The sequence below is a fragment of the Carassius auratus genome, unplaced genomic scaffold (assembly GCF_003368295.1).
Source record: "Carassius auratus strain Wakin unplaced genomic scaffold, ASM336829v1 scaf_tig00217515, whole genome shotgun sequence".
Classification (NCBI taxonomy): domain Eukaryota; kingdom Metazoa; phylum Chordata; class Actinopteri; order Cypriniformes; family Cyprinidae; genus Carassius; species Carassius auratus.
This window is the reverse complement of record NW_020529106.1, coordinates 1-59762: the sequence shown is the minus strand read 5'-3', so window position 1 is coordinate 59762 and position 59762 is coordinate 1. Positions and strand designations below refer to the sequence as shown.

The 59762-nt window shown below is 36.4% G+C and overlaps 1 protein-coding gene, 1 long non-coding RNA gene and 1 pseudogene across 3 annotated transcripts; 2 read left to right on the top strand and 1 right to left on the bottom strand.

Moving 5' to 3' along the window:
- Nucleotides 1-9460: 9460 nt before the first annotated feature.
- On the bottom strand, nt 9461-13276 carry LOC113101103 (uncharacterized). The gene is made up of 3 exons (XR_003289925.1): nt 12537-13276; nt 11673-11705; nt 9461-10148 (listed from the first exon to the last, which is right to left on the bottom strand). It is a non-coding gene; the product is annotated as an uncharacterized LOC113101103 (long non-coding RNA).
- A 31080-nt stretch (nt 13277-44356) lies between these two features.
- LOC113101101 (transmembrane protein 216) lies at nt 44357-47895 on the top strand. Of its 2 annotated transcripts, none has more exons than XM_026265576.1 (6): nt 44357-44434; nt 45214-45227; nt 45981-46074; nt 46171-46263; nt 47225-47426; nt 47621-47895. In XM_026265576.1, the coding sequence occupies exons 1-6, from the start codon at nt 44422-44424 to the stop codon at nt 47634-47636; spliced, it is 432 nt and encodes a 143-aa protein (XP_026121361.1). In that variant the 5' UTR covers nt 44357-44421; the 3' UTR covers nt 47637-47895. The 2 variants fall into 2 exon arrangements, with proteins under 2 accessions (XP_026121361.1, XP_026121360.1); XM_026265575.1 differs by having other exon boundaries at nt 44414-44643.
- Nucleotides 47896-48633: 738 nt separating this feature from the next.
- LOC113101100 (rod cGMP-specific 3',5'-cyclic phosphodiesterase subunit alpha-like) lies at nt 48634-59676 on the top strand (annotated as a pseudogene).
- Nucleotides 59677-59762: the final 86 nt, after the last annotated feature.

The window sequence follows — 59762 nt, the reverse complement described above, 5'->3', positions numbered from 1 at the left end:
TCGAAATGCAGGGAACAAACACAAACACTTGCACAACTCCGTTGATGCTCTGTAAAAATAAACTCCATCCACTGGTCCCTTAATGCTGTTTTTTCTTTGGTAATCTGTGCAGGGTTGTCTTGCCCTGGCAACCAAAAACACTCCTTTTGTGACATTTTGCGACGCTCTCGCTCTGATCAGTGAAGTCTGTTGTGCTCTCAGTGCTCTGCTATACGGGAACGCGTGCTCTTCCGGCAGAAGTGCCCTTAGGACCCATATAAGGAAATTCCGCTCCATCTAACGTCACACAGAGTCATACTCGAAATAAACTTTCCGAAACTTGTGACAAACCGGAAGGAGTATTTTTGGAACAGAAATACTCCTACAAACATAAAACTTAATTTTTGAAACTTTGTCCATGTTTAGCATGGGAATCCAACTCTTTTAACAGTGTAAAAAACTCAGTATGCATGAAATAGCATTTCACCCCCCCCTTTAAGCAATTTGTGAAGCTAGGTCTAACGTGACTTTAGTTACAGATTGGCGTGAAATCGTGATTCACAACAACCACGCTATCTAAAAGAGTTCAATATACTTGAATTTAGGATTGCGTGAATCGGCGCGTCGCGTATCAAAAACTAGGACGACACATTTGGCTACGCACCGACGCATATTGGCGGCCGAAGCGTAACGATGCATAGCCTCGGGGACGCGTATGCGTACAGATGCGTTGACTATGAAACGGCCCTAAGGTTGCTTTCAAGTAAGAAAAACGATGCTTTGAAAACATCTGTTTCGCTGGAAGGACAAGGAGTAGCAACAGAACAACAACACAGAGACTTGACAGGTCTGATGGAGGGGCTAACGGGAAATACTAAAACGGGAAGACAGCGGGAAAACAGCTCAAATACGTGAGAACCCCGTAAAAACGGGAGGGTGGACAGCTACTAACTACACTTTTGAAAAAATGTTTAAAAAACCAAGTGTAAATGGTTGTTAGCACTAACGGTTACTAAACTAGCAGCTAGGTAACGTTAGACCACAGCTTACCGGATTACTGTATACTGTTTTGCCGCTGTTCCGGTTCTATGATTTGCAGCTCCTGAACCCATCCATTTGTGAACTGTACATGAGACTTCAATGACTTGTAGCTTCGGAACTATTCTGAAGTGTAGGCGCTCACAAAACAAACAAGGTAGTCGAAGATATCTGTAATGCGAAAGTGCGGCAACAAGTCTCCGTCGGTACTCCACTATTTGTTGGGAATTTCATATGGATCCAAACCGTTAATAGTGCCGATTTTGTCCACATACCGGTCCCTGGCATCCCTATTTAGCATATCCCTATAAATCCCACAACCTTTTCGCGATTTTAACATTTTTTTCTTTCTCCCAACTCTGCTCTTCTCGTTCAAATTGCTGTATGTTTACATTCGCGAAGCTGGCAACATATGGCCGCCACGTCCCAGAATGCAACTTGGCGCCCAAGCCCTAGGGATAAAAATAAAATAAAATAACGTAATAGTGTGAAATCTTATGACAATTTAAAACAACTTTATTTTAATATTTTTTAACTAATGTATTCCTGTAATCAAAGCAGGATCACACTCCAGCAATTCATAGGCAGGTTTGCCTGCAAACACAGTCACCAAATAAAATTGCAATGTAGCCTAGATGTACAACATTTAAAACTGATTAACGTTACGCTTTAGTACATTGGTAACTTAAGCTAATTTTCTAGCCATTTCATGCTAGTTAACAGTTAAAATTTACAGAAAGTAATTGTAACTTACCTTTGTGAAAATGCTTTGAACACGCCATCATGTGTGGTGGAGTGCTATCGAAGATAATCTTGGCCTCCTTACCGCTACTATCCATGCCATTCGGCGCCTTTTTGTCATCTCTGAAACATGGCTTTACTATACATGCTGGAAAACGATAAAAGATATTCCGTTCTTAAGTTTCGTGCCACTTCTATCGTGAGAACGACTATTGCAGTTTATACAGCAGGTAGACGGCATCTTGAACACTGCGTTCTTACCTCCATGCAAAGAAGTCTGGCGCCTAATGTTTGTGCCGCGGATTCCCAAAATGCTTTGCGTTCACCACTGGGAATACGTCATGATGACGACACATTAGCGATCTTGATAGAGTTTTTAAACACTTGTGCTGTGTCCGAAATAGCTCCCTATCCACTATATAGTTCACTATACGGGGTGTCAGCCATTTTGTAGTACTGTCCAAATTCTGAGTGAACTACTTCATTCCCTACATTTGTCCACTACTTTTTACCCACAATTCAATGCGGAGTAGCGTCGAGCTGGAAGCGAGAGAGCTAGCGAGTTTGAATGAGAGATGAAGTTTACATCTTTATTATTTCTGTTTTAACGTTTTTCCTACATTATTTATATTAAAATATGTTATGTAGGCAATAACCCAGTTTAATAGTTGACTAATTTACTGAGGTGGCATCGTTGTTAACTTACAAAAATGATGATAATTTGGTGGATAATTTACATTTTTTCGTTAATAACAGTGTATTCTGATGTAAAATTAACGGTCGCCTGAGGACGCTCTACAACCATCTTCTGAGCTCAAAACGCTGCTTGAGCGAGTGTCAAGATACTAAAAATAATAAATACATAATTATGAACTTGTTTATGTGTGTTTATTTTTGTTCTCAGTACCTTATTTTTATTTTATTTATTTTAATAGCATTAAATGATTAATAACATAAAAGCATTACAAAAAAAATTATATAACCATCGATGAATATGATCGATGATGTATATAACTGCAATATAAAGTAATTTTGAGTATTATTGCTATTATTTTCTAAAATTAGGTACATAATAAAATAAAGGTAGTACATATGGCATGTTTTTGCAACAGCTCCAAGTCTCACGCGCGGTGTAGGCTATATGTCACTGTCCGAATCCGTTCACTTATTTTTTTGTTCACTCCTTCCTGATATAGTGAACTCAGCTGCCATACACTATAGGGATTAGAGTGAGCGATTTCAGACACAGCTACTGACAGGAACTTTCAGAGCTGAGTCCAAAATGACTGCGTTTATAAAACAACTCTATGAAAGACTCCGATTACGTATCTAAAAAATAAATCGCTATAGTAAAAGAGAAATAATAAGAGTAGTGAAGTTTCCTACCGTTCTACTGTATTTGGTCCTCACGCGCGTCTGACGCTCCGCGGCGCGTCTCCGCCCCTCAACACGCGCGTTTACAGCGCTGAATTAATCATCTTTGCTGCTAATTATTATGCATTTACTTCATTGTCAGCTTCAGGTACTTCATTTATTATTGTTCAATTAACTGTTTAAAAAAAGGTTGTATTTCAGTAATAATGTAAAATTATCAAAATAAAATATATAAAACAATGGTTTCTATTTTAATATCCTTTAAAATATAATTTATTTCTGTGAGGTGCAGCTGTATTTTAAGTCTTCAGTGTCACATGATCTTTAGAAATCATGAAAATATGATTATTTATTATTAGAACTATAGTTGTGCTACCAAATTTTATTTTGGAATCTGGATACTTTTTTCAGGATTCTTCGATGTATAATATTTTTTAAAGAACAGCATTTATTCCAAATATAAATCTATTCTAACATTATTCATCTTTAATAGCCTAACATTTCTTATCAATTTAACACATCCTGAATAAAATATTCTAAAATCTAATAAAGAATAGGCTACAAATTCTTATAAAAAAAAAAGAAAGGATAAAAATTTACCAAGTCGCGAACATGCTACGAAGTGCCGATCTGAATCAACCGAGTCGCGAACAGGCTCCGAAGTGCCGATCTGAATCAGCCGAGTCGCGAACATGCTCCGAAGTGCCGATCTGAATCAACCGAGTCGCGAACATACTCCGAAGTCCCGATCTGAATCAGCCGAGTCGCGAACATGCTCCGAAGTGCCGATCTGAATCATCCGAGTCGCGAACATGCTCCGAAGTGCCGATCTGAATCAACCGAGTCGCGAACATGCTCCGAAGTGCCGATCTGAATCAACTATGTAAAAAAACAGAAAACTGTTCTTACCAAATTCATTCAACACGTTATTAATCATAATTAGTTTTTAAACACTGACAGGAACGTTCACAGCTGATTTCAAAGTTACTGCATTTATAAAACAACTCTATGAAAGACTCAGATCACGTACTAAAAATAAATCGCTATAGTAAAAGAGAAATAATAGGAGGAGTGAAGGTTCCTACTGTTCTGCTGTTTGGTCCTCACGCGCGTCTGACGCTCCGCGGCGCGTCTCCGCGCGTTTACAGCGCTAAATTAATAATCTTTGCTAATTATTATACATTTACTTCATTGTCAGCTTCAGGTACTTCATTTATTATTGTTTAATGAACTGTTTGAAACAAAAACAGGTTGTATTCCAGTATTAATTCTAAATTATCAAAATAAAATATATAAAATAATGGTTTCTATTTTAATATCCGTTGAAATATAATTTATTTCTGTGATGTGCAGCTGTATTTTCAGCATCATTCCTCCGGTTTTCAGTGACACATGATCTTTAGAAATCATGAAAATATGATTATTTATTATTAGAACTATTAATAGTTGTGCTACCAAATATTATTTTGGAATCTGCGATACTTTTTTCAGGATTCTTCGATGTATATTTTTTTTTAAAGAACAGCATTTATTCCAAATATAAATATCTTCTAACAATATTAATATTTGATATCACTTCTTATCAATTTAACACATCCTGAAAAAAAGATTCTAAAATCTAATAAAGAATACAATTTCTTATAAAAAAGAAAGGATAAAAATTTACCGAGTCGCGAACATGCTCCGAAGTGCCGATCTGAATCAACTATGTAAAAAAACAGAATTCCGTTCTTACCAAATTCATTCAACACGTTAGTAATCATAATTAGGTTTTAAACACTGACAGGAACTTTCAGAGCTGATTTCAAAGTTACTGCGTTTATAAAACAACTCTATGAAAGACTCCGATCACTCATCCCAAACTCTGACCGGTAGTGTGTGTATGTGTGTGTGTGTGTGTGTGTGTGTGTATAAGCCCACTAACACACTAGGCAAGGCAAGGCAAGTTTATTTATAGCAAATTTCATACACAATGGTAATTCAAAGTGATTTACATAAAAATACAAATAATCACAAAGAAAAATTATAACTTTGCTGCTAATTATTATGCATTTACTTCATTGTCAGCTTCAGGTACTTCATTTATTATTGTTCAATTAACTGTTTAAAAAAAGGTTGTATTTCAGTAATAATGTAAAATTATCAAAATAAAATATATAAAACAATGGTTTCTATTTTAATATCCTTTAAAATATAATTTATTTCTGTGAGGTGCAGCTGTATTTTAAGTCTTCAGTGTCACATGATCTTTAGAAATCATGAAAATATGATTATTTATTATTAGAACTATAGTTGTGCTACCAAATTTTATTTTGGAATCTGGATACTTTTTTCAGGATTCTTCGATGTATAATATTTTTTAAAGAACAGCATTTATTCCAAATATAAATCTATTCTAACATTATTCATCTTTAATAGCCTAACATTTCTTATCAATTTAACACATCCTGAATAAAATATTCTAAAATCTAATAAAGAATAGGCTACAAATTCTTATAAAAAAAAAAGAAAGGATAAAAATTTACCAAGTCGCGAACATGCTACGAAGTGCCGATCTGAATCAACCGAGTCGCGAACAGGCTCCGAAGTGCCGATCTGAATAAACCGAGTCGCGAACATGCTCCGAAGTGCCGATCTGAATCAACCGAGTCGCGAACATACTCCGAAGTCCCGATCTGAATCAGCCGAGTCGCGAACATGCTCCGAAGTGCCGATCTGAATCATCCGAGTCGCGAACATGCTCCGAAGTGCCGATCTGAATCAACCGAGTCGCGAACATGCTCCGAAGTGCCGATCTGAATCAACTATGTAAAAAAACAGAAAACTGTTCTTACCAAATTCATTCAACACGTTATTAATCATAATTAGTTTTTAAACACTGACAGGAACGTTCACAGCTGATTTCAAAGTTACTGCATTTATAAAACAACTCTATGAAAGACTCAGATCACGTACTAAAAATAAATCGCTATAGTAAAAGAGAAATAATAGGAGGAGTGAAGGTTCCTACTGTTCTGCTGTTTGGTCCTCACGCGCGTCTGACGCTCCGCGGCGCGTCTCCGCGCGTTTACAGCGCTAAATTAATAATCTTTGCTAATTATTATACATTTACTTCATTGTCAGCTTCAGGTACTTCATTTATTATTGTTTAATGAACTGTTTGAAACAAAAACAGGTTGTATTCCAGTATTAATTCTAAATTATCAAAATAAAATATATAAAATAATGGTTTCTATTTTAATATCCGTTGAAATATAATTTATTTCTGTGATGTGCAGCTGTATTTTCAGCATCATTCCTCCGGTTTTCAGTGACACATGATCTTTAGAAATCATGAAAATATGATTATTTATTATTAGAACTATTAATAGTTGTGCTACCAAATATTATTTTGGAATCTGCGATACTTTTTTCAGGATTCTTCGATGTATATTTTTTTTTAAAGAACAGCATTTATTCCAAATATAAATATCTTCTAACAATATTAATATTTGATATCACTTCTTATCAATTTAACACATCCTGAAAAAAAGATTCTAAAATCTAATAAAGAATACAATTTCTTATAAAAAAAGAAAGGATAAAAATTTACCGAGTCGCGAACATGCTCCGAAGTGCCGATCTGAATCAACTATGTAAAAAAACAGAATTCCGTTCTTACCAAATTCATTCAACACGTTAGTAATCATAATTAGGTTTTAAACACTGACAGGAACTTTCAGAGCTGATTTCAAAGTTACTGCGTTTATAAAACAACTCTATGAAAGACTCCGATCACTCATCCCAAACTCTGACCGGTAGTGTGTGTATGTGTGTGTGTGTGTGTGTGTGTGTGTGTGTGTATAAGCCCACTAACACACTAGGCAAGGCAAGGCAAGTTTATTTATAGCAAATTTCATACACAATGGTAATTCAAAGTGATTTACATAAAAATACAAATAATCACAAAGAAAAATTATAACAAAAATAAAACAAGCAATTTTAAAACTTTTAAAATTATTAAAACATTTACTTAATTACAATGAATTTAAACTCATTGCATTTGCTGTCTGAGAGCATTTCACTGGGAATCTGACTTCAGTCTATGTCTGGTATCTTTGAACGCTCCTCTGGTTTCAGTTGTGTTTTTGTTTATTTTGGTGATGTATAAATAAAGTCTTCCCATCTGCCTGCACTTGAGTCTTCGCCTGAATCTGAATCAACCGAGTCGCGAACATGCTCCGAAGTGCCGATCTGAATCAACCGAGTCCCGAACATGCTCCGAAGTGCCGATCTGAATCAACCGAGTCGCGAACATGTTCTGAGGTGCCGATCTGAATCAACCGAGTCGCGAACAGCTAGGCTCCGAAGTGCCGATCTGAATCAACCGAGTCGCGAACAGGCTCCGAAGTGCCGATCTGAATCAACCGAGTCGCGAACAGGCTCCGAAGTCCCGATCTGAATCAACCGAGTCGCGAACAGGCTCCGAAGTGCCGATCTGAATCAACCGAGTCGCGAACATGCTCCGAAGTGCCGATCTGAATCAACCGAGTCGCGAACAGGCTCCGAAGTGCCGATCTGAATCAACCAAGTCGCGAACATGCTACAAAGTGCTGATCTGAATCAATTATGTAAAAAAACAGAATACCATTCTTACCAAATTCATTCAACACGTTATTAATCATAATTAGTTTTTAAACACTGACAGTAACGTTCAGAGCTGATTTCAAAGTTACTGCGTTTATAAATAACTCTGTTAAAGACTCTGATCACTTATCTAAAAATAAATCGCTATAGTAAAAGAGAAATAATAAGAGGAGTGAAGTTTTCTACGGTTCTGCTGTGTTTGGTCCTCACGCGCGTCTGACGCTCCACGGCGTGTCTCCGCCCCTCACACGCGCGTTTACAGTGCTGAATTAATCATCTTTGCTAATTATTATACATTTACTTCATTGTTAGCTTCAGGTACTCCATTTACTATTGTTCAATGAACTGTTTCAAACAAAAACAGGTTGTATTTCAGTAATATATATATATAAGCCCACTAACACACTAGGCAAGACAAGGCAAGTTTATTAATATAGCACATTTCATACACGATGGTAATTCAAAGTGCTTTACATAAAAGTAAAATAATCATAAAGAAATATTATAACAAAAATAAAACAAGCAATTTTAAAACTTTTACAATTATTTAAAAATTTACTTAATTACAATGAATTTAAAAACATAAAAATAAAAAAAAACTGTGAAAATATATTGCAATCAGTTCGGACATTGCACAGTGCTCATTCAATAAATGCACAGCTAAACAGATGAGTTTTAAGTCTAGATTTAAATGTGACTAGTGTTTTAGCACATCTCATCTCTTCTGGAAGCTGATTCCAACTGCGAGCGGCATAGAAACTAAAAGCAGATTCCCCTTGTTTTGTGTGAACCCTTGGTATTTCTAACAGACTCAATCCTAATGATCTGAGTGCTCTGTTAGGTTTATACTCAGTAAGCATATCTGCAACTGCAGTTTTTAAGGAGTTTGGAAATGTCCCAGAAAGTGAGGTGTTCACCACTTCTAAGAGATCTGCTTCTAAGCAGTTAAGCACACTGTTGAAAAAAGATGTTGGAAGTGTGTCAAGATAGCAGGTTGACGATTTTAGGTGCTGCACTATGTCTTCCAGAATGTTGCTATCAATTACTTCAAAAATAGACATTTTTGATATTGTGGCTGAATCTGTCTGACCTCTGCATTACTTGAGGATGTGCTAATCGTCTTCCTGATATTGATGATCTTCTCAGAAAAGAAGGATGCAAACTCATTGCATTTGCTGTCTGAGAGCATTTCACTGGGAATCTGACTTCAGTCTATGTCTAGTAACTTTGAACGCTCCTCTGGTTTAAGTTATATTTTTGTTTATTTTGGTGATGTATAAATAAAGTCTTCCCATCTGCCTGCACTTGAGTCTTCGCCTCTTGCGATCCGTGACACTACGTCCTTAATAACAATGGATGAAAAGTTTAGAGCCCTACTGATGATTAAGTCTAGAGTGTGTCCACCTTTGTGTGTGGGTCCATGTACATGCTGAATCGACAGGTAAAAAAAAGCCTCAAGTCCAAATATTCATTTATCACCAATTAACTGTTTGACAAACACTTCCTGCTTCGATGTCCAGATCTGAATTTAAACAAATGTCAAACATGCTCCGAAGTGCCGATCTGAATCAACCGAGTCGCGAACAGGCTCCGAAGTGCCGATCTGAATCAACTATGTAAAAAAAAAAAAACAGAATACCGTTCTTACCAAATTCATTCAACATGTTATTAATCATAATTAGGTTTTAAACACTGCCCAGCAAGCAATTTTGCGTCTAATAGACGTCTAATAGCCGTCTAAACACAGCCGAGACGTCTAGGCTAAATCGAGGCTAATTTTGGGCTGTCAGTGAAAATCTAATAGATGTCTAACCATAGCCCAAGAATAGACAATCAGACAGCTATTGAACGACTATATTTATACGTCCAATAGACGTCTAAACATAGCCCAAGAATAGACTAGTCATCAATTAGACCGCTAAACAACTACATACGTCTAATAGACAGGCAATATGGGTCTAGGCTAAAACAAGGCTGATTTTGGGCTGTCAGTGAAAATCTAATAGACGTCTAACCATAGCCCAAGAATAGACTAGTCATCCATTACACTACATATACATGTAATAGACAACAAAAAGAGGCATAAGGATTCTTTTCACTCAAATATAACAGGTTCTCATAAATTAAAATCCATCCAAACTAATTGAATATAAAGGGATTTATTTTGAACAATTATATAGACAACAACAACTTGGACAACATTCAAACATAAAAATGAACAAATAAAACATTGGAAAAATATGTAAAACAATTAATTTTTAAGAATTAACTGTTTACTTTAGAGCCATAACCCCCACCCCCTGCCCTCCCTGGTGCTTGTTTGAAATGATTAGAAATAGCATTTTTTATTTCACATTCCATAGCTGATGGAAAGCTGGTCATCACTGCGTCTGCCAAATGAGAAAAAGGAAAGAATTATTGCTCAAAAAAAAACATTGTTGACAATCCTTTTTAACTAATTAGTCAATCACTTTTGCTAGGATGATTTAATAGATAGAGTTAACAGAATATAGATTGAGACTATATAATTTATATCAATATAGACAATAATTTATATCAATATTATAATTAATATCAATAATTGAACATTTTTGCTCGCTTAGTGGTGATGCAATACGGCGTGTAACGATACGCGTATTGAACAATTCTGTACAAGGCATATATATATATATATATATATAGGCTATATAGACACACACATATACATATATATCTGACATTTTCTTCTCGAATGTTCATTTTTATCAAGCTCATATATGCAAGTTCTGTAATTTCACTTAAATGGCAATGAAAATGACCTATTAATTTTCAGCGAGAGCATTAACTCGATCTCTCAAGCGACGCCATTCTCTTAGATATTTGGGATCCATAACTTATAAATATGGAAATAAAATTAACATTATAATTGATTATGTAACACTGTTATCCCAAGACATGTCTGACTACTACCATAATGTGTTTTGAAACTGAAATACAGTATTTTTTTAAATTATCATTCTAATGAAGGTGAAAACAGATTTTATTTTCATTTCTACTTTAGTTCTTCCCTCAAGTTTAAAGGGATAGTTCACTTTGAAATTATATTTTGGTATGTTTTAGCTTACCTTAAGAACGTCCAAGATGTAGGTGTCTTTGTTTCCGCAGTAGTTTCAATTTTTAGGTCAAACTATTCTTGTCTGTCAGTCATATAATGCAGGTCTATGGTCACCACCTAAAAAGGCCATGCACAGAGAAGTCCAAATTAAACAATTCCCCATTGTAAGTACACATTGATGGACTAAGACACGAAACGAGCAGTCTGTGTGAGAAAATGAACAGTATTTATATCGTTTTTACCTCTTGTACACAGCCACGTCCAAGTGATATGAGGGCTCGCGTGCTTCCAGGTGTGTGATGCGTCCGCGTTCTGGCTTAATTTGCGCAAGCGCCGCACTTAGACTAAGCCAACCCAGAATGCGCACACCGAAGCACGCGCGCCCTCAGATCACTTCGACGTTGCTGTGTTATAAGAGGTAAAACGATATAAATACTGTTCGTTTTCTGACACAAACCGCTCGTTTCGTGTCTTAGGCTATCAGTGTGTATGGTGGGGAATTGTTTAATTTGGACTTCTCTGTGCATGCTCTTTCAGGTGGTGACCATATAGACCTGCATTATATGACTGACAGACAAGAACAGTTTGACCTAAAAATATAAAAATTGAAACTACTGCGGAAACAAAGACACCTACATCTTGGATGCCCATAAGGTAAGCTTAAACATATCAAAATTTAATTTCAAAGTGAACTATCATTATAAATCATTCTTTATCACTTACTCATATAACTCTAATAAACATAAAAAATACTTATAGGCGTAGTTCACTTAAAAAAAATAAAAAAAATAAAATAAAAAACATGTAATCATTTACTCACTTTCACTTGGTTCCAAACCTGTATGGCTTTCTTCTGTTGAACACACACAAAAAAAATATATTTTGATGAATGTTGGTAACAAGACATTTAATGGTAGTCACTGACAAGTATTCTGTATATTCAATTGCTGTACTTTGTTGACTGATTGCAGGATAATTTCCAATAAACAGTGTCTTTAAATCAAATAAAGTGGATTACATCACTCCAGTTCTGAGGTTTTTACACTGGCTATCTGTCTGTCAAAAAATTAATATCCAAAAACTACAGTTGGTTATTAAATTAACATTTTAAGGCCAAAGTAAATTTCTAATCTTCTGATGCACTATGAACCATCCAGAAAAAACCTCTCAGGACATCTGGGACAGTAGCCAGCTACTTTTATATCTCCAAAGTCAAAACAAAACATGGAGAAGCAGCATTCAAATTTATATCTGAAACAAATTCAGTGAAAACTGAATGTATGCTGCATATTTTAATTATTTACAAACTAGTTTAAAGACTTTATGTTTGCCACTACCTTTTATTAAATGGAGAGGATTTTTTTTTTTTCATGTTGCACTATGCTGCTGTTAAATTTTATGTAAAGTACTTACAGAATTTGCTTTAAATCAACTCTAATTTAAATACAAATAAATACTGGTATCTTTATAATAATAAAAAAATAGTAATGATAAGTTTCATAGTTTCATGCTTACCACATTCATTGAATTTAGATACATTTGCAATAACACGTGCAGGTAACGTTAACTTTTTGGAGAAAAGTAGTACTCTGCAATGTTAATGTTAAAATGTCACGGTTTCTACACATTATAACAGCTAACTAATTTAAACAATAAACATATCAAAAATAACACGCATACTTACAAGATCGAAGTAGAAATGTGAAGGTTTTCACTCAGACTGTTGCTCACCCGTTGCACTCCGACAGCTGCCTCGTGTAAAATAAAATGGCGGAAATGTTTATCGCGAGATTTGGCTTAAGTGATCTAGTCACGCAATGGCATTAGTTCTAGTAGACATGTCTCAGTAGTGTTTCAATTGTGCCATCTAGCGGTTGGGAAATGCAATTGCATTTGATTAGATATTTTTATCGTAGATTGTGTATGAATGTTTGACAGAAAATATATATTAAGCTGTGTAAGCGAAAACATTTCAAAGACTAATATTCTAGGTCGCTGGTCTATATCTGAGCCCAGATTGCAATAATTTCGCCAGGTGGGCTAAAGCAGACCGCATATAGCCCGTCCAATTCGGAGCTAAATCGTGATCTACCATGCCGTGAAATGACGTATTGAACCTTGATATCATACCAATGCGAACATGATTGAATATTAACCATTTCATGCACTGCCTGGCAAAAAAATACAATTAATTAGTTTTGACAAAAAGTGGGCTACAATAGCCGGGTCTGAATACGAGCTAAATCGTGGCTACGCACAGCCTACACATATAACATGTAAAATAAAGTAAACCAAACAACTTGTAATCACGTTAGACTCTGCGTACATGATGGAATATCATACATCTCACAAGTTATTTTGCAAAAAAAATACATTTATCCAGATTAAATGTTATTTGGGCTAAAAGTGGGTTACACGTAGCCGGACTATATCTGGTCTATATTTAACCCAGACGTTGAAATGACGGCTATTGCTTGCTGGGTGACAGGAACTTTCAGAGCTGATTTCAAAGTTACTGCGTTTATAAAACAACTCTATGAAAGACTCTGATCAAATCGCTATAGTAAAAGAGAAATAATGAGAGGAGTGAAGATTCCTACTGTTCTGCTGTGTTTGGTCCTCATGCGCGTCTGACGCTCCACGGCGCGTCTCCGTCCCTCACACGCGTTTACAACGCTAAATTAATCATCTTTGCTAATTATTATACATTTACTTCATTGTCAGCTTCAGGTACTTCATTTATTATTGTTCAATTAACTGTTTGAAACAAAAAAAGGTTGTATTTCAGTAATAATTCTAAATTAATATATCCTTTAAAATATAATTTATTTCTGTGAGGTGCAGCTGTATTTTCAGTCTTCAGTGTCACATGATCTTTAGAAATCATGAAAATATGATTATTTATTATTAGAACTATAGTTGTGCTACCAAATTTTATTTTGGAATCTGGATACTTTTTTCAGGATTCTTCGATGTATAATATTTTTTAAAGAACAGCATTTATTCCAAATATAAATCTCTTCTAACATTATTAATCTTTAATAGCCTATCACTTCTTATCAATTTAACACATCCTGAATGAAATATTCTAAAATCTAATAAAGAATAGGCTACAAATTCTTATAAAAAAAAAAGAAAGGATAAAAATTTACCAAGTCGCGAACATGCTAGAAGTGCCGATCTGAATCAACCGAGTCGCGAACAGGCTCCGAAGTGCCGATCTGAATCAACCGAGTCGCGAACAGGCTCCGAAGTGCCGATCTGAATCAACCGAGTCGCGAACAGGCTCCGAAGTGCCAATCAGAATCAACCCAGTCGCGAACATGCTCCGAAGTCCCGATCTGAATCAGCCGAGTCGTGAACATGCTCCGAAGTGCCGATCTGAATCAACCTAGTCGCGAACATGCTCCGAAGTGCCGATCTGAATCAACCGAGTCACGAACAGGCTCCGAAGTGCCGATCTGAATCAACTATGTAAAAAAAGAGAAAACCGTTCTTACCAAATTCATTCAACACGTTATTAATCATAATTAGTTTTTAAACACTGACAGGAACGTTCAGAGCTGATTTTCAAAGTTACTGCTTTTATAACACAACTCTATGAAAGACTCAGATCACGTACTAAAAATAAATCGCTATAGTAAAAGAGAAATAATAGGAGGAGTGAAGGTTCCTACCGTTCTGCTGTTTGGTCCTCACGCGCGTCTGACGCTCCGCGGCGCATCTCCGCGCGTTTACAGCGCTAAATTAATAATCTTTGCTAATTATTATACATTTACTTCATTGTCAGCTTCAGGTACTTCATTTATTATTGTTTAATGAACTGTTTGAAACAAAAACAGGTTGTATTCCAGTATTAATTCTAAATTATCAAAATAAAATATATAAAATAATGGTTTCTATTTTAATATCCGTTGAAATATAATTTATTTCTGTGATGTGCAGCTGTATTTTCAGCATCATTCTTCCGGTTTTCAGTGACACATGATCTTTAGAAATCATGAAAATATGATTATTTATTATTAGAACTATTAATAGTTGTGCTACCAAATATTATTTTGGAATCTGCGATACTTTTTTCAGGATTCTTCGATGTATAATTTTTTTTAAAGAACAGCATTTATTCCAAATATAAATATCTTCTAACAATATTAATATTTGATATCACTTCTTATCAATTTAACACATCCTGAATAAAAGATTCTAAAATCTAATAAAGAATACAATTTCTTATAAAAAAGAAAGGATAAAAATTTACAGAGTCGCGAACATGCTCCGAAGTGCCGATCTGAATCAACTATGTAAAAAAACAGAATACCGTTCTTACCAAATTCATTCAACACGTTATTAATCATAATTAGGTTTTAAACACTGACAGGAACTTTCAGAGCTGATTTCAAAGTTACTGCGTTTATAAAACAACTCTATGAAAGACTCCGATCACTCATCCCAAACTCTGACCGGTAGTGTGTGTATGTGTGTGTGGTGTGTGTATGTGTGTGTGTGTATAAGCCCACTAACACACTAGGCAAGGCAAGGCAAGTTTATTTATAGCAAATTTCATACACAATGGTAATTCAAGTGATTTACATAAAAATACAAATAATCACAAAGAAAAATTATAACAAAAATAAAAACAAGCAATTTTAAAACTTTTAAAATTATTAAAAATTTACTTAATTACAATGAATTTAAACTCATTGCATTTGCTGTCTGAGAGCATTTCACTGGGAATCTGACTTCAGTCTATGTCTGGTATCTTTGAACGCTCCTCTGGTTTCAGTTGTGTTTTTGTTTATTTTGGTGATGTATAAATAAAGTCTTCCCATCTGCCTGCACTTGAGTCTTCGCCTGAATCTGAATCAACCGAGTCGCGAACATGCTCCGAAGTGCCGATCTGAATCAACCGAGTCGCGAACATGTTCTGAGGTGCCGATCTGAATCAACCGAGTCGCGAACAGCTAGGCTCCGAAGTGCCGATCTGAATCAACCGAGTCGCGAACAGGCTCCGAAGTGCCGATCTGAATCAACCGAGTTGCGAAACAGGCTCCGAAGTCCCGATCTGAATCAACCGAGTCGCGAACAGGCTCCGAAGTGCCGATCTGAATCAACCGAGTCGCAAACAGGCTCCGAAGTGCCGATCTGAATCAACCGAGTCGCGAACATGCTCCGAAGTGCCGATCTGAATCAACTATGTAAAAAAACAGAATACCGTTCTTACCAAATTCATTCAACACGTTATTAATCATAATTAGGTTTTAAACACTGACAGGAACTTTCAGAGCTGATTTCAAAGTTACTGCGTTTATAAAACAACTCTATGAAAGACTCCGATCACTCATCCCAAACTCTGACCGGTAGTGTGTGTATGTGTGTGTGTGTGTGTGTGTATAAGCCCACTAACACACTAGGCAAGGCAAGGCAAGTTTATTTATAGCAAATTTCATACACAATGGTAATTCAAAGTGATTTACATAAAAATACAAATAATCACAAAGAAAAATTATAACAAAAATAAAACAAGCAATTTTAAAACTTTTAAAATTATTAAAAATTTACTTAATTACAATGAATTTAAACTCATTGCATTTGCTGTCTGAGAGCATTTCACTGGGAATCTGACTTCAGTCTATGTCTGGTATCTTTGAACGCTCCTCTGGTTTCAGTTGTGTTTTTGTTTATTTTGGTGATGTATAAATAAAGTCTTCCCATCTGCCTGCACTTGAGTCTTCGCCTCTTGCGATCCGTGACACTACGTCCTTAATAACAATGGATGAAAAGTTTAGAGCCCTACTGATGATTAAGTCTAGAGTGTGTCCACCTTTGTGTGTGGGTCCATGTACATGCTGAATCGACAGGTAAAAAAAGCCTCAAGTCCAAATATTCATTTATCACCAATTAACTGTTTGACAAACACTTCCTGCTTCGATGTCCAGATCTGAATTTAAACAAATGTCAAACATGCTCCGAAGTGCCGATCTGAATCAACCGAGTCGCGAACAGGCTCCGAAGTGCCGATCTGAATCAACTATGTAAAAAAAAAAAACAGAATACCGTTCTTACCAAATTCATTCAACATGTTATTAATCATAATTAGGTTTTAAACACTGACAGGAACTTTCAGAGCTGATTTCAAAGTTACTGCGTTTATAAACAACTCTATGAAAGACTCTGATCACGTATCTAAAAATAAATCGCTATAGTAAAAGAGAAATAATGAGAGGAGTGAAGTTTCCTACTGTTCTGCTGTGTTTGGTCCTCATGCGCGTCTGACGCTCCACGGCGCGTCTCCGCCCCTCACACGCGTTTACAACGCTAAATTAATCATCTTTGCTAATTATTATACATTTACTTCATTGTCAGCTTCAGGTACTTCATTTATTATTGTTCAATTAACTGTTTGAAACAAAAAAAGGTTGTATTTCAGTAATAATTCTAAATTAATATATCCTTTAAAATATAATTTATTTCTGTGAGGTGCAGCTGTATTTTCAGTCTTCAGTGTCACATGATCTTTAGAAATCATGAAAATATGATTATTTATTATTAGAACTATAGTTGTGCTACCAAATTTTATTTTGGAATCTGGATACTTTTTTCAGGATTCTTCGATGTATAATATTTTTTAAAGAACAGCATTTATTCCAAATATAAATCTCTTCTAACATTATTAATCTTTAATAGCCTATCACTTCTTATCAATTTAACACATCCTGAATAAAATATTCTAAATCTAATAAAGAATAGGCTACAAATTCTTATAAAAAAAAAAAAAGAAAGGATAAAAATTTACCAAGTCGGTAACATGCTACGAAGTGCCGATCTGAATCAACCGAGTCGCGAACAGGCTCCGAAGTGCCGATCTGAATCAACCGAGTCGCGAACAGGCTCCGAAGTGCCGATCTGAATCAACCGAGTCGCGAACAGGCTCCGAAGTGCCGATCTGAATCAACCGAGTCGCGAACATGCTCCGAAGTCCCGATCTGAATCAGCCGAGTCGCGAACATGCTCCGAAGTGCCGATCTGAATCAGCCGAGTCGCGAACATGCTACGAAGTGCCGATCTGAATCAACCGAGTCGCGAACATGCTCCGAAGTGCCGATCTGAATCAACCGAGTCACGAACAGGCTCCGAAGTGCCGATCTGAATCAACTATGTAAAAAAACAGAGCTGATTTCAAAGTTACTGCGTTTATAAAACAACTCTATGAAAGACTCAGATCACGTACTAAAAATAAATAGCTATAGTAAAAGAGAAATAATAGGAGGAGTGAAGGTTCCTACCGTTCTGCTGTCTGGTCCTCACGGCGCATCTGACGCTCCGCGGCGCGTCTCCGCGCGTTTACAGCGCTAAATTAATAATCTTTGCTAATTATTATACATTTACTTCATTGTCAGCTTCAGGTACTTCATTTATTATTGTTTAATGAACTGTTTGAAACAAAAACAGGTTGTATTCCAGTATTAATTCTAAATTATCAAAATAAATATATAAAATAATGGTTTCTATTTTAATATCCGTTGAAATATAATTTATTTCTGTGATGTGCAGCTGTATTTTCAGCATCATTCCTCCGGTTTTCAGTGACACATGATCTTTAGAAATCATGAAAATATGATTATTTATTATTAGAACTATTAATAGTTGTGCTACCAAATATTATTTTGGAATCTGCGATACTTTTTTCAGGATTCTTCGATGTATAATTTTTTTTAAAGAACAGCATTTATTCCAAATATAAATATCTTCTAACAATATTAATATTTGATATCACTTCTTATCAATTTAACACATCCTGAATAAAAGATTCTAAAATCTAATAAAGAATACAATTTCTTATAAAAAAAGAAAGGATAAAAATTTACCAAGTCGCGAACATGCTCCGAAGTGCCGATCTGAATCAACTATGTAAAAAAACAGAATACCGTTCTTACCAAATTCATTCAACACGTTATTAATCATAATTAGGTTTTAAACACTGACAGGAACTTTCAGAGCTGATTTCAAAGTTACTGCGTTTATAAAACAACTCTATGAAAGACTCCGATCACTCATCCCAAACTCTGACCGGTAGTGTGTGTATGTGTGTGTGTGTGTGTGTATAAGCCCACTAACACACTAGGCAAGGCAAGGCAAGTTTATTTATAGCAAATTTCATACACAATGGTAATTCAAAGTGATTTACATAAAAATACAAATAATCACAAAGAAAAATTATAACAAAAATAAAACAAGCAATTTTAAACTTTTAAAATTATTAAAAAATTTACTTAATTACAATGAATTTAAACTCATTGCATTTGCTGTCTGAGAGCATTTCACTGGGAATCTGACTTCAGTCTATGTCTGGTATCTTTGAACGCTCCTCTGGTTTCAGTTGTGTTTTTGTTTATTTTGGTGATGTATAAATAAAGTCTTCCCATCTGCCTGCACTTGAGTCTTCGCCTCTTGCGATCCGTGACACTACGTCCTTAATAACAATGGATGAAAAGTTTAGAGCCCTACTGATGATTAAGTCTAGAGTGTGTCCACCTTTGTGTGTGGGTCCATGTACATGCTGAATCGACAGGTAAAAAAAAGCCTCAAGTCCAAATATTCATTTATCACCAATTAACTGTTTGACAAACACTTCCTGCTTCGATGTCCAGATCTGAATTTAAACAAATGTCAAACATGCTCCGAAGTGCCGATCTGAATCAACCGAGTCGCGAACAGGCTCCGAAGTGCCGATCTGAATCAACTATGTAAAAAAAAAAAACAGAATACCGTTCTTACCAAATTCATTCAACATGTTATTAATCATAATTAGGTTTTAAACACTGACAGGAACTTTCAGAGCTGATTTCAAAGTTACTGCGTTTATAAAACAACTCTATGAAAGACTCTGATCACGTATCTAAAAATAAATCGCTATAGTAAAAGAGAAATAATGAGAGGAGTGAAGTTTCCTACTGTTCTGCTGTGTTTGGTCCTCATGCGCGTCTGACGCTCCACGGCGCGTCTCCGCCCCTCACACGCGTTTACAACGCTAAATTAATCATCTTTGCTAATTATTATACATTTACTTCATTGTCAGCTTCAGGTACTTCATTTATTATTGTTCAATTAACTGTTTGAAACAAAAAAAGGTTGTATTTCAGTAATAATTCTAAATTAATATATCCTTTAAAATATAATTTATTTCTGTGAGGTGCAGCTGTATTTTCAGTCTTCAGTGTCACATGATCTTTAGAAATCATGAAAATATGATTATTTATTATTAGAACTATAGTTGTGCTACCAAATTTTATTTTGGAATCTGGATACTTTTTTCAGGATTCTTCGATGTATAATATTTTTTAAAGAACAGCATTTATTCCAAATATAAATCTCTTCTAACATTATTAATCTTTAATAGCCTATCACTTCTTATCAATTTAACACATCCTGAATAAAATATTCTAAAATCTAATAAAGAATAGGCTACAAATTCTTATAAAAAAAAAAAAGAAAGGATAAAAATTTACCAAGTCGGGAACATGCTACGAAGTGCCGATCTGAATCAACCGAGTCGCGAACAGGCTCCGAAGTGCCGATCTGAATCAACCGAGTCGCGAACAGGCTCCGAAGTGCCGATCTGAATCAACCGAGTCGCGAACAGGCTCCGAAGTGCCGATCTGAATCAACCGAGTCGCGAACATGCTCCGAAGTCCCGATCTGAATCAGCCGAGTCGCGAACATGCTCCGAAGTGCCGATCTGAATCAGCCGAGTCGCGAACATGCTACGAAGTGCCGATCTGAATCAACCGAGTCGCGAACATGCTCCGAAGTGCCGATCTGAATCAACCGAGTCACGAACAGGCTCCGAAGTGCTGATCTGAATCAACTATGTAAAAAAACAGAGCTGATTTCAAAGTTACTGCGTTTATAAAACAACTCTATGAAAGACTCAGATCACGTACTAAAAATAAATAGCTATAGTAAAAGAGAAATAATAGGAGGAGTGAAGGTTCCTACCGTTCTGCTGTTTGGTCCTCACGCGCATCTGACGCTCCGCGGCGCGTCTCCGCGCGTTTACAGCGCTAAATTAATAATCTTTGCTAATTATTATACATTTACTTCATTGTCAGCTTCAGGTACTTCATTTATTATTGTTTAATGAACTGTTTGAAACAAAAACAGGTTGTATTCCAGTATTAATTCTAAATTATCAAAATAAAATATATAAAATAATGGTTTCTATTTTAATATCCGTTGAAATATAATTTATTTCTGTGATGTGCAGCTGTATTTTCAGCATCATTCCTCCGGTTTTCAGTGACACATGATCTTTAGAAATCATGAAAATATGATTATTTATTATTAGAACTATTAATAGTTGTGCTACCAAATATTATTTTGGAATCTGCGATACTTTTTTCAGGATTCTTCGATGTATAATTTTTTTTAAAGAACAGCATTTATTCCAAATATAAATATCTTCTAACAATATTAATATTTGATATCACTTCTTATCAATTTAACACATCCTGAATAAAAGATTCTAAAATCTAATAAAGAATACAATTTCTTATAAAAAAAGAAAGGATAAAAATTTACCAAGTCGCGAACATGCTCCGAAGTGCCGATCTGAATCAACTATGTAAAAAAACAGAATACCGTTCTTACCAAATTCATTCAACACGTTATTAATCATAATTAGGTTTTAAACACTGACAGGAACTTTCAGAGCTGATTTCAAAGTTACTGCGTTTATAAAACAACTCTATGAAAGACTCCGATCACTCATCCCAAACTCTGACCGGTAGTGTGTGTATGTGTGTGTGTGTGTGTATAACCCACTAACACACTAGGCAAGGCAAGGCAAGTTTGTTTATAGCAAATTTCATACACAATGGTAATTCAAAGTGATTTACATAAAAATACAAATAATCACAAAGAAAAATTATAACAAAAATAAAACAAGCAATTTTAAAACTTTTAAAATTATTAAAAAATTAACTTAATTACAATGAATTTAAACTCATTGCATTTGCTGTCTGAGAGCATTTCACTGGGAATCTGACTTCAGTCTATGTCTGGTATCTTTGAACGCTCCTCTGGTTTCAGTTGTGTTTTTGTTTATTTTGGTGATGTATAAATAAAGTCTTCCCATCTGCCTGCACTTGAGTCTTCGCCTCTTGCGATCCGTGACACTACGTCCTTAATAACAATGGATGAAAAGTTTAGAGCCCTACTGATGATTAAGTCTAGAGTGTGTCCACCTTTGTGTGTGGGTCCATGTACATGCTGAATCGACAGGTAAAAAAAAGCCTCAAGTCCAAATATTCATTTATCACCAATTAACTGTTTGACAAACACTTCCTGCTTCGATGTCCAGATCTGAATTTAAACAAATGTCAAACATGCTCCGAAGTGCCGATCTGAATCAACCGAGTCGCGAACAGGCTCCGAAGTGCCGATCTGAATCAACTATGTAAAAAAAAAAAAACAGAATACCGTTCTTACCAAATTCATTCAACATGTTATTAATCATAATTAGGTTTTAAACACTGACAGGAACTTTCAGAGCTGATTTCAAAGTTACTGCGTTTATAAAACAACTCTATGAAAGACTCTGATCACGTATCTAAAAATAAATCGCTATAGTAAAAGAGAAATAATGAGAGGAGTGAAGTTTCCTACTGTTCTGCTGTGTTTGGTCCTCATGCGCGTCTGACGCTCCACGGCGCGTCTCCGCCCCTCACACGCGTTTACAACGCTAAATTAATCATCTTTGCTAATTATTATACATTTACTTCATTGTCAGCTTCAGGTACTTCATTTATTATTGTTCAATTAACTGTTTGAAACAAAAAAAGGTTGTATTTCAGTAATAATTCTAAATTAATATATCCTTTAAAATATAATTTATTTCTGTGAGGTGCAGCTGTATTTTCAGTCTTCAGTGTCACATGATCTTTAGAAATCATGAAAATATGATTATTTATTATTAGAACTATAGTTGTGCTACCAAATTTTATTTTGGAATCTGGATACTTTTTTCAGGATTCTTCGATGTATAATATTTTTTAAAGAACAGCATTTATTCCAAATATAAATCTCTTCTAACATTATTAATCTTTAATAGCCTATCACTTCTTATCAATTTAACACATCCTGAATAAAATATTCTAAAATCTAATAAAGAATAGGCTACAAATTCTTATAAAAAAAAAAAAAGAAAGGATAAAAATTTACCAAGTCGGGAACATGCTACGAAGTGCCGATCTGAATCAACCGAGTCGCGAACAGGCTCCGAAGTGCCGATCTGAATCAACCGAGTCGCGAACAGGCTCCGAAGTGCCGATCTGAATCAACCGAGTCGCGAACAGGCTCCGAAGTGCCGATCTGAATCAACCGAGTCGCGAACATGCTCCGAAGTCCCGATCTGAATCAGCCGAGTCGCGAACATGCTCCGAAGTGCCGATCTGAATCAGCCGAGTCGCGAACATGCTACGAAGTGCCGATCTGAATCAACCGAGTCGCGAACATGCTCCGAAGTGCCGATCTGAATCAACCGAGTCACGAACAGGCTCCGAAGTGCTGATCTGAATCAACTATGTAAAAAAACAGAGCTGATTTCAAAGTTACTGCGTTTATAAAACAACTCTATGAAAGACTCAGATCACGTACTAAAAATAAATAGCTATAGTAAAAGAGAAATAATAGGAGGAGTGAAGGTTCCTACCGTTCTGCTGTTTGGTCCTCACGCGCATCTGACGCTCCGCGGCGCGTCTCCGGCGTTTACAGCGCTAAATTAATAATCTTTGCTAATTATTATACATTTACTTCATTGTCAGCTTCAGGTACTTCATTTATTATTGTTTAATGAACTGTTTGAAACAAAAACAGGTTGTATTCCAGTATTAATTCTAAATTATCAAAATAAAATATATAAAATAATGGTTTCTATTTTAATATCCGTTGAAATATAATTTATTTCTGTGATGTGCAGCTGTATTTTCAGCATCATTCCTCCGGTTTTCAGTGACACATGATCTTTAGAAATCATGAAAATATGATTATTTATTATTAGAACTATTAATAGTTGTGCTACCAAATATTATTTTGGAATCTGCGATACTTTTTTCAGGATTCTTCGATGTATAATTTTTTTTAAAGAACAGCATTTATTCCAAATATAAATATCTTCTAACAATATTAATATTTGATATCACTTCTTATCAATTTAACACATCCTGAATAAAAGATTCTAAAATCTAATAAAGAATACAATTTCTTATAAAAAAGAAAGGATAAAAATTTACCAAGTCGCGAACATGCTCCGAAGTGCCGATCTGAATCAACTATGTAAAAAAACAGAATACCGTTCTTACCAAATTCATTCAACACGTTATTAATCATAATTAGGTTTTAAACACTGACAGGAACTTTCAGAGCTGATTTCAAAGTTACTGCGTTTATAAAACAACTCTATGAAAGACTCCGATCACTCATCCCAAACTCTGACCGGTAGTGTGTGTATGTGTGTGTGTGTGTGTATAAACCCACTAACACACTAGGCAAGGCAAGGCAAGTTTGTTTATAGCAAATTTCATACACAATGGTAATTCAAAGTGATTTACATAAAAATACAAATAATCACAAAGAAAAATTATAACAAAAATAAAACAAGCAATTTTAAAACTTTTAAAATTATTAAAAAATTAACTTAATTACAATGAATTTAAACTCATTGCATTTGCTGTCTGAGAGCATTTCACTGGGAATCTGACTTCAGTCTATGTCTCGTATCTTTGAACGCTCCTCTGGTTTCAGTTGTGTTTTTGTTTATTTTGGTGATGTATAAATAAAGTCTTCCCATCTGCCTGCACTTGAGTCTTCGCCTGAATCTGAATCAACCGAGTTGCGAACATGCTCCGAAGTGCCAATCTGAATCAACCGAGTCGCGAACATGCTCCGAAGTGCCGATCTGAATCAACCGAGTCGGGAACATGTTCTGAGGTGCCGATCTGAATCAACCGAGTCGCGAACAGCTAGGCTCCGAAGTGCCGATCTGAATCAACTGAGTCACGAACAGGCTCCGAAGTGCCGATCTGAATCAACCGAGTCGCGAACAGGCTCCAAAGTCCCGATCTGAATCAACCGAGTCGCGAACAGGCTCCGAAGTGCCGATCTGAATCAACCGAGTCGCGAACAGGCTCCGAAGTGCCGATCTGAATCAACCGAGTCGCGAACATGCTCCGAAGTGCCGATCTGAATCAACCGAGTCGCGAACAGGCTCCGAAGTGCCGATCTGAATCAACCGAGTCGCGAACATGCTACAAAGTGCCAATCTGAATCAATTATGTAAAAAAAACAGAATACCATTCTTACCAAATTCATTCAACACGTTATTAATCATAATTAGTTTTTAAACACTGACAGTAACGTTCAGAGCTGATTTCAAAGTTACTGCGTTTATAAATAACTCTGTTAAAGACTCAGATCACTTATCTAAAAATAAATCGCTATAGTAAAAGAGAAATAATAAGAGGAGTGAAGTTTTCTACGGTTCTGCTGTGTTTGGTCCTCACGCGCGTCTGACGCTCCACGGCGTGTCTCCGCCCCTCACACGCGCGTTTACAGTGCTGAATTAATCATCTTTGCTAATTATTATACATTTACTTCATTGTTAGCTTCAGGTACTCCATTTACTATTGTTCAATGAACTGTTTCAAACAAAAACAGGTTGTATTTCAGTAATATATATATATATAAGCCCACTAACACACTAGGCAAGACAAGGCAAGTTTATTTATATAGCACATTTCATACACGATGGTAATTCAAAGTGCTTTACTTAAAAGTAAAATAATCATAAAGAAATATTATAACAAAAATAAAACAAGCAATTTTAAAACTTTTACAATTATTTAAAAATGTACTTAATTACAATGAATTTAAAAACATAAAAAAAAAAAAAAAACTGTGAAAATATATTGCAATCAGTTCGGACATTGCACAGTGCTCATTCAATAAATGCACAGCTAAACAGATGAGTTTTAAGTCTAGATTTAAATGTGACTAGTGTTTTAGCACATCTCATCTCTTCTGGAAGCTGATTCCAACTGCGAGCGGCATAGAAACTAAAAGCAGATTCCCCTTGTTTTGTGTGAACCCTTGGTATTTCTAACAGACTCAATCCTAATGATCTGAGTGCTCTGTTAGGTTTATACTCAGTAAGCATATCTGCAACTGCAGTTTTTAAGGAGTTTGGAAATGTCCCAGAAAGTGAGGTGTTCACCACTTCTAAGAGATCTGCTTCTAAGCAGTTAAGCACACTGTTGAAAAAAGAAAAGAAAAGAATCTGTCTGACCTCTGCATTACTTGAGGATGTGCTAATCGCCTTCCTGATATTGATGATCTTCTCAGAAAAGAAGGATGCAAACTCATTGCATTTGCTGTCTGAGAGCATTTCACTGGGAATCTGACTTCAGTCTATGTCTCGTAACTTTGAAAGCTCCTCTGGTTTAAGTTATATTTTTGTTTATTTTGGTGATGTATAAATAAAGTCTTCCCATCTGCCTGCACTTGAGTCTTCGCCTCTTGCGATCCGTGACACTACGTCCTTAATAACAATGGATGAAAAGTTTAGAGCCCTACTGATGATTAAGTCTAGAGTGTGTCCACCTTTGTGTGTGGGTCCATGTACATGCTGAATCGACAGGTAAAAAAAGCCTCAAGTCCAAATATTCATTTATCACCAATTAACTGTTTGACAAACACTTCCTGCTTCGATGTCCAGATCTGAATTTAAACAAATGTCAAACATGCTCCGAAGTGCCGATCTGAATCAACCGAGTCGCGAACAGGCTCCGAAGTGCCGATCTGAATCAACTATGTAAAAAAAAAAAAACAGAATACCGTTCTTACCAAATTCATTCAACATGTTATTAATCATAATTAAGTTTTAAACACTGACAGGAACTTTCAGAGCTGATTTCAAAGTTACTGCGTTTATAAAACAACTCTATGAAAGACTCTGATCACGTATCTAAAAATAAATCGCTATAGTAAAAGAGAAATAATGAGAGGAGTGAAGTTTCCTACTGTTCTGCTGTGTTTGGTCCTCATGCGCGTCTGACGCTCCACGGCGCGTCTCCGCCCCTCACACGCGTTTACAACGCTAAATTAATCATCTTTGCTAATTATTATACATTTACTTCATTGTCAGCTTCAGGTACTTCATTTATTATTGTTCAATTAACTGTTTGAAACAAAAAAAGGTTGTATTTCAGTAATAATTCTAAATTAATATATCCTTTAAAATATAATTTATTTCTGTGAGGTGCAGCTGTATTTTCAGTCTTCAGTGTCACATGATCTTTAGAAATCATGAAAATATGATTATTTATTATTAGAACTATAGTTGTGCTACCAAATTTATTTTGGAATCTGGATACTTTTTTCAGGATTCTTCGATGTATAATATTTTTTAAAGAACAGCATTTATTCCAAATATAAATCTCTTCTAACATTATTAATCTTTAATAGCCTATCACTTCTTATCAATTTAACACATCCTGAATAAAATATTCTAAAATCTAATCTAATAAATAGGCTACAAATTCTTATAAAAAAAAAAAGAAAGGATAAAAATTTACCAAGTCGCGAACATGCTACGAAGTGCCGATCTGAATCAACCGAGTCGCGAACAGGCTCCGAAGTGCCGATCTGAATCAACCGAGTCGCGAACAGGCTCCGAAGTGCCGATCTGAATCAACCGAGTCGCGAACAGGCTCCGAAGTCCCGATCTGAATCAGCCGAGTCGTGAACATGCTCCGAAGTGCCGATCTGAATCAACCGAGTCGCGAACATGCTCCGAAGTGCCGATCTGAATCAACCGAGTCACGAACAGGCTCCGAAGTGCCGATCTGAATCAACTATATAAAAAAAGAGAAAACCGTTCTTACCAAATTCATTCAACACGTTATTAATCATAATTAGTTTTTAAACACTGACAGGAACGTTCAGAGCTGATTTCAAAGTTACTGCGTTTATAACACAACTCTATGAAAGACTCAGATCACGTACTAAAAATAAATCGCTATAGTAAAAGAGAAATAATAGGAGGAGTGAAGGTTCCTACCGTTCTGCTGTTTGGTCCTCACGCGCGTCTGACGCTCCGCGGCGCGTCTCCGCGCGTTTACAGCGCTAAATTAATAATCTTTGCTAATTATTATACATTTACTTCATTGTCAGCTTCAGGTACTTCATTTATTATTGTTTAATGAACTGTTTGAAACAAAAACAGGCTTGTATTCCAGTATTAATTCTAAATTATCAAAATAAAATATATAAAATAATGGTTTCTATTTTAATATCCGTTGAAATATAATTTATTTCTGTGATGTGCAGCTGTATTTTCAGCATCATTCTTCCGGTTTTCAGTGACACATGATCTTTAGAAATCATGAAAATATGATTATTTATTATTAGAACTATTAATAGTTGTGCTACCAAATATTATTTTGGAATCTGCGATACTTTTTTCAGGATTCTTCGATGTATAATTTTTTTTAAAGAACAGCATTTATTCCAAATATAAATATCTTCTAACAATATTAATATTTGATATCACTTCTTATCAATTTAACACATCCTGAATAAAAGATTCTAAAATCTAATAAAGAATACAATTTCTTATAAAAAAGAAAGGATAAAAATTTACAGAGTCGCGAACATGCTCCGAAGTGCCGATCTGAATCAACTATGTAAAAAAACAGAATACCGTTCTTACCAAATTCATTCAACACGTTATTAATCATAATTAGGTTTTAAACACTGACAGGAACTTTCAGAGCTGATTTCAAAGTTACTGCGTTTATAAAACAACTCTATGAAAGACTCCGATCACTCATCCCAAACTCTGACCGGTAGTGTGTGTATGTGTGTGTGTGTGTATGTGTGTGTGTATAAGCCCACTAACACACTAGGCAAGGCAAGGCAAGTTTATTTATAGCAAATTTCATACACAATGGTAATTCAAAGTGATTTACATAAAAATACAAATAATCACAAAGAAAAATTATAACAAAAATAAAACAAGCAATTTTAAAACTTTTAAAATTATTAAAAAATCTACTTAATTACAATGAATTTAAACTCATTGCATTTGCTGTCTGAGAGCATTTCACTGGGAATCTGACTTCAGTCTATGTCTGGTATCTTTGAACTCTCCTCTGGTTTCAGTTGTGTTTTTGTTTATTTTGGTGATGTATAAATAAAGTCTTCCCATCTGCCTGCACTTGAGTCTTCGCCTGAATCTGAATCAACCGAGTCGCGAACATGCTCCGAAGTGCCGATCTGAATCAACCGAGTCGCGAACATGCTCCGAAGTGCCAATCTGAATCAACCGAGTCGCGAACATGTTCTGAGGTGCCGATCTGAATCAACCGAGTCGCGAACAGCTAGGCTCCGAAGTGCCGATCTGAATCAACCGAGTCGCGAACAGGCTCCGAAGTGCCGATCTGAATCAACCGAGTTGCGAACAGGCTCCGAAGTCCCGATCTGAATCAACCGAGTCGCGAACAGGCTCCGAAGTGCCGGTCTGAATCAACCGAGTCGCGAACAGGCTGCGAAGTGCCGATCTGAATCAACCGAGTCGCGAACATGCTCCGAAGTGCCGATCTGAATCAACCGAGTCGCGAACAGGCTCCAAAGTGCCGATCTGAATCAACCGAGTCGCGAACATGCTACAAAGTGCCGATCTGAATCAATTATGTAAAAAAACAGAATACCATTCTTACCAAATTCATTCAACACGTTATTAATCATAATTAGTTTTTAAACACTGACAGTAACGTTCAGAGCTGATTTCAAAGTTACTGCGTTTATAAATAACTCTGTTAAAGACTCAGATCATGTATCTAAAAATAAATCGCTATAGTAAAAGAGAAATAATAAGAGGAGTGAAGTTTTCTACGGTTCTGCTGTGTTTGGTCCTCACGCGCGTCTGACGCTCCACGGCGTGTCTCCGCCCCTCACGCGCGTTCACAGTGCTGAATTAATCATCTTTGCTAATTATTATACATTTACTTCATTGTTAGCTTCAGGTACTCCATTTATTATTGTTCAATGAACTGTTTCAAACAAAAACAGGTTGTATTTCAGTAATATATATATATATATATATATATATATATATATATATATATATATATATATATATAAGCCCACTAACACACTAGACAAGACAAGGCAAGTTTATTTATATAGCACATTTCATACAGGATGGTAATTCAAAGTGCTTTACATAAAAGTAAAATAATCATAAAGAAATATTATAACAAAAATAAAACAAGCAATTTTAAAACTTTTACAATTATTTAAAAATTTACTTAATTACAATGAATTTAAAAACATAAAAATAAAAAAAAACTGAAAATATATTGCAATCAGTTCGGACATTGCACAGTGCTCATTCAATAAATGCACAGCTAAACAGATGAGTTTTAAGTCTAGATTTAAATGTGACTAGTGTTTTAGCACATCTCATCTCTTCTGGAAGCTGATTCCAACTGCGAGCGGCATAGAAACTAAAAGCAGATTCCCCTTGTTTTGTGTGAACCCTTGGTATTTCTAACAGACTCAATCCTAATGATCTGAGTGCTCTGTTAGGTTTATACTCAGTAAGCATATCTGCAACTGCAGTTTTTAAGGAGTTTGGAAATGTCCCAGAAAGTGAGGTGTTCACCACTTCTAAGAGATCTGCTTCTAAGCAGTTAAGCACACTGTTGAAAAAAGATGTTGGAAGTGTGTCACGATAGCAGGTTGACGATTTTAGGTGCTGCACTATGTCTTCCAGAATGTTGCTATCAATTACTTCAAAAATAGACATTTTTGATATTGTGGCTGAATCTGTCTGACCTCTGCATTACTTGAGGATGTGCTAATCGCCTTCCTGATATTGATGATCTTCTCAGAAAAGAAGGATGCAAACTCATTGCATTTGCTGTCTGAGAGCATTTCACTGGGAATCTGACTTCAGTCTATGTCTCGTAACTTTGAACGCTCCTCTGGTTTAAGTTATATTTTTGTTTATTTTGGTGATGTATAAATAAAGTCTTCCCATCTGCCTGCACTTGAGTCTTCGCCTCTTGCGATCCGTGACACTACGTCCTTAATAACAATGGATGAAAAGTTTAGAGCCCTACTGATGATTAAGTCTAGAGTGTGTCCACCTTTGTGTGTGGGTCCATGTACATGCTGAATCGACAGGTAAAAAAAAGCCTCAAGTCCAAATATTCATTTATCACCAATTAACTGTTTGACAAACACGTCCTGCTTCGATGTCCAGATCTGAATTTAAACAAATGTCAAACATGCTCCGAAGTGCCGATCTGAATCAACCGAGTCGCGAACAGGCTCCGAAGTGCCGATCTGAATCAACTATGTAAAAAAAAAAAAACAGAATACCGTTCTTACCAAATTCATTCAACATGTTATTAATCATAATTAGGTTTTAAACACTGACAGGAACTTTCAGAGCTGATTTCAAAGTTACTGCGTTTATAAAACAACTCTATGAAAGACTCTGATCAAATCGCTATAGTAAAAGAGAAATAATGAGAGGAGTGAAGATTCCTACTGTTCTGCTGTGTTTGGTCCTCATGCGCGTCTGACGCTCCACGGCGCGTCTCCGTCCCTCACACGCGTTTACAACGCTAAATTAATCATCTTTGCTAATTATTATACATTTACTTCATTGTCAGCTTCAGGTACTTCATTTATTATTGTTCAATTAACTGTTTGAAACAAAAAAAGGTTGTATTTCAGTAATAATTCTAAATTAATATATCCTTTAAAATATAATTTATTTCTGTGAGGTTCAGTCTTCAGTGTCACATGATCTTTAGAAATCATGAAAATATGATTATTTATTATTAGAACTATAGTTGTGCTACCAAATTTTATTTTGGAATCTGGATACTTTTTTCAGGATTCTTCGATGTATAATATTTTTTAAAGAACAGCATTTATTCCAAATATAAATCTCTTCTAACATTATTAATCTTTAATAGCCTATCACTTCTTATCAATTTAACACATCCTGAATAAAATATTCTAAAATCTAATAAAGAATAGGCTACAAATTCTTATAAAAAAAAAAAAGAAAGGATAAAAATGTACCAAGTCGGGAACATGCTACGAAGTGCCGATCTGAATCAACCGAGTCGCGAACAGGCTCCGAAGTGCCGATCTGAATCAACCGAGTCGCGAACAGGCTCCGAAGTGCCGATCTGAATCAACCGAGTCGCGAACAGGCTCCGAAGTGCCGATCTGAATCAACCGAGTCGCGAACATGCTCCGAAGTCCCGATCTGAATCAGCTGAGTCGCGAACATGCTCCGAAGTCCCGATCTGAATCAGCCGAGTCGTGAACATGCTACGAAGTGCCGATCTGAATCAACCGAGTCGCGAACATGCTCCGAAGTGCCGATCTGAATCAACCGAGTCACGAACAGGCTCCGAAGTGCCGATCTGAATCAACTATGTAAAAAAACAGAGCTGATTTCAAAGTTACTGCGTTTATAAAACAACTCTATGAAAGACTCAGATCACGTACTAAAAATAAATCGCTATAGTAAAAGAGAAATAATAGGAGGAGTGGTTCCTACCGTTCTGCTGTTTGGTCCTCACGCGCGTCTGACGCTCCGCGGCGCGTCTCCGCGCGTTTACAGCGCTAAATTAATAATCTTTGCTAATTATTATACATTTACTTCATTGTCAGCTTCAGGTACTTCATTTATTATTGTTTAATGAACTGTTTGAAACAAAAACAGGTTGTATTCCAGTATTAATTCTAAATGATCAAAATAAAATATATAAAATAATGGTTTCTATTTTAATATCCGTTGAAATATAATTTATTTCTGTGATGTGCAGCTGTATTTTCAGCATCATTCCTCCGGTTTTCAGTGACACATGATCTTTAGAAATCATGAAAATATGATTATTTATTATTAGAACTATTAATAGTTGTGCTACCAAATATTATTTTGGAATCTGCGATACTTTTTTCAGGATTCTTCGATGTATAATTTTTTTTAAAGAACAGCATTTATTCCAAATATAAATATCTTCTAACAATATTTATATTTGATATCACTTCTTATCAATTTAACACATCCTGAATAAAAGATTCTAAAATCTAATAAAGAATACAATTTCTTATAAAAAAAGAAAGGATAAAAATTTACCGAGTCGCGAATATGCTCCGAAGTGCCGATCTGAATCAACTATGTAAAAAAACAGAATACCGTTCTTACCAAATTCATTCAACACGTTATTAATCATAATTAGGTTTTAAACACTGACAGGAACTTTCAGAGCTGATTTCAAAGTTACTGCGTTTATAAAACAACTCTATGAAAGACTCCGATCACTCATCCCAAACTCTGACCGGTAGTGTGTGTATGTGTGTGTGTGTGTGTGTATAAGCCCACTAACACACTAAGCAAGGCAAGGCAAGTTTATTTATAGCAAATTTCATACACAATGGTAATTCAAAGTGATTTACATAAAAATACAAATAATCACAAAGAAAAATTATAACAAAAATAAAACAAGCAATTTTAAAACTTTTAAAATTATTAAAAAATTTACTTAATTACAATGAATTTAAACTCATTGCATTTGCTGTCTGAGAGCATTTCACTGGGAATCTGACTTCAGTCTATGTCTGGTATCTTTGAACGCTCCTCTGGTTTCAGTTGTGTTTTTGTTTATTTTGGTGATGTATAAATAAAGTCTTCCCATCTGCCTGCACTTGAGTCTTCGCCTCTTGCGATCCGTGACACTACGTCCTTAATAACAATGGATGAAAAGTTTAGAGCCCTACTGATGATTAAGTCTAGAGTGTGTCCACCTTTGTGTGTGGGTCCATGTACATGCTGAATCGACAGGTAAAAAAAAGCCTCAAGTCCAAATATTCATTTATCACCAATTAACTGTTTGACAAACACTTCCTGCTTCGATGTCCAGATCTGAATTTAAACAAATGTCAAACATGCTCCGAAGTGCCGATCTGAATCAACCGAGTCGCGAACAGGCTCCGAAGTGCCGATCTGAATCAACTATGTAAAAAAAAAAAAACAGAATACCGTTCTTACCAAATTCATTCAACATGTTATTAATCATAATTAAGTTTTAAACACTGACAGGAACTTTCAGAGCTGATTTCAAAGTTACTGCGTTTATAAAACAACTCTATGAAAGACTCTGATCACGTATCTAAAAATAAATCGCTATAGTAAAAGAGAAATAATGAGAGGAGTGAAGTTTCCTACTGTTCTGCTGTGTTTGGTCCTCATGCGCGTCTGACGCTCCACGGCGCGTCTCCGCCCCTCACACGCGTTTACAACGCTAAATTAATCATCTTTGCTAATTATTATACATTTACTTCATTGTCAGCTTCAGGTACTTCATTTATTATTGTTCAATTAACTGTTTGAAACAAAAAAAGGTTGTATTTCAGTAATAATTCTAAATTAATATATCCTTTAAAATATAATTTATTTCTGTGAGGTGCAGCTGTATTTTCAGTCTTCAGTGTCACATGATCTTTAGAAATCATGAAAATATGATTATTTATTATTAGAACTATAGTTGTGCTACCAAATTTTATTTTGGAATCTGGATACTTTTTTCAGGATTCTTCGATGTATAATATTTTTAAAGAACAGCATTTATTCCAAATATAAATCTCTTCTAACATTATTAATCTTTAATAGCCTATCACTTCTTATCAATTTAACACATCCTGAATAAAATATTCTAAAATCTAATCTAATAAATAGGCTACAAATTCTTATAAAAAAAAAAAGAAAGGATAAAAATTTACCAAGTCGCGAACATGCTACGAAGTGCCGATCTGAATCAACCGAGTCGCGAACAGGCTCCGAAGTGCCGATCTGAATCAACCGAGTCGCGAACAGGCTCCGAAGTGCCGATCTGAATCAACCGAGTCGCGAACAGGCTCCGAAGTCCCGATCTGAATCAGCCGAGTCGTGAACATGCTCCGAAGTGCCGATCTGAATCAACCGAGTCGCGAACATGCTCCGAAGTGCCGATCTGAATCAACCGAGTCACGAACAGGCTCCGAAGTGCCGATCTGAATCAACTATGTAAAAAAAGAGAAAACCGTTCTTACCAAATTCATTCAACACGTTATTAATCATAATTAGTTTTTAAACACTGACAGGAACGTTCAGAGCTGATTTCAAAGTTACTGCGTTTATAACACAACTCTATGAAAGACTCAGATCACGTACTAAAAATAAATCGCTATAGTAAAAGAGAAATAATAGGAGGAGTGAAGGTTCCTACCGTTCTGCTGTTTGGTCCTCACGCGCGTCTGACGCTCCGCGGCGCGTCTCCGCGCGTTTACAGCGCTAAATTAATAATCTTTGCTAATTATTATACATTTACTTCATTGTCAGCTTCAGGTACTTCATTTATTATTGTTTAATGAACTGTTTGAAACAAAAACAGCTTGTATTCCAGTATTAATTCTAAATTATCAAAATAAAATATATAAAATAATGGTTTCTATTTTAATATCCGTTGAAATATAATTTATTTCTGTGATGTGCAGCTGTATTTTCAGCATCATTCTTCCGGTTTTCAGTGACACATGATCTTTAGAAATCATGAAAATATGATTATTTATTATTAGAACTATTAATAGTTGTGCTACCAAATATTATTTTGGAATCTGCGATACTTTTTTCAGGATTCTTCGATGTATAATTTTTTTTAAAGAACAGCATTTATTCCAAATATAAATATCTTCTAACAATATTAATATTTGATATCACTTCTTATCAATTTAACACATCCTGAATAAAAGATTCTAAAATCTAATAAAGAATACAATTTCTTATAAAAAAAGAAAGGATAAAAATTTACAGAGTCGCGAACATGCTCCGAAGTGCCGATCTGAATCAACTATGTAAAAAAACAGAATACCGTTCTTACCAAATTCATTCAACACGTTATTAATCATAATTAGGTTTTAAACACTGACAGGAACTTTCAGAGCTGATTTCAAAGTTACTGCGTTTATAAAACAACTCTATGAAAGACTCCGATCACTCATCCCAAACTCTGACCGGTAGTGTGTGTATGTGTGTGTGTGTGTGTATGTGTGTGTGTGTATAAGCCCACTAACACACTAGGCAAGGCAAGGCAAGTTTATTTATAGCAAATTTCATACACAATGGTAATTCAAAGTGATTTACATAAAAATACAAATAATCACAAAGAAAAATTATAACAAAAATAAAACAAGCAATTTTAAAACTTTTAAAATTATTAAAAAATCTACTTAATTACAATGAATTTAAACTCATTGCATTTGCTGTCTGAGAGCATTTCACTGGGAATCTGACTTCAGTCTATGTCTGGTATCTTTGAACTCTCCTCTGGTTTCAGTTGTGTTTTTGTTTATTTTGGTGATGTATAAATAAAGTCTTCCCATCTGCCTGCACTTGAGTCTTCGCCTGAATCTGAATCAACCGAGTCGCGAACATGCTCCGAAGTGCCGATCTGAATCAACCGAGTCGCGAACATGCTCCGAAGTGCCGATCTGAATCAACCGAGTCGCGAACATGTTCTGAGGTGCCGATCTGAATCAACCGAGTCGCGAACAGCTAGGCTCCGAAGTGCCGATCTGAATCAACCGAGTCGCGAACAGGCTCCGAAGTGCCGATCTGAATCAACCGAGTTGCGAACAGGCTCCGAAGTCCCGATCTGAATCAACCGAGTCGCGAACAGGCTCCGAAGTGCCGGTCTGAATCAACCGAGTCGCGAACAGGCTGCGAAGTGCCGATCTGAATCAACCGAGTCGCGAACATGCTCCGAAGTGCCGATCTGAATCAACCGAGTCGCGAACAGGCTCCAAAGTGCCGATCTGAATCAACCGAGTCGCGAACATGCGAACATGCTACAAAGTGCCGATCTGAATCAATTATGTAAAAAAACAGAATACCATTCTTACCAAATTCATTCAACACGTTATTAATCATAATTAGTTTTTAAACACTGACAGTAACGTTCAGAGCTGATTTCAAAGTTACTGCGTTTATAAATAACTCTGTTAAAGACTCAGATCATGTATCTAAAAATAAATCGCTATAGTAAAAGAGAAATAATAAGAGGAGTGAAGTTTTCTACGGTTCTGCTGTGTTTGGTCCTCACGCGCGTCTGACGCTCCACGGCGTGTCTCCGCCCCTCACGCGCGTTCACAGTGCTGAATTAATCATCTTTGCTAATTATTATACATTTACTTCATTGTTAGCTTCAGGTACTCCATTTATTATTGTTCAATGAACTGTTTCAAACAAAAACAGGTTGTATTTCAGTAATATATATATATATATATATATATATATATATATATATATATATATATATATATATATATATATATATATATATATATATATATATATATATATAAGCCCACTAACACACTAGACAAGACAAGGCAAGTTTATTTATATAGCACATTTCATACAGGATGGTAATTCAAAGTGCTTTACATAAAAGTAAAATAATCATAAAGAAATATTATAACAAAAATAAAACAAGCAATTTTAAAACTTTTACAATTATTTAAAAATTTACTTAATTACAATGAATTTAAAAACATAAAAATAAAAAAAAAACTGAAAATATATTGCAATCAGTTCGGACATTGCACAGTGCTCATTCAATAAATGCACAGCTAAACAGATGAGTTTTAAGTCTAGATTTAAATGTGACTAGTGTTTTAGCACATCTCATCTCTTCTGGAAGCTGATTCCAACTGCGAGCGGCATAGAAACTAAAAGCAGATTCCCCTTGTTTTGTGTGAACCCTTGGTATTTCTAACAGACTCAATCCTAATGATCTGAGTGCTCTGTTAGGTTTATACTCAGTAAGCATATCTGCAACTGCAGTTTTTAAGGAGTTTGGAAATGTCCCAGAAAGTGAGGTGTTCACCACTTCTAAGAGATCTGCTTCTAAGCAGTTAAGCACACTGTTGAAAAAAGATGTTGGAAGTGTGTCAAGATAGCAGGTTGACGATTTTAGGTGCTGCACTATGTCTTCCAGAATGTTGCTATCAATTACTTCAAAAATAGACATTTTTGATATTGTGGCTGAATCTGTCTGACCTCTGCATTACTTGAGGATGTGCTAATCGCCTTCCTGATATTGATGATCTTCTCAGAAAAGAAGGATGCAAACTCATTGCATTTGCTGTCTGAGAGCATTTCACTGGGAATCTGACTTCAGTCTATGTCTCGTAACTTTGAACGCTCCTCTGGTTTAAGTTATATTTTTGTTTATTTTGGTGATGTATAAATAAAGTCTTCCCATCTGCCTGCACTTGAGTCTTCGCCTCTTGCGATCCGTGACACTACGTCCTTAATAACAATGGATGAAAAGTTTAGAGCCCTACTGATGATTAAGTCTAGAGTGTGTCCACCTTTGTGTGTGGGTCCATGTACATGCTGAATCGACAGGTCAAAAAAAAGCCTCAAGTCCAAATATTCATTTATCACCAATTAACTGTTTGACAAACACTTCCTGCTTCGATGTCCAGATCTGAATTTAAACAAATGTCAAACATGCTCCGAAGTCCCAAACTGAATCAACCGAGTCGCGAACGGGCTCCGAAGTCCCGATCTGAATCAACAGAGTCGCGAACAGGCATCGAAGTGCCGATCTGAATCAACCGAGTCGCGAACAGGCTCCGAAATGCCGATCTGTATCAACCGAGTCGCGAACAGGCTTCGAAGTCCCGATCTGAATCAACCGAGTCGCGAACAGGCTCCGAAGTGCCGATCTGTATCAACCGAGTCGAGAACAGGCTCCGAAGTCCCGATCTGAATCAACCGAGTCGCGAACAGGCTCCGAAGTGCCGATCTGAATCAACCGAGTCGCGAACAGGCTCCGAAGTCCCGATCTGAATCAACAGAGTCGCGAACAGGCATCGAAGTGCCGATCTGAATCAACCGAGTTGCGAACAGGCTCCGAAGTGCCGATCTGAATCAACCGAGTCCCGAACAGGCTCCGAAGTGCCGATCTGAATCAACCGAGTCGCGAACATGCTCCGAAGTGCCGATCTGAATCAACCGAGTCGCGAACATGCTCCGAAGTGCCGATCTGAATCAACCGAGTCGTGAACAGGCATCGAAGTGCCGATCTGAATCAACCGAGTCGCGAACATGCTCCGAAGTCCCGATCTGAATCAACCGAGTCCCGAACATGCTCCGAAGTCCCGATCTGAATCAACCGAGTCGCGAACAGGCTCCGAAGTGCCGATCTGAATCAACTATGTAAAAAAAAAAAAACAGAATACCGTTCTTACCAAATTCATTCAACACGTTATTAATCATAATTAGGTTTTAAACACTGACAGGAACTTTCAGAGCTGATTTCAAAGTTACTGCGTTTATAAAACAACTCTGACTCTGATCACGTATCTAAAAATAAATCGCTATAGTAAAAGAGAAATAATGAGAGGAGTGAAGTTTCCTACTGTTCTGCTGTGTTTGGTCCTCATGCGCGTCTGACGCTCCACGGCGCGTCTCCGCCCCTCACACGCGTTAACAACGCTAAATTAATCATCTTTGCTAATTATTATACATTTACTTCATTGTCAGCTTCAGGTACTTCATTTATTATTGTTCAATTAACTGTTTGAAACAAAAAAAGATTGTATTTCAGTAATAATTCTAAATTATCAAAATAAAATATATAAAATAATGGTTTCTATTTTAATATCCTTTAAAATATAATTAATTTCTGTGATGTGCAGCTGTATTTTCAGCATCTTTCCTCCAGTGTTCAGTGACACATGATCATTAGAAATCATGAAAATATGATTATTTATTATTAGAACTATTAATAGTTGTGCTACCAAATATTATTTTGGAATAATATTCTAATTTCTCAAAGGTGCACGTCGCCTCTATCCAGAAAAAAGGCTGAGATCACCATCCTGGGATCTTCCCATGGTTCTACAGTCATTGACTAGAGCCCCATTTGAACCATTGGCCCAAGCAGATCTTAAATCACTGACGTGGAAAACAGTTTTTCTTCTTGCTATCTGTTCAGCAAAGAGAGTGGGTGAGTTACATTCTTTAGCAGTAAGTGAAGACTGTCTGAGATGGAAGGCAAACTATTCAGGGGTCTCTCTTTGGCCAAACCTGGCTTTCCTGCCTAAAGTTCTTAATACTTGCACGATCAATCAAGTAATCAATCTTGCAGCGTTTCAACCTGATCCTGATCTCTCTTGTACAGAACTTGATCTTGCTACCTTATGTCCAGTTCGAGCACTTCGCACATACATTGAGCGGACATAGTCATTACGACATTTACACAATCAGTTGTTTTTGTGTTTCGATAAGAAAAGTATCGGAAAACCAGCCTCGAAACAGCGCCTATCACATTGGATAGTAGACACTATTGCACACACATACTCCAGTCAGAGCTTACCAGTCCCAGGGAACCTGGGAGCTTATTCTACCTAGGAGACTGGCCACATCCTGGGCAGCACTTAAGGGGGTGGCACTAACGGACATATGTGCAGCGGCATCATGGAGCTCACCTTGTACCTTTGCCGGTATTAAAGGGTCAGTGTGGCAGACCCAGTTACGCTTGGGTCCACAATTCTGCTCTCGGCTGCAAAGCAGGGATGTTAAGAAGGAGAGGCTTACATTCCCTCATGACCTTGATGGCACTAGTCATCCAAGGTAAGACCGTGGTGACGGTCTGAGTGAGGTCGAAATAGATCGTAAGTTATGACTATAACTATGGATCTATGAGACCGAATGATGACCGTCACCATTTCTTGTCACTCAGGATGAACTGAGGCGTTCCAGGCAAGAGGAAGTGTTCGGTTCATCTGGATGTTTTATAGGGAACCAACCACTAGGGGTCAGTCACCTGACAATGTTTACATTAGGTCTCGAGGAGAGCTAGCAGAATGGCGACATTCGAGGTAAGACCGTGGTGACGGTCATCATTCAGTCTCATAGATCCATAGTTATAGTCATAACTTATGATCTAGAAATGCAGTTTGTCAACTGCAAGCCGTTTTATTCTCCGCGGGAGAATAAAATACGTTAGTTGGCAAGTTAATAAATTACATTTGATTTGAGAAATCACCTCAATGGGTGGGTGGGGGTCATTTGAGGCATAGTGCCCAGGGGCACCACACTGATTATAATACGGCCCTAGTTGTGCTAGTTCATAAGAAATATGCATTACTGTTAAAAGTAACTTTTTAGTTTTTTTTTTTTAAAGATGTTCCCATTAATGCGCTTTTATGCGCAAAAAGAAAAATTTGTAAACACTATTTTGATTAAGTCAGGTTTATTCATATATTGTCATCCTATTAAACTGTTGGAATAAGACATATTTTGTTGTCAATGCCACTTGTCAATGCTTCAGGGGAATATAAACTTCTCTTATACCCTTTCTTTGTTACTTCTCCTGTCTTTTTCTTGGCGAGCATGATTTCACCAAGTAAACCATGTTCCTGGATCAACATCCTTGTTGATCCAGGAACAACATTCCAATCAACCAATCAGAAGTGAGATATAACTTTTTAAGAAATATCTGTTTTAGGCTTAGAATCAGGATTAGGAGATTCTACTCACAGCTATCATTTCCCCCTATTATAAGGACTAAATTATGGGTAGGGTTAGGTTTAGGGGTAGGGATTGATTTAAGTCTATTTTTTTGTACAACAATGTTGATCCAGGATCATCAGAAGATGTTGATCCAGGAACATGTCTTGGCAAAATCATTGCAACCCTTTTTCTTCTCCCTGAATCTTTTCAAGGTCATCCTGCAGATATTCATCTCCCTTGCCACCTGACTTATGGTTTTTCCCTGTTGCATCTCTTTCACTGCTCTGTCCAACTCCACAAGAGCAGTTGAAGCCCTGTCTGTCTTCCGTTTATAAGTGCGTGGCATAATGGTTTTTTGTCTAAAATTAAGAATGCCACATAGTTTAAGTGCTAAAATGCAATAGTGCAATGTACAATTACAAATTAATAATGTGTTGAAAATAATCATAAGTGGGGGTGAGTTGTGCCACTGGCACAACTTAACCCAGGCCCTTTGGCACAAATCACCCCATACCCAAAAATTTGAAAAGCTAGCATGATACAGCAGTTAAGAGCTAACATCATGCTAACTGTAGACTCATTGTGTAGCCTGGTAAAGCACTAAAACATGTGTGAAATGTTTTTAAACTTTTCTAGAATTGTTCAGACGCTACAATCAAAAAACCTTGATCATAGAAATTTTACTTTTAAAGGAAAAAAAAAACAGTTTGAGCTAAAATGTGATTACCTCTCATGCCTTCTGTCTCTCTTCTTTGGAGGATGAGTAAAATGGATGGCTTTTTAAAATTATGTGGTCACATGACCAATTTCTTCAATGGTTTTCCAGAAACAAGGGGTGGAACTACTTCCCCCCTGGCACAAATCACCCCACCCTCCCCTAAATGAAAGCAATCTGAATCATTCGGAATCAATTTCGAGAAACAAAAACATACAGAGAATCACTTAAGACACTTTGCTGTAGACCCATTCCACATAATAATATTCATTAAAACTGTATGTTAACACCATAGACTGTATAAAAACAGGTTAACACATTGGAACTTGCTGCATGAATCCTTGAGTAGGCTACACTTTACAAATCCATGGGAACGGATTGCGAAAGTGCGCAGATTATGAATTTGTGGGTACACGTTCAAAAACCGAGGGCACGGTTTACAAAATCTGAGCGCACGGATTGGAAATTCGTGGGCTAGGAATCCTATTAGGACATTTGAACCAGAAAGCCACAGCTTACATTACATAAAACATAAAATATTTTTGTTTATGCTCAACTAAAGTGAAATAATGAGCATATCTCCACTTGCTCTCGCCCACAGTGCGTCTTCGTGTTTACAGTGGTTGGCATCCACCATAGACAGTAAACTAAATGGACACAGCGACCCCGTTGGATTCAACGGAGAAAAATGAAATAAATTAGAAGCATGCAATTCTCAGCATAATTTTTATGCATATGTATTTTTACTAAAACATTCTATTAGACGAAAAATGTTGCAAACTGTTTGTTGAATCAGTTTTTTATCTATTCATTAAGGCTTTCTGAACTTATTGCTGATATAGTCTGACTTTATCACTAGGATATTCTTGCAGTTTTTCTCTTTATTGTTCATGATATGTGAGGTGCAGATTTTGTCTGTGTGATATATGTAGAATTATGTTAATTATGTTTCTATTGCAGGTGGAGAAGGCATTAATTGAGATGGTGAATGCTGCCGATCCTGCAAAACTTAAAGCCGAGTGTAAAAGGCAACACATTAAATGAAGGCGGCAGAAACTTAAGGATAACGGTGTCAAAGAAATACAGCCAATTGAACAAGGGGTAACTTGCATTTAAATTATCTGACGTCTCTGAAAAAGATGCTGAGGATCAGGAAAGAAAAGAAACCAACATGGACACAATCATGCAAACATCTAGTGATGAGGAGGTCAAATCCAAGGAAAATGATGAAACCAAGACGTGTTTCCAAACAGCGAATGTCAAGGTGGATCATATTCTTTTGGAATTTACCAACTGGCTTTGGTCAAAGTTTTCAGATAGTGCTGTGCATTATAACTGATACTATATAAATTACTTTAATTTTAGGAACCTCGAATTATGTTAATTCAAAGGCAGATGAGAAGCAAGATTCTGCAGCTGATGAAGGAAGCGGAATGAAGGCGGGAAATTCAGACATTGTGTCAGAGATGCAGAAACGTGATGGATCCAGTGGGTAAGAGCATGTGTAGCTAGTAAAGCACTCAAGGTCTTCTGCTCAACTGATCTCTTGTACTTTACCAACAGGTGCAGAGTTTGTTCGGCCCCTGTGGTGGGTTATTTCTGCAGCTGCCATATATGCCAGTGAGGAAGAGGCCAAAGATGAACACTTCAGGACCCCAATGCATCATCAAAAGCTGAAGGCAAACCTTCACAGACTCCTAACTTGCATGATTATTTTGCATATCTATCTTCAGTGTTCGATTAGACTGACATGTGTTCTCATTCCTTTTGTCTTAGGAGCAAAAGGAGCGAAACAGTTCAACATAAACAATGACACAGAACAGAAACAGCATGAACATAGAATACTGTATTTAAGTCACATCATAATATTTGTTAAATGATTAAGTGATTCATTAATAATGCAGGACTTAAACTTTTTTCTATTACTATAGCCTCTGTTTTTCGTGTTGTCTTTGTGTTTCAGCAATGGTTTTATCTGGTAATCACTAAACAATTTTTTTTAAATATAAAAACATGTATTTTCGTACACTGTAAAACACTGGATTTAATTCATAAGTTAAACGAAATGCAGTAAAATTGTTTCTGCTCAAATAAAACACGTATACAGTTATCAACGAAACGCCTGTTTTCTTCATGCGTGTTTTGATTGGATGGCTGATGGTTGTCTCCGCCCACAGTGTGCCGTTTCCATGACAACTCAACATGGCCGGACACGGTAAGTAGAAAGATGTTTATGATTTGATCCTAACTAGAGTAGATTTTAGCTTGATTTCGTCACACATTTCCCTATATTTTATTGTGAACAGAGCAAATGGCTTTCATGAAGCCGAATAAAACGTTTTGGTAAGGAACAAGCGATCAATTAATGATTCGAATGAAGGAGAAGCATCTTCAAGCTAATGCTAGCCGTTCACAACACTAACGGTACTGTCGTTTTGTCAATAAATATTGATTTACTCGAATTCTGGTAAATGCTTTTGAACCGAACATTTAAAGTAACAAAACTGCTGGACTTTGATGATTGTGCGTCATGGATCGTTGGGATTTATCGCCAGAATTGTGAAATAAAAGTAGCACATTATTATTATTATTATTATTATTATTATTATTATTATTATTATTATTATTATTATTCAGTGACGTAAACTCGTTTCCAAGCTACCAAGTATTGAGGAAAAAAACCAATACATTTATTAATCAAATGCATATATGATTTATTTTCTTATTTAAAAATCAGTGTATTTGTATTTAAAAAGACGGATTTAATGAAAATGTGAATTGCATGTTGTTTACAGATGATGTAATTAGTTTCAGCATCATTTCTTAAAGTTTGCTATGTGATATTAATTACTGACTTTGATTGTGGTCTGAGGTAGGTGCATTTGTGAGAGATTTATGACCAAAAACAGAAATAAACAGATAAAGTTACAATAATTCACTCTCCTTACATGCTTACATTGTTCATTAATTCAGTGTTTAATTTTGCTTTTGCAGGAGGACAACCTGTCGTATCCTTCCAATACAGTTTTCTGATTTACAGTGGCATGCGAAAGTTTGGGAACCCCTTGCAAAATCTGTGACAATTTAAATAATTTTAACAAAATAAGAGAGATCATACTAAATGCATGTTATTTTTTTAGTCATGTCCAGAGTAAGATATTGTACATAAAATATTTTTACATTTAGTCCACAAGACAAAAAAAATGCTGAAATTGTTAAAATAACCCCACTCAAAAGTTTGGGAACCCTTGGTTCTTAATACTGTGTGCCGTTACCTGATGATCCTCGATTGTCTTTCTGTTTTGTGATGGTTGTGCATGAGTCTCTTGTTTGTTCTGAACAGTTAAACTGAGAACTATTCTTCAGAAAAATCTTTAAGGTCCTGTACATTCTTCAGTTTTTCAGCATCTTTGCATATTTGAACCCTTTCCAGCAGTGACTGTATGATTTTGAGATCCATCTTTTCAGACGGAGGACAATTGAGGCACTCAAACACAACTATTTAAAAAGGTTCAAAAGTCACTGATGCTTCAGAAGCATTAAGGGAAAACCTTTGAACACGATGAAGATGTCCAAAATTTTCTTATTTTGTTGAAATATTTTTTTCCCCATTTAATTCTGCCCTTCGTAAGCAAAAGAAGATACTTGTATGTTTCCCGGAACACAAATTAAGTAAAATTTACCTTGATCTTCAAATTCCAAAAGTTTTCACACCTCTATCTATATATTTGTTTATGTTGCTTCTTAACGAAGTATCTCAGTTGTCCTCCACACCACTGCAGATCCTGTTTCACTTGAACGGCTGGTATTTTGCAGCTTTCTTCATCGCTGAGATTCTTATATTTATCTACAAAGGTGATGTATTGACTCAATAAATCATTGAATGGTTGAGATGTATGATTTTTATATACATGTGTATGACATAATCAGTGTTTGCTGTGCCATTTGCAGGGGTGATCCTCCCTTACCCACAAGCCAATCTGATATTAGATGTTGTCTTGCTGCTCCTCTTCCTGGGCCTGGAAACCCTCAGACTCTTCTATGGTCAGTGTGTGAGATGTTGTTTAGTGTGTTGATCTAGAAGTAGTTTTTATTTTATCCAGAGGATTAAAATCATCCTTGTTCAGAAGCCAACTCTTTGGAGCAGGGTTGTGCAAAACTGAATTCATAACATTGAATTGAAATGTCAGAAAAAGGAAGCGCATTCCCAATACAATTACAAATAATACAGTCACACAAGTTTTGCTAAATAATATTTATAATTACACTGTTCATTTAATACTTTATTCACAGTAATTCAGCAAGGATGCATTATATTGTTCAAACGTGACAGTAAAGAAATTTATAATTTTACAAAAGATTGCTATTTCAAATAAATACAGATCTTTTGATCTTTAGATTCATCAAATGATTCTGAGGGGGAGGGGGGAGTATTTCCGTTTCCAGCATAACTGTTTTCCACGCTTATATATATTGATTCAAAGAAATTTATTCATAGACATTTCAGAGCACAATTATTTTAAATTATAACGAAATCTCCCAATATCACTGTGTTTACTGTGCTTTTTAAAATAGAGATATCTTTCAAAAACATTGAGAAATCTTATTAACCCCAAACTTTTGAAGGAATGCTGTATTTCTCAGTCATTTAAATACAAATGCCAAAGTGATTATCACAGCATTCATTTTCATTTAATTCAAGAAAGTATGAAATACGTTAAAAAATAATGAAACATTAATATCACGTTGATGAGTAATTACTATGAACATGGAAATAAATGAAAACCACTTATTTTACAAATTTAATTTGAATGCCTTGAATTTAAATCTGAATTCCAATTCTACATCCAGTTTAAATTCTGTGAAAATTCCGGTAACTGAATTGATTTTTAAGAGACTTTCTCTGTTCAGTTCTCACCTGGATGGATGAATGTTGGGTGATAATGATTGATTACCTGTTTGTTGTGCACACTTTGTACTGGTAAAAATGCATTCTGCCGTTCAGGCTGGAAGGGGAACCTGTGTCAGCGCTCTCTGGCTCTGTTTGTGAGTGTTGCTGTTCTGGTGCCCTGTGCGGTGCTGAGCGTCTACTTCCTGCTGCTGCAGACCTTTGTGTTACGGCTGGAGGTTGTGCTCAATGCTGTGCTGCTCTGCTTCTACAGCTTTGAGCTGATTCTGGGGCTCATAACCCTCTCCGTTTTTTCAAGGTAACTACTTCTGTATTTTCTGTTTTTCAACATATTTATCCCACAGTTGCAAAGAGACATACAGGTTATGAAAAGATGTGCATTGAATAGAATAAATATATGGAAGTGGAAATTTAGCAACATCATTTTCAAGTTATTAGGCCTTTTAAAATACAAGATATTTACACTCAGCAATTCTTTTTCCACTCTTTCAGGGCCAACATTTATTAATTCCATCTGCTTTTTTGACGTCTGAATGAAAACACTGAACTGAATAAGCTTGCTGGCTTTCAGATTGAGGGCCGTCAAGATCTGCAATACATTTAAATTACATAAAACAGACATTTCATTTGTACAGTTTTTCAAACAAGTATATCAAGTTGATCTTGAGATGTTTTAAAGGCTATTTTCAGTGTACTCTGATTTTTATAAATAATGCATTCTTAATTGCTATGTAAATGTATTTATGTAAATAAAGTTTGCCATTATTAGAGTGAAACAATTGTGTCATCATATACTTACTACACAAACACACACATACACGTTTTTGAAAAATAAAACATTAATATCGTGAAATAATATTTGTACAATTTAAAATAATAGTTTTATATTTTTTAATGTAATTTATTTCTTTGATGCGCAGCTGTATTTTCAGCATCATTCCTCCAGTCTTCAGTGTCACGTGGTCCTTCAGAAATCATTCTGATGTGCATACTTGCGGTTCAAGAAACATTTCTGATTATTATCAATGGTGAACACCGCTGTGCTGCTTCATATTTTTGTGGAAACTGATGCATTTGTTTTCAGGATTTTTTGATGAATAAAAAGTTACATTTCAATTATTTTTGGTGACATTACAAAAGTGTTTACAGTCACATTTGATCAAGTTTATGTAAGCTATTACGGTATTTTATAAAAATTATTTTCTTTAAAAATCCCACCAATCCCAAACTTTTGAAAGGTGCTTTATCTATTTGCCTTTTCACATACATGATACTAAAAGACAGTATTTTAGGTTTTGTAACATTAAATTAGTGACAATTCAGGCGAGCAGCAACCTCAATGTTAAAGGTAAAGTTCCTAATTTCCCAGATGTCTTAACTGTGTCAGGTTATGCATGCTGTGACTGCTGTCAGGTGAATATCATAATCCTAATTACTATTGGACACAGGATTATGAGCCTCTTTAAAACAATCTCCAGTAATCCCAAGTGTTTCTCACCATCCTGCTGCCGAGCTGCATTGGACAACACCGAAGCTTTGGGCAGCTCTAACCCTGTATAGAAACCCATTTCAAGTCCAACACTTCTCTGACAGCTAAGAAATGGCTGCAGTGGACAAAGATGTGGCTGAGAAGTTTTTGGACAGTAATCCAACTTTTGCCAAGCAGTACTATGACTCCAGGTTCCGGGCGAAGGTCGTCTCTGACCTTCTGGCGACCACCAAGAAAACAGAAGTGGACATCAGCTCTTACCACGACCTGAGCTCTATTGAAGAGTGCGAGGTCATTTTCGATATGGTGCGGGACATGCAGGAAAACCTGCAGATGGAGAGGGCCGTGTTCAACCTCATGCGGCATCTCACTTTTATTATGCGAGCCGACCGCATGAGTCTCTTCATGTACCGCCAGAGGAATGGCATAGCTGAACTGGCCACACGAATCTTTAACGTCCATAAAGATGCCACACTGGAGGAGTGTCTGGTGGCACCGGACAGTGAGATCGTGTACCCGCTGGACACAGGCATTGTGGGCCATGTGGCCACCACCAAGAAGACCGTCAATGTACCTGATGTCACACAGGTAGGAGAACTACTCCTGATGAGGAACAGATAGTTCAGCTATCCACTCCTGTGTGTTTATGATTATGAAACGAAGTGCAATTCACAATATGACCTGTAGAGAGCAGTGCTGCGCTGCTCGTATCATGAGCAGTCGAAAAGGACTCAATATATGAAAATATCATGTTTATAAGCTCAACAGTTGTGTCTTTTCTGTTTTCATGAATCATATTATAACCAACAGTTCAAATCAAACAAGCAAATCAAATAAATTATTACATAAGCATCCACACTCTCAGAAAAAAAGTACAATAGCTGTGATCAGGGTGACATCTTTTCAAAAAGCACACCTTTGTACCTTATTTTCTCCTTAAAGGTGCATATTAGTAGCTCCAGTGTAGCCTACATATTAAAACCTAAATAGTACCTTTTTAAAGGATATTACCATTAGTTCTGCCCATTGCTGATAAACGTGAGAAATGTGCAGGAGATGTTGCACAGACAGATATATATGACTCAAATCTCCCTCTCTTTGATTAGAAATTACTAACCATTTTTCAAAGAAACGGGCTGTTGCTTTTTGGTACCAAGTGTGCTTCACTGCTTCTCAGACAGCAATATGCTTTCCTCGGTAGTGCGCATAATATATATATTTTTTTAAATGTTGTTTTTTCAATCTTTGCATTATGTGACCGAAAAACCAAGTGGGTCAGTTTGAAACCCTGGATTCGGCAACAGTTTATCTCAGTTTCATATGTCTGACAGATAGCTGAACTATCAGTATATCCACAGATAGACTGTTTGTAAATTGGAAAGGTGTATCAAGCTTCTAAAACAAGTGATTGATTTTGAACATTCTGAGTGAGATCTCTGTAACTCTGTTATTAGTCTGCATAAACGCAGGCCAGCGCGCTCCCGCAGTGAGTTCTGTTAAACTCTTTAATCTGAGCTGAATTAGAGCGATCCGGGATTAAATCTAAAGGTCAGTGTCTAACTCTGTGTTCCTCCAGTCAGCAGAATATCACTGCTTGCATTTCACCTTCCCTTTCTAGTGTCCATGTGAAACAGAATATAAAGGATTTCTAATGTTTCAGAGACACCTGAAATGAAAGCAATTCAATAAAATCAGAAATGTATGTCTGATAATTGTCAGTTTAGGTTTTCATATTTGGATTTGGTTTAGTTGCATATTATTATGCATAATTGACTTTTATTGCTATAGTCAGTATAGAAGTGTTACCAAATTTAATTACATTTTATTTAGTCATTTGTTATCATTAGTTAACTACATCAGTTTACATGGACAAGCAATTGTATTTGGTAACTTTAACGAAGATTACACTAAACATTTGGTTACACTTTATTTAAAGATGTCCTTTTTACAGTGTAATAATATATTTAAATACTACTGATTAATATTAATAACATTAGGATTAGGATTAAGTGCATACAACATACAACAAGGACAAGTGTTGCCAAATATGGCAACAAATGATCATTGTTAGTTAAAGTAAATGTGTTTATATTATTGTAAAGTGTTAATGGTGTTTTAATAGGTATTATAACATTTTTTGCTCTCGTCATTTTGACCTGGAGAGAATGGTCTAGTTTCCTGTTAGTTAATTTTATTGCATTGGACTAAGATCTATTTACTTTGCTTACACAGGGGTATGATACACTTGTGGTGTTCCTAAACAAAAACGACCAGTCTACAATTAAAATTGTTATTTATTGAATTTTTTTATGCTGTATTATTACCAAACATTAGATTCAGTATTTTAAGCAACTTGTTTTCTTTCAGTTAGCACGTTTTGTATTTCTTTATGGAACTGATTGATCATAGGCCTCAATGATTTTAGCTAATGCCACCAACATATTGCCAAAATTATCCGTAAATATTGCTTTTTTTCCATCAAAAACTGAGGTGCATAAACTGAGAAACAGACCTTCAACACAGCCCACAATAAACAAACCTTTCTTTAAAGCTAAATTTAGCTATTTAACTGTGTATATCGGTGATGTCTTACCACAGTAAATTAAAATGTGCTTCACTCTCCAGGACAGCCACTTCAGTGATTTTGTAGACAACCTCACGGAGTACGAGACCAAGAACGTGCTCGCGACTCCCATAATGAACGGCAAGGACATGGTAGCCGTCATGATGGCGGTCAACAAGATTGGCGCTCCTCATTTCACTGCTCAGGATGAAGAGGTAGCATTCACTTACATCATCCTCTGTGATGGCGAGCATGCTTTGTGTTTATACTCCACAATAAGTCCAATTTGAAACGTAAACAATACCAGAAAGATTAATTATATGCATTGTGCTCCCCATCCATACTTTTAGTCTCAAATCCCCAGTGAAGCATTCTGATTAAACAGACTTCTACAGAACAGATTAAACGCTCTATTGGAGTGAATCGAACTCTGTGTCTTGTAGACGCTGAAGAAATATCTCAACTTCGCCAATCTTGTGCTGCGAGTTTTTCACCTGAGCTACCTGCACAACTGTGAAACCAGAAGAGGACAGGTGGGATTTCTGTCAGGTTGTGATTTAAGACTTTGACCCATAAACACTGCAGCTTCATGATCTTGTCATTTTCATCACATCTACATTGAAGGTGTTGCTCTGGTCTGCCAGCAAAGTGTTCGAGGAGCTGACTGACATTGAACGACAGTTCCACAAGGCCCTCTATACGGTCCGAGCCTTCCTCAACTGCGACCGCTACTCCGTGGGCCTCCTCGACATGACCAAAACTAAAGTGACTGGTTATTTATTCAATGCATGAAATATGCAGCTGGATTTGTAGCTCAAACATTATTGAAATATTGTATTTGTATTTATTTGTCTGCAGGAGTTCTTTGATCTTTGGCCCGTACTGATGGGAGAGGTGCCCCCTTACAGCGGACCAAAGACCCCTGATGGCAGAGTGAGTATTACGCCGAATATATATGTTTGGTTAATCGTGTTAGAGAAACACAAAACTACCCTGGATTAATTATTTTGATGCTGTCACATGTTTGACTTACGGTTTTAATTCTGCTCCAGGAAGTGATTTTCTACAAAGTGATTGATTACATATTGCACGGAAAGGAGGACATCAAAGTAATTCCGTAAGTTGATACATTTTATATTGCCTGTTAAATTTGAGATTCCACTTGGCATTTAATTAACCCCAGTATTGCCACATGCATTATCATGCATCATACTGCATTACATGCATTGTAATTATTGTACCTTATAAACAGACAGATCTAGGTGTTTGTAAGGGTGTGTCAAACTCATGGATGGGCTCATCTAGGCCCTCCTATTGAACCAGGCCTGAGCAATAATTCATCTTAGAGTACACATTTTAATATTCCCAGCATAGAGGCACTACCATTGCACTACCAAGAATGCATTTAATTGATCAATAGTAAACAGTAAAGACATTTATAATGTCACAAAAGATATCTATTTCAAATAAATGCTGTTCTTTTGAACTTTGTTTATCAATGCACCCTTGGGGTTAAGAACACATATCACTCCACAAAATATTAAGCAGCACAACTCTGATTAACTATAACAATAGTAAGAATAATAATAAATGTTTCTTAAGCATTAAATCAGCTTAATGAGATGATGAGACACTGGAGACTGGGGTAATGATGCTGAAAATACAGCTTTGCACCATCAGAATAAATTACATTTAAAATATATATTTAAATAGAAATCAGTTATTTTAAATTGTAATATTATTTATCTGTATTGCTGTTTTTACTGTAATTAATACAGCCTTGATTTGCATGAGAGACTGTGTTTATTTTGTGTTTATTTTTTTTTACTTAGATGTACAGCCTAGAAAATAAAAATGAGATTTTCTGATCAGACACATGTGTATTTTCGTTACAGTAACCCTCCAGCTGACCACTGGGCATTAGTGAGTGGGCTTCCCACCTACGTTGCAGAAAACGGCCTGGTGAGAGTCTAGACCCTTATTCTCCTCTCCTACAGTAGCCACAGTAGTTGGAAGCTATTATGGTTTATAATGCTCCTGTCATGTGCACAGCGAGGGGGAATAGAATGTGCTCCCACTCCGAAATGATGGATAATTGTAATTTTGTGAACCGTAATTAATCAGCAAGCAATGCCCTTTCTCAGTGAGCGTGCCTGCTGCTTTCTCTTCACTCTGTCTTACAGATCTGTAACATCATGAACGCTGCTCAAGACGAGTTCTTTGAATTTCAAGTGAGCTTACTTTAACTTCTCCCTCTGTGAAAGCCCTTAATAATCAATGAAATTAAATAAACAAAAAAGGAAAGCTGTATACCTCAGCTTTTTGTTTATTTACGAAAACCTGATGTATCCTGCCAGAAAGAGCCTCTGGATGAATCTGGATGGACAATAAAGAATGTGCTGTCTTTGCCCATCGTAAACAAGAAAGAGGAAATCGTTGGCGTGGCCACATTCTATAACAGGAAAGATGGGAAGCCTTTTGATGACATGGACGAAACACTAATGGAGGTATCTGAGGCCACAGTATAGATCAGTAGTGTGTCATACCTATATATATAGTAAAGGATAGATCAGCAGACTCTGCATTATGCATCACTGAGAACATTTCATAGTGTGTTTGCTCCTTGAAAGTTCGCCATGTTCTTAATCTATTATGCTGGGCTTGTTGGATTCAACTAAAATGCTAAGCCAAAGTCTTCAAAAAGTACTTTGTACTTATGTGTCCGTTTTATCTTAATGCTACAGTCCACTGAGCCTTTCATTAAAGTTCAGTCATGTGGAGATGTGATGCTTTTTTTTTTTTAAGTTTCTAATTCATTTCCATCAGAATGGAAAGACTTCTTTTATCTAAATGTGTGAATCTGAACTTGAATGTAAAAGTAATTCTGTATCTCTTTCAGTCGCTCACTCAGTTCCTGGGCTGGTCAGTGCTGAACACAGACACGTATGACAAGATGAACAAGCTGGAAAATCGCAAGGACATCTTTCAGGACATGGTCATGTACCACGTCAAGTGCAGGAAGGATGAGATTCAGAATATCTTGGTGGGTTCCTCCAACTTTATAGGATGTAGTCCACTAATTAAAGGAATATAAATTACACTACATTGGTAAAGCTGGTTAGAGCACAGTATATGTGGAGAAGTACTGTTGTCATATATGACACTATGATTGATCATCACAGAAGAAGAGTCTTAGAATATCAGCCTAGTAAAAGTGATGTTTTATGTTCAGAACACACGTGAGGTGTATGACAAAGAACCTGATGAATGTGACGAGGACGAGCTGGAGGAAATTCTGGTAACACACACAGACACACACACACACGATCATGGTTTAAAGTCTAGTTGTTTTCTAGCTGTGTGCGTGTTCAGCTCTGCTGTCTCTCTCTCTCTACAGTTCGAAACACTGCCAGACTCGGAGGAATCCGAGATCTTTGAGTTTCACTTCTGTGACTTTGAGTTCAGTGAGTTGGATCTGGTGAAGTGTGGGATCAAGATGTACTATGAACTCGGTGTGGTAGACAAGTTCCATATTCCCCGTGAGGTGAGTGATAATGACACATGTTTCGGCCATACGTCTAACTCGATATTTCCAGAGGTTAGGGTTGTTCTGGGTGGACGTTTACTTGGGACATTGTTTGCTTACTGTATAAGACAGATCCACATGTTCGTTTTCTTAAAGTTAAGAATGTTTCCAAATAAACATTTCTTAAACATCTTCTCATCTTTTCTTTCAAGTTTGTTCTAAAATCAAAACCTAAGAAGAATTTGAATCTTAAAAATCATTGTGACACTTGGTAATAATCTTATCTGTTTTACAGTTAATTTGACGAGTCAAGTCAGATTTATCGCTGGTTTCACAATAAACTTTGCAAAAAAACTTGAGCTTAATTTATGTCTTAATATCTTCATGCCTTATCGTCACATTCAGAGATGAAATTAAAATACAGTTTATTTTTTTGTGATAATATCAGAAATCAGGCAGCTAAGAAATGCTGAACAGTATATATATCACCCTATGCAAATGCAGATATAGTCAGACATAATTAGAGCTCCAATTTTATATAAAAAGCTGTTACTTTTGCAGTGAAATTAAATATGCTATATACTGTACTATATATCCTTTTATGTGACTGTACTATATGTAAAGTATGTGGGAAAAGTTGCATATTTTATTTTGATTTATCTTTTATTTAGCCAGGAGAATTCCAGTGAGATTTCCCAGTCTCTTCTTCAAGGGAGACCTGGTCTAAATTATGTATACTCTGAAGAAACACCAGTCAGTGATGATATAAACAATGACATCACTTCCTTAGGAAGATTACGTCAATCTGAACCTGGTCGGAGCCCCCCCTTCAATGTATTTTCACTCATTTAATCATTTTCAAAAGTAGATATAATTCATGTCTATAGCACAAACAGAGCAAATCGGGATATGCACCCAAGTTGAATTTATTTTAAAATAGCATCAGTGATTTATGTGCATTCGTGCTATGAAGCAGCACTATTGCTTCTACCAGTCGTCTACAAAATGCACTAAATGTTTCAATGCATTCTCTTCAAGATGTTTTACTGCACATTGTACAATGTAAATACAACATTTGCAGTGCCTTGTAAGACGTAGCTGAAATTGATTTCTCTCTAGGCCCTGGTGCGCTTTGTGTACTCAGTCAGTAAAGGTTACAGGAAGATCACCTACCACAACTGGAGGCATGGCTTCAACGTGGGCCAGACCATGTTTACACTCCTCATGGTAAGAGAAAAACCTCTCAGAATGACATTTCAAATATTACCTAAAAATCTCATCTCAACCCCTCTCCGAATCTGCCCTCTCTTCAGACACAAGACCTCATCTTGCTCAGCAAAGGCTAGTAGTGAGGCCCTAGTTATGAATACATTGACTGTTCTCACCCCACAAACAAGAAAAACAAACAAACCAGTCATGTTAGCCTTGCAACCGAGCATTTGATAAATTTGCCCCTGTGTTTAGTGGGTGCAAGAATCGTGGGCTTTTTTTTTATGGAATATGTTTAATGATACGGCCCATTTCCAACACATGTTCTCCGAAATGGCAGACAGCCTCATCTAATTAATCAGTCGAGTGTAAACCTGCTTCTGGTTAAGTCGTGTGTAATCACAGTGAGCTGGCCAGACGTCAGGGAGGATGGAGGGTTTGAGGGAAGGAAGAAACGCAAGCCAGGCTGCTAATGAGCCTTTCTCAGCACTACTCCCATGCTTCACTGAGCCTAATGAGCCCTCGCTAGTCAGCCTCCTTGCTCTACAAGAGAACGGGATGTGTCTTAAGCAGGCTCCACCTTGAAGCCTATTAAACTTGTTCTATTGTGTCTCAGACAGGTGACCTGAAGCGCTACTACACGGACCTGGAGACGATGGCAATGGTGACCGCTGGGCTCTGTCATGATATTGACCACCGCGGCACTAACAACCTCTACCAGATGAAGTATGTACTCATTACAGCCAATGTCCCACTGCTCTCACCAAAGAAAAAGGTATATGCATTACAGGATTTAGAAATAAAGTGTGGAGGTATTCTCATTTTTATATCACCAACACCCACTTTCCAGGGGTTTCATGCACCACTGGGGTAAGATGTGTCTAAAATAAAAACATGTTTAATGTTAAATGAACATCTGCTAAATCAGTACATGTTGTTTTTTTGTTTTGTTTTTGTTTTTTACATTTTTGTTTAGCATGCAAGCGGACAGAGGTTCAAATCTTGACCTAATATGCATTGTTTATTGTTATTTTTTAAGCAAAATTGCAACTTGACAGAGGAATATTCATCATTATCACAATATACAAAAAAGAAAAGCAGCTTGGACATTTTTAAAAAATATTTTATATATATATATATATATATATATATATATATATATATATATATATATATATATATATAAATGATCATGCTTACAGTACAATAGTCATGTTGGTCAACATTGGTCAAAGATACAATTCTGTTTGCATTCAAAATACAGTTCAATCAAAGAATTAAAGAGCCAACATTTACATTTGAATCATGTTAAATTTATGCAGACTGGCATATCACATTGCATTATGGCGATTTGCATTAATTTTTTATCCAAAGTCTGTGACCTTCTAGGTTTTAAGATTCTGTTTCTGTGATGACTTTGCCAGGTCTGGGAATCCACTGGCAAAGCTGCATGGTTCCTCCATTCTGGAGAGGCACCATCTGGAGTTTGGAAAAACTCTGCTTAGAGATGAGGTAATGCTGAAAATGAATTATATTTCTGGGTGTTTTCATCATTAAAATGTTGAACTCTACAGACACATTGAGAATGTGCATCTAGTTGATAAGCCCATAAATAACTGCCAGCAGTTTCCTCAGTGAGTGAAATAAATTATTTTCCCAGGCCTTAAATATCTACCAGAATCTGAACCGGAGACAGCACGAAACCGTCATCCATTTGATGGACATAGCTATCATTGCAACAGACTTGGCCTTGTATTTCAAGTGAGGATTTTATTTTTCAGCAATGTGGGATGTGCTTGGCTTTTGTGAATCATTTATTCAGAGTTAGTCTTGCAGTCAGAGCTGCACAAACGTGATTAACGTGAAATTAATAATGATCTGCCTCCACAGGAAAAGGACCATGTTTCAAAAGATCGTAGATCAGTCCAAGACCTACGAGAGCTGGGACGCTTGGACCAAATACATGATGTACGAAACAACTCGGAAAGAGATTGTCATGTAAGTGCACAGAGAAACAGCCTGTTAAAAAACTAATATCATCTATAATGACTGTTTGCTTTATAACCTGCATTATATCCTCGCAAAAGATCATATGCAGCAGTCTGAATTTGGTGCATTTTAGGGTTCATAAATATGAATTCACAGCATGGTGTTTTGGTTTTCCACACCGCAGGGCTATGATGATGACTGCTTGCGATTTGTCAGCCATTGCCAAGCCATGGGAGATTCAGAGCAAGGTTAGATATTCCTAATGCATAATGCAAAGTCACACGCGAAGCCTGATACTACAACAATGTATTCAAAAATGTAGGGCAGCCAAGGGTGTGACAGCATAAGAAAATGAAATCGCTGGCATAATGAGTCTGAAACCCCATTCATATGATAATGTATCCATGGTTGGGTTGTTTACATTCATTGTTAACACTTTATTATTTTATGCATTTCAAAGCAGACGGCATTGTAGATCATCTCACATGCGTGAGATTATATTCTGCCAGATGTCATGCATTTAAAAAAATAAACATTCTACTTTTAGATGTTGTTGTTGTTATATTCATGCAAGTAGATCCGAGAAAAATGATAGAGACAATATTTTATGTTTGCAAATGGGACATGTGCCAGGTCTGTCTCAGTGGGAATTGCATTGTAGCGATTTTGAAGTCATTAATGGTCTCTAATGCACATTGAAATCTAGTTACATGCAAAATCCCATATTCGCATATTTCCAATGCATCTATAAAGAGAATGTATTACTGACTCCGTCCTCTAGGTGGCGTTGTCTGTCGCTGCTGATTCTGGGAGCAGGGTGACCTGGAGAGGACAGTGCTGGAGCAGCAGCCCATTGTGAGAAAGCACCTGGAGTGAAGGGTGTTGGGAAAGGGGCTGAGAGAAAGGGAATAAGAATGAAAAGTTCCCATGGGTCATGTCGTGATTTACTTCCTATTATGCGGAGCACTGAATCAGAAAGAGCGGTCACAATGGCCCAGTCAAACAGACCGTTCCCGAACTCGCCATTTCCTTGGCTGTGATTGGAAATGCAGGAATGTAATATCTTTGAAATTTCTGTATTAGTTGCTTGGCTCTTCACCATCACTGTGATTTCAGTTCAGAATCAGCAGTGTTTGAGTAGTAACTAATAATATTACAAAATAAGATTCCAAAAATGTAGCAATTGTAATTAGATTTTATTACATTTTAAAATGCTCATAATCAGATTACAGTTACTTCTTAAGGATTACATGATTACAAGTTATTCGTGCAATGGCATAATGGACCATTTAAAATGTCATGTAAATTAATTTGCGATTCATGCTTCTGAGTTTGAGGTGGAAAAAGCACCTCTGTGAATTTTATCATGTTCATATTTTAAATAATTTACCATGCTCACAGTTCTCAGATGTTGATTAATAGTTCATGTGCTGGCAATTGCATAAGCATTGTATTTATTCATTTGATTTGACATTTTCATGACTTAATATTATATTTTCATCAACTCATTAACCCCTCTAAAATTCTACGCAGCCCTGGCAATCTGTAGGTTGTGGGGTTTCTTTTTTGATAATGAATTAAGTACATGCTGTTTCTTTTCCAGCCCATGATGGACCGGAACAAAGCGGACGAACTTCCCAAACTGCAGTGTGGTTTTATTGATTTCGTCTGTTCTTTCGTTTACAAGGTGAGGTCCTCCATTTCGATTAGTAAACAAAACAACACATGGGACTTTATTGATCTACACTTCTAAATGTTCACAGGATCCAGACGAGAGTCCATCAAAAAGCAGATACATAATCAGCATAAATGCACAATGCTGTTATGATCAGATGTCTGTATACTTGAGTTTTATTGA

What these genes read in the sequence shown, in the direction of transcription:
- LOC113101101 (XM_026265575.1), top strand. Translation starts at nt 44,619, where the DNA reads ATGCTAGCCGTTCACAACACTAACG. An exon ending in TCTTATATTTATCTACAAAG is followed by an intron (nt 46,075 to 46,170) that starts GTGATGTATTGA and finishes TGCCATTTGCAG; the next exon opens with GGGTGATCCTCCCTTACCCA. An exon ending in AACCCTCAGACTCTTCTATG is followed by an intron (nt 46,264 to 47,224) that starts GTCAGTGTGTGA and finishes TCTGCCGTTCAG; the next exon opens with GCTGGAAGGGGAACCTGTGT.